This window comes from Rhamphochromis sp. 'chilingali', assembly GCF_963969265.1.
Source record: "Rhamphochromis sp. 'chilingali' genome assembly, chromosome: 13".
NCBI lineage: Eukaryota > Metazoa > Chordata > Actinopteri > Cichliformes > Cichlidae > Rhamphochromis > Rhamphochromis sp. 'chilingali'.
Genome location: NC_137940.1, coordinates 10,483,388 through 10,553,117, shown reverse-complemented (window position 1 = coordinate 10,553,117; position 69,730 = coordinate 10,483,388). Strand labels below are relative to the sequence as shown.

The window sequence follows — 69,730 nt, the reverse complement described above, 5'->3', positions numbered from 1 at the left end:
AGGAAGACAGTTTGATTAGCAAGCTCCATCCATAAACTGTGTGCTGATACATGCTAATTAATGCAAAGTAACATCCAAAAACAGTGCTCAGACTTGGACTTTGTGTTAGTACGATTAAAAGGACATGTTATTGATCAGATAACTGCATTAAAAATGCTCCAACAGCACAAACACAATCCAGAGGTCCAGTTCAGGGACTCCAGTGATGTTAGGATAAGCCTAGCAAACAGCTAGCAGCTACAGCCGCCAGTCAGTCAAAGAGGCCACACCCCTAATAATGCAAACTTTAAGCCTTAATAAAGTGAAACAGTTATAAACACGTTTTCCACCTGTACAGGTGTTATGAAGGAGGAAGTTATCTAGACCAAAATCAGGCTGCAAACGTGTAGTTCTACTGTGACATTTTAACATGGGAATCTCTGGGGGCTGACTCACTGCTGGCGCCTCTTCTGGACATTAGAGGAACTGCAGCTTTTGGACCTGGATGTAAACTTTTCCAACATTAGCACATTTGGAGCACAACTTTAAATTCTTTATTGCAAATAAAGAAGTAAAAGCTCATGTGCTGTCATGTTTTAAATTCTTGTGACTTATTTTTGTTGTACTTTTTTGGAACCTTTTTTATATTGTATTGTTCTCAGATCTTCCTTTATTAAAACAGATATGCATTTCATGCAGGTTTTGTGTAGTCGTTGTAATTTGAGGCTTTTTTGCTTTTTATAGCAGATCTTTTTCTATTTATGCATCTCTTTTGTCCAAATGTAGAAAACTAACCTTGTGGTTATTAAAGTTATACAGAAACTTTGAATATTACTTTATTTTTTTGTTTCACACGAACTCGCCTTCTTTCTAATAAGGTGATGGAGTTAGTATGTGGAAATGGTTCCAATGAGAACTGCTCAGTTCATGATGTGAGGCTGGACATCACACTTGCACATGTATGAAAGCACGCGTGTTCACGTCCACACTCAGTCTCTTAATTCACTCCAACAGCCAGCGTGCACATTTGTGTTTCTGATTCACTGATAATCTTCAGTGTTTTTTTAAAGAGGCTGAATTAACAACACACACACACATCCATCCTCCCCCCCTCGGGCCTTTCTTGGCGCGCTTTCCCATAATTCCTCTTGTCCACACCACAAAGCGCCATCCCTCAGCAGCCTGCAGTCCATCAGAGAGAAGAGCGCCGAGCCGCCGCCGCCACCATTATGGTGAATGGTGGTTTTCTCGCGGGACGCTGAGCCGGCGCTCTGAACCCGAAAACACGGAGCTGCTTGTGTTGTTGTTGTTGCGTTTGCTTTGCTGCGTTCAGATCGACGATGCGCTGCACACACAGCGTGTTGGCTGCTTAGTTTGGCAGAGACGCAGGTTGTTAATTATGTTTTCCATGCCAAGCATACAATCACACGTTAATTGGAGTTGGAGCAGAGGATTGTGGGAGTGAAGTGAATGATAATGACTGCGTGGTCATCTGCATCATCATCATCATCATCATCATTGGTATGATCAGCACCCGAAAGAGCTGCCGCTGAACACTGAGAGAGGAAAGAACAACCAGACTCAGACGCTTTATTCAAGACCCTGAACATACAACATACTCACACTACACTAAATACACAACACGCTGAATCTACAATACACAACATAAAACACACTGAGGGCCAGCTTAGGACCACATCTGTGTGATACCACCATTGTGAAAATGTGCCTATTAGAGCAGAAAGTTCTGCTAACCATGAGCTCATTTATAAACAAAGTATATACGAGTATCACTGAGGACCTGAAATACACGGCGTTCAACTCTAACATGCAAAGTGAGAACTCACTGAACAGCTACAGGACAAAGTTTTGGCATCACGCTCACAGCTTTGAGCCATCCACCCGTGCCAATTACGCAACCAAACTAATAACATCTCCCCCGTCGTTCCAAATAGATCGGCACCCCAGCCACATCGGGTACAAAGCAAGGCAAGCTTTCTGTCTATAATAAATTGAGCACAATTTGCAGTAAATTTAATGCTGCAAAACTCATAAATTCATGTCTCTGTGATTCTTTTAAAGAGGCTTCTCCAAAATATCACACGCTGAAAGGGAAACTTGTACAAATACATACATTGTAAATAAGAGCTAGCCAGATAAATACTCATGTCCACTCTTTTCAGCTGTAAAGTCGACAAAGTAAATCCCAACAGTAGCTTTTAACGCCTAAATAGGCTTTCTGGGTTAGTACACACTATTAGTAAATATGTCACAATACATCTGTAACTGTGTTTCTGCTCTTTAGCGTCTCTTAGCTTAGAAAACTATTTTTTACGATCTTCCCAGTGGGCCCTGAATGCAGCAGCAGGTCTTCCTCCCATCATCACCTCGGTGTGGCGGCTGCATCAAGAGTCACCGGGCTCTGTGGCGGCGGCTGCGGTGAGGTGTGTGGCGGCAGATGGCCGACGGCCCCACAGGGAACCAAACGGCCACTTCGAGTGCCAGCCCCCGCTGAGAGGTGAGGGGTTTCCGGCACTGAGCAACAGGGGCGAGAATGAGGGTGAGCCCGGCCTCGCCTCGACATCCGTCAGGGCTCGCCGTTAATGAGGAGATGAGGGCGAGTGAGGGAGTGAGGTGAGGCTCAAGGGGGCGTCGAGGGGGAGCAAGGTGAGAGATAATAGTGATGGTGATAAATAAGAAAACAACAGGAGGCAGAGAGAAGGGATGATGCAGCAAGACGAGCAAGAGAAGAAAGTAAGAAGACGAGAGAGACTGAACCATGCAGACCTCCACCAGGCTGCACAATCCTCCCAACATGTATTTAATAAAAACCAATAAAACCTTCAAATTTTTATGATCTGTATTTCTCACCAAACCCCCAGGAACATTTTTATTTTCTCCTCCTGGACATCTCTCCTGCTTTGTTTTGTTCAGTTTGTTTGCATGTGCACCCAAACTTCCTCATTAAACACCACCTGTACACGAACAATTATAAGAGAGTGCTAGTGCTTAATTATCATACTCTCACCTTCCTTTTCATTTATTGGTATTTCTCTTCTGTGGATTTTATTGCCCCCAAAGTTCTGCTAATCTGCCCATAAAAAGCCAAAACCTAACGAATTCTCATCCCATAATGCCGTTTTGTCAGACTCTGCCTGCATCTCTGCATTAAACACAAGGTGTCTTTGCTGTATCTGTGGGAGTATCATGCTCTTGTCCAACATAATCAATGCTAGTAGGCAGGTTAAAGGGGTGGTGGAAGTTACCGAATTATTGCGGCTTCCATGGCCTTTGGACCTTCATGTTTTTCCTTTGTTTGGCTTCATTACACCTAATTTAGCCATTTAGGTTTTTTTCTTTTTCGTTTTCACACTAACAAACCCACAAAATCAGGTTTAGGAATTAGAAATTACTTGGTTATTTTTACACAATGAAATCAAATATTGGTTATGTTTGGACTCCACATAGTACACAGTTGGGTTTTATCACGAAAAACTGCTCAGATTTAGGTACTAAAAACTAGCGTTCTTTTGGTTGAGGCTATCAATGCTACTCGATTAGCTGTAGGCACTGAAAGCCAATGTTAGGTTTAGGTGCTAAAAACAAATTGGTTAATTTTAGGCACTAACAAATATTTAATTAGGTTTTAGTGCTAAAAACTTCCAAGTTAGGTCTGTGTTCTAAAAAATGCTCAAAAGGTTTACACGGTAAAACTTGCTTGGTTAGCTTTACAGGCTAAAAACAGTTGTTAACTTGACGTACTGATATCTAGCCTACTTTGTTACTACACAGCTTTAGGTGCTTAAAACTTCTCCATTAAGTTTACATATTAAGGCATGGATGGTTTTAAACTTCCTTAACCTAACCTTTACTCTGGTGTTAGTCTGTCATCAGTTAGCCGCCTGCAGCCGGTCCAAAATACTGCAGCACGGTTACTAACTGGCACACGCAGGCAAGACCACATATCCCCCATACTGGCATCATTACACTGGCTGCCAGTTAGTTTTAGAATTAATTTTAAGATTTTATTATTTGTTTTTAAGGCATTGCACGGGTTAGCACCCTCATACCTTTCTGATCTTTTAAATTGGTAGACTCCTGCAAGATCACTGAGGTCTACAGATCAAATGCTCCTGGCTGTCCCGAGGTCCAGAGGAGATCGGGCCTTTGATGTAACTGCTCCTAAAGTGTGGAATGAACTTCCCCTTCACATCAGGACCTCCCCAACATTGGACACTTTTAAAACCTGTCTGAAAACCCACTTTTATTCCTTGGCTTTAAATCAGAATGAGTTTGAATTACTTTTATTTGTCTTATATCTCACTCAAATCTTCTAATTTTATGATTCTTTTTGTTAACTCTTGTCATATCTCCCTATGTTTTCATTTCTTTCAATTATCTTAATTGTACAGCACCTTGGTCAACGGTTGTTGTTTTAAATGTGCTATATAAATAAATTTGGCTAAAAACTACTTGTGGAAATTTACATGCAACGATCTACGAGTTAGCTTTAGTTGATATAAACTACTTGGAAAGGTTTTGGTGTTTAAAATCTACTCGGTTAGCTTTGGGCGCTAAAAACGTATCAGTTAGGATTATGTTCAGATTAAGATTATGTACTTAAAGCTACACAGAATTAGATGCTATAAACTATTCTGAAAGTTTTAGGCAATAAATACTACTTGATTAGTTTAGGTCCTGAAAAGAGCACCTAAACCACTCATGTTTAGGTGCTAACAACTACTCATTATGGTTTTGGTGCTAAAGATTCATTAGTTGAACTAATACATTTGGAATTGCGAAAAACACAAAACAGGATTTGTTCCTGATTAAAATTCTGACTGGGCACTCAGAATTTCCAAGTATGAAGTGCCAACATTTAATTTCAGCGTGAACATGTTTCCAAACAAATCATTACCAACCTTTCCTCATCTGGTCACAGTTAGGTTTCCTCCCATTGGTGGTTCTGAGAGATGACAGCAGATGAAAAATGTTTTTGGTTTTTTTTGTTTTTTTTCAGAAAGCCCAAGCTGGAGAGGCAGAAAGAAAGAGTGAGACGGCGATTAAAACCAGAGACAGAGAAATGGAGAGAAAAGAATAAAAAGAAGCTCAGAGTTCCTCTGGGTTCAACATCGAGCTCCTCAAACTTCTGCAATTTTAAACTGAGAGAAGAAAAGACAGAAAAAACTGCCTGTGATCAGGAATTAGCCTCCTCCATCCCTCCAGGATCTCTGCTCCATCATCCTTTCTCCCATCATGCCTCACCTGACAGAACATTACAGATGCATTATGGGGTCTGAGGGAGGAGGGCGAGGGGACGCAGAGCTTCATGAATATTTGATAAAACATGAGACGACCAAACAGAGGTCGTCAGGAGAGGAGGAGGGTCATCAATATTACATCAGAGCGCCACATTGACTGCCTCGCTTCACTCTTTTATTTCTGCTCTTTGTTTCATGGAAATTTAGGAAAGTTTGAAGAGAAGAAAGAGTTTATCCTCAGTACACCTCTCCGCTGCTGGAAAAAGAAAAAAAAAAGACAAAACTTTCCTCTGCAGGACTTCAGACTCCAGTACAGTTTTCCTGCATGGCTGTTTTTGCATGCAGGGTTTTGTGTTGTAGCTCCAAAAGTCATCAAATTAGAGTCAATTGTTTACTATAGTGTATAAAATTATCCTTTATTTGATCTATCATTTTTTTTAATTTTCCATGATGGTGGATTTTTTTTCTCTGTAAATGCAGATGGACTCAGCAGACAACACTGAAGTTATGAGCTGCAAAGATAATCAATAAGCAGAAGATGAGGGATGAAGCCTGTAGGGTTCAGATCTGTCACATAATTAAAGCTAACTAAGAATCAAAAGTGGGTTTCTATGGAAGCCCGTTTCCGCCACTAAAAAAAAAAAAAAGGATCCATAACTCGAAATTTCGAGTTATTATCTCGAAATTTCGAGTTATTATCTCAAAATTTTGAGTTATTATCTCGAAATTTCGACATATTAACTCGAAATTTTGAGAAAAGCAACTCAAAATTTCGAGTTAGCGCTGCCAATCAGTAATCTACGTGAATGACATCATTTCCATGTTATCCGGAAGCTGAAGCCCTCAGCTACAAATGCTACAGCTAAGCTACCGGTATTACATCCAGTCGTGAATGCACAGATTGCTGAGTGTTTTCAGCCTGGCTTCATAAATGATGAAATCCCTGTGTTATTAGCTGAATCGCATGGTGTTACTATCAGCAAACATACTTTAATTTGTTGGGATCCGTTTTTGAGTGCGCGGTCCTGCGCCATATGCTTCCGGGTAACAAGAAAGCGACCTCATTCACGTATATTTTTGATTGGCAGAGCTAACTCGAAATTTTGAGAAAAGTAACTCGAAATTTCAAGTTATATTTCTCGAAATTTCGAGATAATAACTCGAAATTTCGAGAAAATAACTCGAAATTTCGAGTTATGGATACTAGCTTTTTTTTTTTTTTAGTGGCGGAAACGGGCTTCCATAGGTTTCACTCATACAACCATGAATGTTTAGAAGACCTGCTATGAAGACTGAGATGGAGGTGGAAGAGTTGAAGATCATCCGTCAGAGAGAGCTCAGAGTCAAAGAAAGTGGAGATGGTTTGGATATGTGCAGAGGAGGAAGAGTGGATATACCGGAGCTGCCAGGCAGGAGGAGAGGAGGAAGACCTTAGAGGAGGTTCATGGATGTAGTGAAGGAGGTGTGACAAAGGAGGATGCCGGGATAAGAGGAGATGGCAGAAGATGACCCTGAAGGGAGCAGCTGAAAGAAGAAGAAAGATTTCCTGTTTGACGTGTAGAAGCTCAGCTCCTTAACTTTTAATACTCCATGTAAAAGTTCTGTTCTGTATGAAGATATATTTATTTTTTAAATCTGTGTGTTTTTATGTGCACTCGTTTCCCCTGATAAAATCCAACTGAAGATAAAGAAACCACTGCACTTCACAGTTGCTACAGTTCATTTTGTACCTGTTTGCAGTGTCGCTACCTTATTAAAAAGGTAAAAACCCACGACAGACTGACTATAAAAGTTGGACAGAGTACTGTGCTGTCAGCTATGTGTTTTTAAACAGGATGTGATGAACAGTTTCTCTGACTGAGAAACTGAGCATGGCAGTGACCTTTTATTGACACTGTAGCTCGTCCCCGGCTTTATCGTCTTTTTTTACTCTAGTGATGTCAAAATTTACAAAATGAAAACTATTTTTTATTTAATAAGAGTTAAAAACAGCAACTGAGACCATAAAGTCATCACTAAAACATTCACTGAAAACATTAATCAAGTGAGCAGTAGGGTCATTTTCTCATAGACTTCTATAGAGTCAGACTTCTTTGATCAGCGGGTGTGTCGCCCCCTGCTGGTCATTAAAAAAGTGCAGGTTCAGGACATTTTATTAATTTTGTGCTCGTTTTGTTGGTTACGTCTCGCTTTGACATGTTCTCCAGGCCTTTAAAATCAGCTGTAGTCTGAAGTATGTTTATACCTGTATTTTCCTTTGTAAATATTATGAGTTAAATGACACTGATATAAGAGCAGGTGGCATTTTTTGATGCCTCTCATTATAAAATTATTAATAACCTTCCTGTCAGGTCAGCGCTGGCTCACCCTTGAGACTCACTGTGATTACAGTCGTCTTTGTGTTCGGAGCGTCTGTGGTCCTGCGGGACGAGCGGTGACGCTGGCGGATCTGCCGCCGTCCCGCAGAGTGTCACACTGCAAAGGGGATGATGCTGAGCTTGTTTCACGCCGGCTCAAAGTGATGAAGACGTGACTTTGATCGCGGCCCTGTTGATGAAGATCAGACTAAATAATCAGGTTGTCGAACATGGAGGAAACATGAAGCCGTGAAGGAGATCGGAGAACGCAACTTTGAACCGTGAAAGCATAGAACTCACATCATTCATGAGGTGCAGCGACCTTCGACCTCCACCCAAGTGCAGCGTCTTTAACTTTTTGAGTATGAGATGTACATTTTTTGAGAGTTTAAAAAATTTGTTATTGGGTTTGTTATAAGAAGCTCATGACAAACACTTTAAATCCAGAAAGTCCACCTTAATCCGTGTTAAGGTGGACTGATTGTTAAAAGTTGAAGCTTTTTTATGATGCAAGTTTTCATAGGGCTCATTCATTCTGTTATCTGGTATTAAAATAAAACTAACTACACTTATCAAACAGAGGGATAAGGAAACAGCTCCATCAGTCCTTTGTGACCTCCTGGAGGGCTGCAGACCTCAGTTTGGACCCCTTTGCTGGGCTCTCTGAGGCCTGATGGGTCCCAGAGGATGGATTCAGTGTAATAGTCCTCCTGAATGTAGCAGGGTTATTTAAATTGCTAATTATGATGGAACAAATAAATAAAACATGACCTTAGCGTGTTTTTATGTCGCACTGTAAAAACTTTGGGCGACAGTAAATCTGTTCGCTGATGACTTGCCTGTTGTCGGGTAGAAGCTGCTGCTGCTGGGTAAATGTCACAGTGTTTAAACAGCAGAGAATCCACTTACATTTGTATTTAATTCTGCTTTTATGTTTTGATGTAATATCATTTTTGCCATGTTACACTTTACATATCAGCACTGTTGTTCAGTATAGCGCCTCAGTGCTTAATAGCTGACATTTCAACTATGATTTTCAGTTCTTTCTTTGCCTTACATCAGGTTTTGGTTCATTATCTATATGAAAAATGCTGTTTTAGCTCCTCCCTCCTCTCAGTCAACTTCCTTCTGATTGGTTGCCCTTCTGAAACTGATTGTTTAAACATCAGGTGGGTGGGGCTTCTGTGCCTGACATCACTGATGGCATCATACAGATCCAACAGTTGAAAGCTCAGCCTTCAGACTTCACTGTTTCACTGTTTGTTTATTTTGGCTCTGTGTGACGTCATAGAGGGATTGTTTACTAAATATTGAGCTAGAAACGAGCCCTGTTCTGACTCCATTAACTGCTTGTGAACAGCTTCTTTAGTGGTTTTGCTGAACACAGTGGGATTGGAGATTCTTCTGTAGCAGCTAATAAGAGACCTCTCTAAGAGGGCCTCCTTCGATGGTGGTTTAAAGCTAGCAGATTAAAGTGAGGTATGACATTTAACAAAGTGTAGAGAGGCAGTTACAATCGTTAAAATCTTCTTAGATTAACAGTTAGAAGTGCTTTTAAAAAAGGATGGAAAGGTGGGGTCAAGGGAGGTGTGGGAGGAGCATGACTTTGCCTTGATAGTCATATTTTTGTTGCAAAATCATCGCACCTGCCAAGTTGAAATAAAATCACCTGGTCCTGCATTTACAAACTTTCAGAGAGCTTGTAGCTTACCCTAAAAATATCAACAAGCACTCCCAGCTCAAAGCTCTGCCCACATGGGAAGCATTCAGCAGACATGTCAGTGACTCTCTGTGGTCTCTGGTCATCACCTCGCTGCTGGTTGCTTCTTGTGTGGACGCCCCTTCACAGTGGTTTAAAAAGACTAGAATCCAGTGTGGCTGAACCTGTCATTGAGTATGATATGACATTAAAATCAGCGGAGACCTGCATGCACAATCCGACTCCTTTCTACAGTAATGGAATCAATGAAAACAGAAAACAATCAAAGTTAGGCTGCAAATGTAGTTACTGCAGTCAAGAAACAGTCGCCATCTCTCCATTGTTTCTTAACCCACCTTGAATATCTCCACCTTGTTCAGTCAGTTTGTTTTTATTGGTTCTCTTGGATGTCATGATTGGATCCCCTGGAGCTTAAAGGTGAAGATTAACAGGATGTTATGTCATGTAATTTCAGGTCTCTGCTCCTTACGAAGCTCATAAACGACCTTTAAGCGATAAGAACTCCTCAGATGACTTCTGATTAACATTTATTTTTACCGTGATTTAACTTTCAGGGTGAGTTCTTAGAGCACAAGGGTTGTTTGTAAGTTTGTCTAAAGTCTATTATGGTTAATTAAATTTCTTAAATCAGCTTTCTGAGGAAACCCGGTTGAACTAGCAGCGTAATCTCGTGTGGTATAACAGCGCAAACTACACTGGACAGATGCTGATGTTTTAACATGTAGTAGAGGTCCAAACATTAACGAGATTATTGCAAAAACGAGATGAATGCATGTGTCTTTGTTTTAACACGGGTCACAGTGCAGCATGATTTTTAAATTAGTTTCAGGCCATTTATTTTTATTTATTGTGAATTCTGACTCATGTGTTGCATGGTGAACCTAAATATGGGCCTGAAAGTTGTAGGTTGAGGGGGGGGGGTTCTTCCAATTAGTTAGAAGCTCGTATAAAACAATTCTTAAACTCTTAACAAGGATGTCCAGGCAAAGTTATTGAAGTAGCACTTTCATTTTGTTTGCTGGCTTGCTTTTGTAATAGCTAAACTAAACTAATTTATTTTTATAAAATATGGATCATTGAACAGTGTTTTATGGTTTTCGGAGCAGTTTAAAAACTCGCCTCGATGTTCAGGAGCCACTTTAGCTCGAGCTGTTGTTACACAAATGCAGATTAACTTCACTGATGAATATTTTACTTTAATTTCACTTAGCAGGATTGTGTTTGAGAGAAGTGATGTGAGCTGCTCCTCCATTTTAATGACAAAACACTTGATTTAAACATTAATGCCGCTGCAGATGTATATCCAGAGGAGGGAAATGGGGCAGAAACCTGAAGGAGAGGATCTCATCAGGTTTGGACAGTAAGTGCTCCGACGAACAAAACAGCCATGCATAATGTAGAAACATCCATTTGTCATCTCTGAGTGTGACAGGGAGCAGAAACAAAGATCACCTCATTACTGTCATTATCACAGAATAAAAATCTAAAGGGAGGTTTGGAGAGGGCACAACATGGTCCCACAGTCAGCTTTAATTTTGGAGGGATTGTTCCTTTAAAAGCACCTGCTGTCAGATATGACTCCCACTAACAGAGAAGCAGGATCTTAATTATCCCCTCAGGACCAAATGTTGGACCCCATCAGCTGATTAAAGACACAAACTTCTTGTAATCAGTCAATGGACGAGTGTCTACTGGATATTTTTATCTCTTTCCATGTATGAGGCTGACTGTGGAGATTTTTCAGCTTCTTTTCTTTTACATTATAAATAAATTAAACTTCAAGTAAGCGTAAGCCTTCACTGTGGGCTCCAACATTTTCCCCTTGAATAACAGCTGAATACATCATTACACACCAAAAATAACATAAAACACTTAGAAAAGCTAAACGCTGTAATAATCACTTTATTTCAGTCGGAAAAAACAGCTTCAAGCTTTAAAACACATTAGGCTGGCAAACACCAAGCAGATGTAGCTTTAGCTCGGTAAGCTGCCTACACTGGCTAACAGCTCATTTAAGCACAACTGTTTACCTCCAGTTAGCGTTCAGTTGAAGAGAAGGACAAATATATACTTAGCTGCTGTATAATTAGAAAAAAAAAAGTTTTATCCCTGTTTACTTTATTTAAAGAATGCAAGAATATTACATAAAAAACTACTAACTATTATATTATATTATATTATATTATATTATATTATATTATATTATATTATATTATATTATATTATATTGTATTATATTATATTATATTATATTATATTATATTATATTATATTATATTATATTCTTTAAAAAAATACTTTCATTTGCTGAAACCGATAATGACTTAAGAAGACGAGGCTCCTGTAGAAAGGTACCTCAGAGTACTTTGCTATCAAAATTGGAATTAAAGTTCATTACAGTGTGTACTTAATTAAAGCTCTTTGTATAAATTTCCAGCAGCTGAAGGATGGGTTTGTCATGCTTCCACCTGGTGACAATAAACAGTTACAACATGTAACTGATGGGCTGACGGCTCTGCATGGAACCAACACACAACTAAACTACACCCGCAGCACTGCTGCACAGTGATATATATATACACAGGAAAGGATTTGTATCAAAGGAAGAATTTTTATAATAATAATAATAATAATCGTTGAAATTGTATGTGCTATCATTAAAATTATTACAGCTATTATGACTAGTATCAATACTGTTTATATCATCACCATTTCCATGAATGAAGAATTTCTTGATGTATCATTTATGTATAAATGCATATGTAGACTGGTATTAATTTAGCAGTAATGCATCCTGAAAACCTGAATATATTAAAGACAGATTTTTCCCTTTGTTTGAATGTTTGAATGCAAAGTTTTGTGACTGAAATGTTTTAAATACTGCATGTTTTATGTTACATTTACAAATTGTTACAAATTTTACAAATTACAAATTGTTCCGATTTTGTCGATTTTATCAGCAGCGCTGATAAATGAACTGATTGTGAAATTTATTGAGGTTGTGTATGAATTTATTGCGTAGTTCAAGAAGAGTATTTTACTGAGTTATTTGAAACAGTACAAATACTTATGGTACTTGCAGTACACATTCTGCTGTACTCACAGCTCTGATAGCGGCCTCAGTGATGTACAACATGTGGTCTGTGGCTCCACCTGCTGTATGACTCCTACTAATAATAACAAGTTTACTTTTATTTCAGCAATTTTTCAGTGAGATGTTTTTGTTTTTATTGTGTTTCACCTTCATTTGTTTCAGCTGAAACATAATTTACTGTCATATTTTTAATGTACGGTATATGTTGCTGAATAAAGTGTCCTTATTCTTATGATATTTGTGTCTTTAACAGTAAATTTTCTATTTTTGATTTTAAGGCAACAAAAATGAGACAGGCTCAGTTTCTTCTTTCTTTCTCTCCTTTTTACGATTCTTCCTTTTTTTTGTAAGTGTTATAATTTTCATGTATTTCTTCTCCTGGTTTGAAATCTTGAAGTGAAAGTGAAGTGAAATCTAGATTTGTCTTGGATCATTACAATACACACACATATATATATTATTATATATTATATAGTTTATTAATTCAATGTATTTAAACCAGTTATGTTATTCTGCTGTTACTATATTTATTGTATTACGTTTTTGTTTATATTTTATTTTCATTTTGATATTTTATCTTCAATGTATTTAAACCAGTTATGTTATTCTGCTGTTACTATATTTATTGTATTACGTTTTTGTTTATATTTTATTTTCATTTTGATATTTTATCTTGTTAACCTTTTATTAAAATATTTTACTGTTTTATCAAAAATGTATAGATCCTTGTTTTGTTCCTTTTTAACTTGTAAAACATGTAACGTGTTTTAATATTTAAATATTTATTTATATTAATTTACCCAGTGATCATTTTATTTTTAATTGCAGTATTTTGCAATTATTTATATTTTGTAACTGTCATATATTTACTGCATTAAAACAAATTTCCTTTATTATTATTATTATTATTTTATTATTTATTTATGGTTTATTTCTTGATTTCTTTTTTAATTTAGCTTTTAAAAATGATTTTAAATTTTTGGTGTGTTTCGTTAGAGACCGCCTGGTTATCAGTATATTAGTATACATTTATTAACATCACTTTGTTTTTTTTTAATCCTTTTTGTGAATAAATGTTTTTGTTATTAGTTAAATTTGTTATATTTAGTGCGAGCGTCATATGTAAAGTATATCGTGTTTTTATTTTTTTTACTGTCTGCTCTGAATCTGAATGTTGTCTTCTTCATCTGCCTCAGCTTTCCAATCCACACAGGGAGGAGGAGGAGAGGTAAACGTTTAACAAGCACACCGAAGTCTTAGATCGCCACCTTGTGGTTACACACAACAACACAACAAAAAAATTACTGCAAATGAACTTCTCTAACATAATTCCACAAATTTATCCCAAAACATTTCATTTATCTATCAGATGAGCACCAGTAGGAGAAAAAACAAGTTAAGATTTTAAGTTTGGAGGACAGAAATTGAAACTAAACAAATTAATTAAATAAACTAAAAAACAAAACAAAAACAAAGTACATTAAAATTACTTAAAAGCAAAATGCTGAATCACTTTGGGTAGATTTGATAATATACATCATATATGATCATATACACTTTTACTGTATATAAACAGTAAACACAAGCCATAAGAATATAAAAGAATAAGTCCCTCTAACAAATAAAGTATCTCAACACATAAAATTACAACAAATTAAGCGTTCACTTTAGTAAAATATAGCAGGTCAGTAAAACACTGAGTGAAAAGGTCAGTAAAATACAATAAATATATTTCTATAGACCAGTGCTTCTCAAACAGAGGCCAAGTGGGGCAATCAAAACATGATTTGCGTCCACTAAAATTAGTTTTCTGATACTATTCAGCTTCCTTGTTTTTCATTATTTTTTAAAATAGTTAATTCAGACATTATGTGTGACGTGTGAAAATGTTGATAAGCTATAAAGTAACTTTAGTTATTTTGATTAATTAGCATTTATTTACATCCATATTCTCTAATATTTTTATTATATACATTTTATTTAATTTCCATTAATTTTATCTCAAATGATTGTTTTGTTATTTTTATTATTACTTTATTATTTTAGTACATACATTTTTGAATGGACTGTATTTTATTACTTACATTTTTTACATCATGTCATTTTACATTTAATCTATAAATATGTCTTAATTTTATTCATTATTTATAAATTTTAGTGTTTGTTACTTTTATCTCTGAAAATATTGTATTGTATTAATTTAGATTGTACTTTAAATTAATATAATATTCAATATATATATAATATATTACTAACCTAATATATTTTTTATGAATTTTAAATTTATGTATATATTATGCATTATTTTCATGTTTATTAATGTTTTCTTTAATAAATAATTTCAAGTGTAATATATTAATATATTAGCTTATTTTATATTTTAATAATAAATGTGTTTTCCTCCAAATTTTTTTTATTTTGGTTTAATTTAATTTGACAAAATTTTTAATTGATCTATTTTGTTTCAACTTGTTTTTCCCCACCAGCAGAGGGCGAGAATGCGTCGATGTACAGACCCCTGTAAACCGAAGAAGAAGAAGAAGAAGACGACGAAACAGCTAGGTTGCTTGCGGCTTTCAATCGTCGACTTTCTGCATCTGTTTTCGTGGAAAACGAAGCCAGCGGCAGGTCCAAGGTCCACGAGTTGTTTTTTTTGCCTGGAGCTGCGTGGATCACCTGAGAGGGTGCAGCGGTGATTTGAGGTGAGCCGCTGATTTTATTTCCTCCTCTACGTTTAGCCGCTAGCTAACTGTTAGCGGAGTTGTTTTCTACACAGGTTAGAAATTAGACGGGTTTTTTGGTTCGGTTTTGTTCGACGATGTTTCTGATTGAAACTCGGCATTTTCTTAGATCACACTTTCAGTTCGACCACAATGAAACCACTGCGCGCTGAATTTCCCAGAAGCCTCTTTCTCTGAACGTTCAACACATCTCTGATCAGAGAGGATTAATTCGGGTTACACCAATCCTGCACAAACCCTGCTCTACATTAATGAAAATTACATGCATTTTTCCCGCTCTATGGCCAACATTTTCTATGTTTCTGTGTCGCGTTATAGTTCCACCTGTAAAACACAGTCTACCTGCGTCAGTGTCTCTATATTTAAACAGCTGGTTAAACTGATACTCCCCCCCCAAAAAAAAATAAAAAAAAAATAAAAATAAATAAATAACAAAACAAAAACAAAACACTGATAATAAAAAATGGTCAAAAGAATATGGTAGGCAGAGGAGAAACTGATGCTGCATGAGGAAGTCAGGAGTGGTTGAGAAGTGAAGGTATAAGGGCAGGATATAAATGAGGACAGCGAGATGGTTTCAAGGTGGGATTGCATCAGGGATCTGCTCTGAGCTCCTTCGTGTTTGGACAGGCTGACAGATGAGTTCAGGGAGGAGTCTCTGTTTACTTTAATGTTTACTGACGACACTGTGATCTCTAGCAAAAGTGTGGAGAGGTGAATATATGCTCTGGTGAGGAGAGCAATGAAAGTCAGTAGAAGCAAGACAGAATATATGTGTGAATGAGAGGTGGGGAGGTGGACATGTGAAGAGCAGAGAGAGTAAACGTTTAGATAGGTTTGAATATCTGGTATCATGGACATTTGCAGAGGACGGAGAGTGGATGTATCGGAGCTGCGAGGCAGGAAGAAAAGAGGAAGACGTCAGAAGATGTTCATGGATTTAATGAAGGAGGACATGGTCTGGTGTGACAGAGGAGGGTGCTGGGATAGGAGAAGATGATGGCAGATAATCTGTTGTACAGACCTCTAAAGCTAGCAGTTTAAAGAAGAACTGTGTTTATTTTTTATTAATTTCTTCTTTATTTTATTGAAGCTTAAACTAACAGCATTTAGGGATCAGCAGGATATTCTTATCACTTTTCTGGTTTTCTATAATGTTACGTAGGGCTGTGCGATATGACCAAAATCTCATAACCTGATATAAGACATCTATCATCCCGATAACGATACAAATCACAAAATTTAAAATTTTCTGTAAATTCTGTGAATCTCGGGCAGCTCGACCTGCGTGAAGCGTTTCTAGTACCTGGAGTCGAGTGTTTTAACTGATGCATGAAACGATGCATTTTTAGACATAAGTTGTAACAGCCGCCGTTTGCTCTGTGAGTATTTATTACACCACGTTCTGCGGGGAAAAGCCTGTTCTAACGTTTGAGTCCAAGGTTTATTTTTTAGCACCTGGCGGCTCTTTTTGGCTTCTCATCCGTAAATACTCTGCATACTCTTTCACGTGATTCGGTTTATTTTGAAAAGTCTCAACAGGATCTTGAGCTTTATTGTGAAAGGTTTATGTGCAAAGTAAACCAGCGGACACGCGATGGTTTTACCGTCGTTAACAACGCATAAAGCAGGCGCTTGTCCGTCTGTAGTGTGGTTATATTAAATATAAGAGAAAGAGAGAACTTTAAGAAATTAATATAGCCACTACGGTGACCATCAAAACGATGAAAAAAATATTGCCGAAACAAACAATAGCATAAAATGAAAGAGACGTTTTTATATCGTCATCCGATATATATCGTTATATGAACAGCCGTAATTTTACGTTAACTGTGTACAACTATGGTTAAAAAGAAAAGTACACCTGCTTCAAATTCAAAGGTTTTCAGTATCAGGATGTAATGAAAATCATCTGATTCTTAGCAGGCCTTAAAATCATTTAAATACAACCTCAGATGAACAGCAACAGATGACATATTACATGTGTCATTATTTATTTCACAAAAACCTAGACAGAAGCAGAGTGTGAAAAACAAAGTTCATCCTTACGGCTTACATGGGAATGAAGAGGGTAAGTAGCAGCCGGGTGCTGGTAATCAAACGCATTGATTAGTTGATCTTCATCGAAGCGGAATTATGGTGGTCTGGATTACTCAGGTGTGTTAACAGAACAATCTTCCCAGGAGGGGACATCCCAGCAAATTCACCCGAGCTCAGCCCGTGCAATGATCAACTACAAGAAAACCCAAGAGCTCCGTGTCAGACTACAGGCCTCAGTTAGCATGTTAAAGTTCATGACAGCACAATTAGAATAACAGGTGTGGCTTGTTTGGAAGGTTTTCCAGGAGAAAGCCTCTTCTCTCTGAGAAGAACATGGCAGCACAACATAGGTTTGCAAAGCACAATCGCCTCAAACGAGCTGTCGGCACGGTGGTGGAAGGTTCATGTTTTGGGTACCTTGCAGTCCCTGAGTGAACAGTGAACTCTTTTCTCTACTAAAGTATTCTTGAGTCAAACGTGAGACCACCTGTCCCACAGCTAAAGCTCAGCTGATGTTCAGTTCTCCAGCAGGACGGTGATCCAAAGCACAGAAGCAAATCTCCACCAGTGGCTGAAAAAGAAAATAATCCCAATGCTGCAATGGTCCACACCTCAGCCTGACTGAGATGCTGTGGGTGGGACATTCACAGAGCTGTGCATGAGTGATTGCTGCAAACCTCAATGAACTGAAGCAAGAAGAGTTTGACCAGAACTCCTCCACTGCGATAACTCAGTTATTGCTGCTGGGTTTGTCGTTTTTCACACGCTGCTTCTGCATGTCCTCATACTTAAAACCTTACATCTGACAGAGGGTGTACTTCATCTTTCACCAAAACTGTATCAGGATGAACACTTTTTATGTTTTTGTTTACATTATCAGCAATTTCCTATCATAAAGTAGCCGAGGCAGACGTGACACAATCTAGAAAATAATGTTTTTTTTCCTTCTTCACTTCCTGAGCACGTGGTGTTCACTCTTAAGTGTTTTCTCTCAGGGCAACTCGTCCTCCACCTTCACATCACCTTTTACGTCTTCTGTCTTCCCTGACACCTTCTGTCTGCAGGAAACGCCCAGAGCGTTTCTCCACAGCTCGCCATCATGTCTCAGAATTACCCGTACAGAAAGCCGCCGCCTGACACCGACCTCAGAACTGATCCCGGGCCTTACAGATCTGTGGACTACCGCCACTCCTCAGCGGACCGTGACTTTTACAGGCAGCCACAAGACTCCTTCTCTGTCTCCTCCTCCTGCCCGTCCTCGTCCAGGGGCTCTGGAGTGCTGCAGTCATCGCAGGACAATGTTCTGAGCATCCTGAGCAGCTGCGGTCTGGAGCCCAGTGATCTGGCGCTGCTAGCTGAGCTGCCCGAAGACGTCCTCACTATTGAGTCTCTGCCACACATCCTCAGACAGATCAAATGCAAGAAAGGGACCGTCAAACCTTTCCCTCCCCGGGCTCCGTCTCCCTCCTCCTCTTCCTCCTACCCTCCCAGCTCCTCCTCCTCTAGAGACTGGGACCAGCTCCATCGCACGTCGGTCCAGTACCCGCTGGACCACCTGCCACCACCACCTCCTCCCTCGGAGCAGCTCATGGATCGCTGGAATAATCCGATTACCGTGAGCTCCGGCCGAGCAGAGCTGCCACCATCGTCATCCTTATCATCGTCGTCGTTGGGGTACACGGTGGACTTCCACCGCAGGCAGGGCCCCTCTGATTATGGTAAGGCTGGTCCAGTTCCTTCTTACAGCCCAGCGAGGCGAGGAGATAGAGCGCCGTCATCTCGATTCTCTGAGGCTGGACCAGCTGATTACAGGTCATCAGCGCTGGTGACGGCTTCTCCTCTTCCTAGCGAGCACCAGTCCAAACCTCTGGCAAGCCGCCGTGACACGTCCTCCACGAGGAGCAGTCAGTCCTCGCCCTCAATGCCTACACGGAAAGAAGCTCTGGATTTCCACGGGAAGGTCCCGCCGTCGTTCCCGTACTCGTGCTCGCTGTGTGATATCACTGTACTGTCGCAGAAGGTAAGTGCACCTGTCCTCGAATCTCTCTCTGCAGTCTGTGTGGGTGGTGTGAGGGTCTACATTCAGCAACAAAGGATGATGGGAGCTGCACGTGTCCTATGAGACCGGAGTGCCACAAAGAGAGATGGTAACGGGTTTACTTCCTGTTGTTTTTAGGTTTGGATTCAGCACGTGACTGGCAGGCACCATGCAGATGGACAGCTCAGCCTCCTGCAGCAGTGAGTTTACTTCACATCAACGCCAAGTTTCTCCATCTACTGCTTGCAGGGTTTAATAACACTCTCCCATCTCCTCCACAGGTTTCCTAACTGGGACTGCCGCATGCAGACGGTCCGAAGGTCAGTGACCGAAACCACATCATCGTTCTCACGCCTCTGAACAGAGATCTGAATTTTATCAAAGTGGAAAACTTTGGCATGTCTCAAAGATGAAATGTTGTTTTTTTGATGTGAATAAATAATCAGCGAGCCAAAAAAACATGGATCAACTGAACAACGTGGATGTTAATGAACCCTGAAAAACGTTGACCAATTTACAAGGATATGACATTTAACCAAAGCGCCACATTTCAACAAACGACTGTAAAAATATTTTTTAGTAAGTTTCCCATTTTAAATTGCTCGATCTTTTAAAACTACTTCAGCCTGAAATATAAATGTCAAGTATCAATGATATAGTTCTTTAAAGAATAGGGACCCCAGCTGAGGTGGAGCAGAGGCTGCAAATGGACAGACTGGTTATTGCGTGTAAGCTTCCCACGTGGCACTGCTGGCTCTTCTTCTGTTCGTGCAAAACTCACACCGCCCTTACGCATGCTGAGGAGAGGGGCTTGCAGCAGCAGCAGCCAGCAGATTTGAATTGATTAACTTTTTGACTTGTGACCACTGAAAATGACCACCGAATTACTGTGTCCATGCTTTGAATAGTAAAAAGTAGTGCCATCTGGCGGACAAATAAAATAAAAATTTCAAATTGAAGGCGAGTGATCCAACATTAAAGAAATGCTTTGGTTGATGTCAAGATAAATGTGGGATCAGTGATTTTCAATTGAGCATTTTTTGGCTCCAGGATGAAATGTGGCCATTTTTGTGTAGTTTAGCTATTTTAAACTAATTTAAGGAACTGAGAGAACAATTCTAAAATTAAAAAAAAGAAAGAATGGCAAATATGAGCGATGTTCATTCAGCACAGCCAACTAAGTCTGGGAAAAAAATTAATAAAAAGCTGTGACCCTGCCAAAAATCAATCAATTTTTTATTTTTCTAATAATTGAAGGACGGGTTTTTGGTCCAGATGTTAGCGGTCCTGATATTGATCCAAAGCTGCTGTGATCAGCTTTTTTTTTTTTTTTTTTTATTGATAAGATGTTTGTTTTTCATTCAGTGGCTCTGTTTTTAATTTGTTTGATCGTCCTCTTTTTGTCATTTTTAGGGACGATAAATCTGAGAAGAAGAAAGATGGAGGAAAAGGCGCCCCGGCAGCTAGTCAAAGTAAGTCTGCCTCACTCGGCTGTGCCTTTGTGTTTACACGTTTAGGTTTTTCTGCTTAAACTTGTTCTTTCTGTTTGGCAGCATCGCAGTCGAATAGCAAGTGGAAGCAGAAGAAGGTAAAGAAGGTAGAGACACGTGTCTAAGATCTCGATGAGGTTCGCTTTAGCCCCTCCTGAATCAGCTGAAAGTCTTTGTGTTTGTTTCCTGTCAGAATTTGGAGAAAGGGAAGGTAGTGTGCATCAAGTTTCCGTCTCAGTCTGTCGATGAGAAATACCTCAGGAAGCTTGCAGAACCGTTCGGGAAGATCATCAAGGTCATCATGTTTCCGTCTCTGGTGAGTCTGCGAGGTTCTTCATCATCACACCGATGATATTTGCATGTTCGTTCATTTAAAGACGAGCAGCAGCTTTCTTTCTCTTTTTTGCACATGAGCATTATTAAAGTGGGTTTAAACCCTGCAGGGCTTCGTGGAGATGGGCTCGGTTGATCAGGCCAAAGACTTGGTGAAGTTTCACAGCAATTATCCTCCAACTGTGAACGGAGAGCAGCTCGTGTTCAGCGTCTCCAGCGCCTTCAACTTTCTCCAGGTAGAAGAGAAACACTTCCAGTGTCCAGTTTTTCCTGCATACGAAAAGTACAGAAAGTCCCAGTGTCAAACGTTTGGTTATTACTGAGAAAAATATCTCAGTCTGGAAAAGCTCCCGTCTCACAAACACAGCGAGAGGTGTCAACATTTATTTTTATTTTTTTTACATGCAGGGAAATCCCTGATTGCAGGCAGGTGGGGCTTCTGTGTTACAGCCGGGCCATATGAGAGTATTCCCTCTTTGTGACGTTGTACAGTTCAGTATTTAGAAAAACGTCTGTTTTCATTGTTGATAAAGTCTCTTCACACTTTGATGTCTCCTCAGAGCTCCCGGGTGGTGAGTTTCACGCCCGCTCCATCGGGAGAAGACGGAAAATCCGACCTGATCAATATCATCAAACGCTTCGGCCCGCCGCTCTACACCCTGTTCCTGCCATCAATGGTAAGGCTCAGCCCATTTAAAAAACTATACCGGAGAGGAAGACAGTTTCTTTGTTTTTCTTAAATAATCACTTTAAAAGACTTTAGAAAACACATACAAGGTGTTGTTTTCAGGTGTTCGTTGAGATGAAGAACGCCCCTGATGCTCAGAAGCTGGTGGATTATTATCTGTCCAACACTCTGAGGATCAACAGTGACTTGATTTGTGTCTCCTTCTCTGGAGAGTACAAGACTCTCATGTGAGTACGACCGACCCGATAGGAAGGTAACTGGCGGATTATCATCCAGGGGTGATCAGTGATAATGGTCCTGCTTTTGTCTGGTCTGTCCTGTAGGCGGGTTTCAAAAGCCAAGAGGTACGAAGAAGAAAACGAAAGTACAAAGAAGAGTACCACCAAGAGGACAAGGAGCTCAAGCCGAGACAGAACGACAGAAAATAAGAAAAGAAGGTCCAGATCCAGAGACAAGGCCAGCAAAGAGGAACGGACCAGAACAAGGTCCAGGTCCAGGGATAAATCTAAAGAAAAATCCAGCAGAGATGCCAAAACTAGATCTAGGTCCCAAGACAAGTTGGATAGAAAAAGGAAGAGCAGAACCCGGTCCAGGTCCAGAGATAAGTCCACTAGTGAGAAGCGGACCAGGACCAGGTCTAAGTCAGGGTCCAGAGAAAAAACAAAAGAAAAATCCAACAAGGAAAGCAAGAAAGGGTCCCAAGCGAAGAAGCCAGACGAATCGAGAGAAAAATCCAACAGAGACCAGAAGACCAGGTCCGCATCCAGAGACAAGTCCAGCAGAGAGACAAAAGCCAAGTCTACAACCCAAGAAAAGTCAAGCAAAGAAAGAAAAAGCAGGAGCAAATCTAGATCCGTGGAAAAATCCAGCAGAGATAAGAAATCCAGGTCTAGAGAGAGATCCAGCAACAAGTCCTCCAGACGGGACGGAGAAAAGACGGCAGAACCAGAGAAACCAGGTAAGAAAACGCAACACGATGCCAGGACCAGTCGCTCCAGACAGGCTGGTGTGAAATCTTCTTTTCTACACAGATGCAGAGTCCACATCCAAAGGACAACCGTCTCCTCTCGAAGACTCCAAACCTGAAGTTTCAAACACAGAAGAAGTGGAGGGGGAGGCAGCGTGAGTTCCTCATGTTGCTGTTTTTTGTTTTAGGTTTTTTTTTGTTTGCAGAAAAGCCTCTGCAAGTGAAACTAGAACAGTCTTAACTAAAGATGCCACTTCAGGTTGCCTGGAGAGGAGAGCGACATCGAGGGGATGGAGGTGATTGCTGAGGATGGAGAGAATCTGGCAGATGACGATGAGGAGGCTCTGCAAGAGGAAGAGAAAAAAGAGAGTCCTAAAGAGAGAGCACCTGAAAAAGGTAGAAAATGAGAGCTGAGCTTTCACAGCAAAGCTGGCTTTAAAGGAAAACAAAGGAAATGCTTGACTTTGTTAAAAAAAAAAACCTCCCTTACAGATGAAGTAAAGGAGGTGATAGGTGGAGAGCCTGGCAATGAGGAGAAACCTGCGTCGGAGAAGGAGATAAAGAAGGAAGAGAAGGAGGAAGTAGAGGAGTCAAAGGAAGCAACAGAGACTCCTCTACAGGAGGATTTGGTAAAGACTTTTAGATGAACATGTTAGTGTGGACATATTTTAAGCTTTAAAGTGGAAAAAAGGGATTCAGTTGGAGCGATGTGCTTTTTCAGGAGGACTTCCCTGTAGACCTGGAAAACTGCATCACTCTGGATGAACTGGAAGAAGATGACTCTGACGACCAAGGTATACCTGGAAGTCTTGTGATGCTGAACACAAAACATATTGTTGTACCAGCACGTTTGGTTGACTTTTAAAGCTCACTGTTCAGTTTCTGATATTCTTCCTGTTTGATTTTGTTGCAGGTGGAGAATCAGCAGATGAGCCCAAGGTAAGTGTTACCTTTAATATAACGGCTGAGTTTTTGTCTGATATGTTGCTGATTTAACAGTTTGTTCTTTCTTTGCTTGTAGTCAACATCGAAATCCAGCAGGGTTTTTTACTTCGGCCACCTGCCACCTAATTACGCCCTCTTTGACTTCTTCCAACTGCTGCGAAATTTTGGGAAGGTGGTGCGCTATTACCTGATTGGCAATCGACGAGAGGTCAGTAAGAAAATGAGATGAGATTAAAAAATTTTTTTTTTTTTTTAGCTTTTTAAAATTTAAATACCGATTATAAATACATGATACAAAGGGAATATCTTTGTAAATGAAAATCAAATTTGATACAGTTATTAGCCTGAATACAAACTGCATAAAGGATACATTGATCATATACATCATTCATCACAGTCATTTTCATGACCTCTGTCAGCTGATAGAGGAATCCAAACTGTGTTGATTCAGCCCAGCAATAGGAATGATGATTATAATCCCTGTGCATCATCAGGCTCCTCCATCCTATTGGATAAAAAAAATAATAATATGGAAATTGATTAGCCAGCCAAGTTGGCTTGAGGCTATCTTACATTGCTGTGTTTGTGTATGTTGGCTTTGGTATTTGCTACTAGCAGTAAGAGTTATAGTAATTGCGTTGATCCTGTTTATGTTGTGACCCTTAGAGTTCAGAGTTGAGTGGATTCTTTACCTTTGGGACCATTTTCAGACTCTTTTTGTGTTTCAGGGTTTCATTGAGATGTCGAGTTCTTCAGCGGCCCTGAAAGCTGTTGAAGAGCTCGTCAGCAAACCAGCCATCCACAACTGCCCCAAACTCAAAGCCCGCATCTCCACCAAATACTACAGACTTGACAACGGGTCCGAAACCGCCTCTTCACTCTTCCTAATTTCTTTTCTGTGAACTTTTAATCATGAAATTCATACTTTACCCCTTTCTTGCAGATGGGTTGTTCACTCGGACGGCAGCAACGACAAGGACAGTCGAGGCAGGAAGCGCGAGAAACGAAGCAAATCCAAGACCTCAGACCAGGACGAGACCGACAGGAGGTCTAAAGGGAGGAAGGAGTCCCCGAAGAAGACATCAGAGAAATCAGGCAAAAAGACTCCAGAAAAAGATTCTGGGTCAAAAAAGCCTCCAGAGAAAGACTCATCAGGGAAAAAGACCCCAAAGAAAGAGTCCACATCCAAAACGTCTCCAGAAAAGGATGCCAAAAACATCTTGGAAACGAAATCCACTGGGAAAAAGACTCCAGCGAAAGATTTGCCATCTAAAAAAACTTCAGGTAAGGATTCTACAACAAAAAAGACTCCAGCGAAAAAGTCCGCATCCAGAAAGACTCTGGAAACCAAGTCTACATTCAGAGAAACTTCAGCAGAAGAGTCCAAAAAGTCTCCAAAGAGGGAATCGTTGGACAAAGAGCCTCCAGAAAAGGTCCTTAAAAACGGCCCGGAGAAGGAATCCGCAGGGAGAAAGACTCCTGAGAAAGGGTCATCGTGTGCAGAGATTCCAGACAGCGAGACGCTGGAACCAAAAGGAGCTCCTGACAATAATTCAGTGCCTCAGACAACTGTGAAGAAAGAACTAAAGAAAGAAAATACTCAACAAAATGAGGAACCAGCAGCTGATAAAGCGCCATCTGAAAAAGATTATATCAAAAAGGAAACACCACGCACATTCAAGCAGGAGGAGGAGGAAACACCAATAGACGTTTGTATGGAAGCAGGACCAAATGTGAAAGATGCAGAGAGTCCAGATCCACCAGTCTCCTCTACAGAGCCCTCAAAACCACCACCTGAACAGGTATAACTGAAAGCGAAGGTGCTGTGATCCCAGCTCAACAGAAATATTAGTTTCCCTAGGATAACATCAAAGTCTTAAATGCCATTTCACATAGTTTCAAAACGCCAAAACAAAACGGCCTTTTTAGAAACAAAATTTCTAAAAAGGCATTCCCATTGTGTTTGACAGATCTCAAATGTTGAATCAGCTGTTAAAATAGCTCCATTCATTTTATCTGCAGTTCAGTCTTAAATATGTAGTTTTGTTCAAATTGCCTCAGCCATGAAATATTTATTAAAATTACCTGTGCGATGAATAGACTTTAAATGTAAATATATTGCACAGCAGTTAAAAACACAGTTAATGATGGAAAAATATTTTTGGCCATAAATAAATGAAAATCTGCCCTGAAGTGCAGGATTAAAGCTCATGACTGATTTGTTACTTTCAGGACGCGAAGCCCCAGTTTGAACCTGCAGAGGGCGCTGCTGAACCTCAGAAACCCACCAAACCTGTTGGTAAGAAAGCCTCTGAGCTTATTTGAAATCCCATTTAGTTACAGTTTAGTTTGTTGCTTCCTGTTGCATAATAAGGAAGTTTAAACACGTGCAGCGGTGCATTCACTGTCGCTTGTTTGTTTTGTAGGGACGGAGTTCGTGCGACCGGTCGTCGGTTATTTCTGTAACCTGTGTCAGCAGATCTTCGCTGAAGAGGATGAAGCCAAACAGCAGCACTGCAGCAGCCTGTCGCATTACAGCAAATACCAGGTGGAGGGAAAAAAGGTTTTAATGTTAAGTTTTTATTTTTCAGCTGAATTTAAATTAAGTCCTTGTTTTGTTTGGTTTTTCAGGAGAAGACTGGGAGGGATCCGTGGACGAGCTGAACATCTGCAGAGAAATTGGTTACCTTCAGATTTTATTAATTGACTTTATCAGAGCTGAAACGGGACTGAGATCCTAAACATGATTTGATTTCTGTCTGTTCTCCACTGGACTTTGAGTTTCTGTACAAAGATTTTGTTTTTTAAAAAGCTTCTGCTGAAAAATCCAAAAATGTATAAATATTTAAGTTTTATGTCATGCAGAACAGCAACTGTATGTTTGAGAAAGGGTGAGATGTGACTGTAAAAAGCCACTTGCCTACATTTCTGTTAAGCTCCAGGCTCTCTCCTACTCGAGTGCTCTAGTCCTAAAAGGTGTTGATTGGTCAACCCAGAAAATTTAGAAACAAATACCAGGTTCTAGTGCTGTCAGAATATTAACTGCTCCCTGGGCTCTAATCAGTTTTTGTCTAATTGTACTCATGCCGCACCTTCACAGAAGCTATGTAATTTAAGAATCTGTGGTGTTGTCAAATAAATAATCTCACATGAACAACAGTGGTTTTATTATTTTATTTTTCTAAAACATCAACAGAAAACTCCAAAAAAAGTGAGACTTACAGTTCAACATGTCAACCCAGGAAGTCGTGACGCCGTCATAGATCAAAGACTAGTTCACGATCACAGCCATTGATCTGTCGCTTCATTGTTTACAAACGTAACACTGATGTAGCGGTGAGACTGCGGTAAAGAGATGAAAATCGAGCCGTGACTAAATGGCACGAGACCAATGGTGACAGCACAAAACACTGGGTCTTTTATTTTGAAAATAACCAGATTATTTTAAGATCACGGAGGTAATCTGGAGTAAAATCACATTTTTATGTGACCTGCGTGAACTCAGGTGACGTGTAAGGAGAGTCCATCTTCAGGACGCTGTAGCTTAATCATGGGAAAGATCTGAGCAGAGGGGGAGTTGGGGTCGCCTGATGATTCTGTTGATCCGATGTTTTTAGATGAATAAAGAAAGTGATTGACAGCTGTGTAAACACCTGTACGGTATCAATTTTTTGTTTAGTTTTAAAATTCGGATCTTAAACACAGTATTCCTTTTCCTGACCGTTTAGACAGAAGAAGAACCAATAAAAGAGCTAATCAATACCTGCAGAAATGAAGCAAAAAAAAAAAAAAGGAGGCGTGGCTACAAACAGCGAGTCCTTCAGGGTTCAATGCCACAGAGCGGCAGCAGAAAGTCGCTCCGATGTCCGATGTGTGCTTCAAATGTTGCTATAGAAACAAAGATTTTTAAAAAAGTCCATCCACACTTCTTCCTCAGTTTCAGATGTTCTCACGGCGTTGTCGTCTTCACCTTCTTCTCCGCTTTGCTTTGCTCCTTCTCCAGGTATTTCTGAAAAACAAAACAAACTTCAGTTTGTTTGGTGGAGCCGTGTGTCAGATGTGTGGAGCTGATTCAGGCTCAAAGGTCATGTGTGGGTGGAGCTATGAGTGGGGCGGGTTCTCACCTGGAGCTTGTCGTAGTGCGCCTGGCTGCTGCAGTGCGTCTTCTTCGCTGTGTCTTCGTTGGAGTAAAACAGGAAACAGATGCGGCAGTAAAAACCTGCTTTCACATGTTCGACACCTGCAGGAAAACAACAATCGTATTGATGATGACGCCTTTTTTTTTTTTTTTTTTTTTAAACATAAACCAGCCAACTGCCTGGTGATCAGAAAGTGTCCTCACCAATGGGCGTGTTGGGGTCGTACGGTGGAAGCGGCATAGACGCCACGCTGGGTTTGTTCTCAGCAGGAGGAGGAGCCTCGGTCTCCCCGCTCTGATTGGTCGATGTCTCCATCTGCTCCACCAGCTCCTCCTGTTTCTCCTGAAAGGAGAGAATTTGTTTAATCCAACTGTATTTTAAGTAATCAATAATCACGCCGTTATCGGTCATTAAAGATCTTCAGAAACGACTCACGTCCTCGCTGCTCCTCTCAGCAGAAACGTCAGGAACTTTCTCCGCGGCCGACTTTTCTTCCACTGCTGTCTCTTCGCTCACATCAGGGGTCTCCATTTCCTCCTCCTGCTGCTTCTCCTCCTTCTGATTCTCCACATCCTCCTTTTTCTCCTCCTCCACCTCTGGTTGGGCCTCCTCTTTAGGTTTCTTGGCCGGTGGTTCCTCGGCATCTTTCGAGAACTTTTGTGGCGAGTCGTCACTCGCTCTCTTCACGGTGTTCGGCGTTCGATGGCTGAGTGAACACAGTGAGATGAGACAGAGCGTTTAATGTGACACAAACACAAACTCCCAGCATGCACCTCAGTATGCTCTTCACCACAGCCTCAAAAACAGGACTGCAGATAAAACTGAACAGAACCTTTGGACTAACAAGGTGTGACCCTTGGTCAAAGCTTTAAAATGTGATGTTTCATCAACACTACAGAATAGTCGTCTGACCCGACAGTCAGCTGGTCCCAAGGCTTTCATAGAACCTCAACAAAGCTTATAAAACATCAGAAAGAGTTGTTTGACTTTTCACCATCGAATGTTTTTCTCAAAATTAGCAAACCAAAGAGTGAAAATCCCTGGCCGACATTAGAGGGCAGGCTCTCGGGACACTTCAACATAAAAACAGTATTTAAAGTTTAAACAAGTCGAAGTTTTCATGACTGAATTGTTTTTTAAGTTTTGTGATAATTTTTTTTGTTTCCTGCACAGTGATGACATCATGCACTCAGATGTCAGCCTGGAGATCATTCTGGAAATACAGGATTTTCCAGCAGTTAATGGCAGAAACATGTTCCAGCGACAGTTCCTGCTGCTTGTGGTAAAAGAGTGTTTCTAGATTGGTTGTAGTTTTTATTTGGTCGCCAGTCGAACAGCCGTTAGTGGTGACTCATGCACCCAGGGGCCACAGAAGACGACGATGACGCTCACCCGTGTTTCAGTTGCTTGTACTTCCTGCTCACGTAGATGGTCAGGCGCTTCCCGTTTAACTTTGGCGACTTCGCTTTATAATCGGCAGCCATCTTCTCGGCATCCTCGGCATTGTACATCTCGAGGAAACACTGAGGAAAAATGTTGGACAGTTTTAAAGCAGCAGTAATTAAACGGATTCAGTTCAGGCGTGCGGTTGCCCTGGTTCTGTACCTCTCTCCGGATCCTGTTCAGGAAGTACTTTTTGACCTTGCCAAATGGCTCGGCGAACTTCAGGATTTCCTCGTCTGTGTATTTGCTGTTGGGGAGCTGACCGATGTACACCACCTTGCTGGAACCGGACTGAACAGCAAGCAGAAAAGAAAACGTGATCAAATCAAAGAAAGGAGTGGGGGAAATTCAAAAGGTCTCAAAATTAATTCATTATAATCCTAAAGGCTGCCGTAAAACAGACGTTACTGATGCAAACTGAGCTTTATAGAACCTTAAATACACTCTGAATCAGTTAATCTAGCTCATAATCTGGATTAAGAGTATTTATATAAATCTCTTAATCCAGAGTGACCGTAGATTTATTGAGGAAGCATTGAAGCTATTTTTTTGATATGTGGAGAATTTAACTTTTACTTTCTCACTCCATACTAAAAGTCTAACATGTTACAGTCAGATCATCAGCCTGCTTTTGTAGTTTAAAACTGGTTAAAAGAGACTCTGAGCAAATGAGTCTTCCGCTGCTTCTTTAAACAATCAACAAAATCAAGACAGTGCAAAGATGGAGGTAAGGCATTCCACAATCTGGGGTTAAAAGGAGATTGTGGGACCATTAACAGCCTTTGTCTTCTGTGGGGATATGAGATTTTGGCCATATCGCACAGCCCTACGAGAAGCTCAGAAATATACGCTGGAGATTAAAACTGGGGGCTGCCTTTATCTTCACCAGTTTTTTGGATTTTAGATGGCCGATGTTTCACGTGGTGCATTTCATTTGTTCGTGGCTCAGTTCTGTGACAGAGCAGACTCAGACACATGAATAGAGGTTTCAAACATGTCTGACAAAGTCAAACAAAGTCGCGTGGTGTAATGAAATAAAACCAGCCGAATGCTCACCTGGATGGTGGGGTAGCTCATGGAGTGACTGATCCTCACCGGCCGCCCGCACACCGACGCCGTGATGTTCCCGTTGTAGAAGTTGGCCATCGCCCGTGCTTCTTCTTCTGTGGCGAACTGAAGGAACGCCTTACAAGAGAGAGGAGACAAACAAAGAGGGGTTTAAACGGCACAGAACAAATGTCTGTAACGCGTACGCCTTAACCTTAAAAGATGCTTCACAAGTGACTGAAAGGAGCTCTCAGTTTTACTGATTTTCAAAATTAATCTCTAATTTTAAATATTTTAAATACTGTGAGTGAGTTCTGGAGTACCTCGGGTCTCAGGTCCAGCACCAGGTGTTTGACCACCTTCCCGAAAGGCTGGGCGAGTTTCAGCAGCTCGTTGAGGTACTGGTACCCTCGCCTGAAGCCGACGATGTTCACCACCCTCATACCCTGATGGGAGGAGCAAGAATTGAGGAATTCCAGTGAAACAGAGTGAATGAAAACAGGTTTCTGAACAAAAGTTATGTTGGAAATCTCAAAATGTCTGAAGCTAGCGCAATTACATACAAAAGCAAGGATATTATGGATCAAAAACCATTATTAATGCAAAATTTTCCTCTGTGTGGAGGTTTGAGCAAACACCATTATAAACATATTGATTATTATAAACTCAGAGTATTTATCAAAGTAAACGCGTCTGACGAAGCACTAAATAGAGTTAGAGTGACAGTGTGACCTCAGAGGATCAGATTTAGAGGGAGTGTCATGCAGCTGAGATGCAGTGATCCACAGAAACATGAAGTCAAATATTAAAGGTATCAGAGCGACGGCGCTCGGGTACGTACCCCTCGCCTCGTGTTGTCTGCAGAGAAGAGGAGACACAAACAGAGAGGAAGATGTGCGTTAATTTCAAACACCTTTTTGTTGATTGAAGACATCGTCCTCACATCCATGAAGGAAAATGACTTTTTTAAGGAAAAGCTGGTGCTGCAGCACATTACAGGTACAAGTGTTAACTTTGATCTCTAAATATTGATCTGATCAGGTACCGATATTGTCCGACTCTCCATGGGCTTCGTCGTTGTCTTCCTCCAGCTCGTCCAGCGTCACAAAGTCCTCCATGTTCTCTGGGAAGTCCTGCTGGAAGAGACATCATTAACACACCTGTGCCACTCCTGGATTACAGACTGAAGGACAGAGCAGGTGCATCACCTCTTCTTCGGGTAGATCTCCCTCCGCTGCCTCCGGCGCCTCTGAGCTCTCTGCCGCCTCCATGTTCGCCTCCTCTTTGCTCTCGTGCTCCTCGGCCGAAGTTTCTGTTTCTGCCGCTTCCGTTTGTGGCTCTGACTCCGCCTCCTGCTTGACCTCACTCGTGTCTCCAGGTGTGTCATCAGTGACATCATCAGTAACCTGTGTGCAGTTCGGTTTAATTCCAGGAATCACTTTTGGCTTTAATATATTTTTCTTCATCTTTTTTGTTTTCTCACCTTCTCCTCCTCTTTCTTCTCCTCCTCCTCCTCCTGTCGAGCATCCTCAGACTCCTCTACCGTCAAATTCACAGACTCTGCTCCCTCTGACTCCTCCCCCTCTCCATCAGTTGCTGCCTGCTCCTCCCCCTCCCCATCCTCCCCTCCTTCCATCACACCTGAGACTTCCTTCTCCTCCTCCTCTTCCTCCTCCTCCTCTGGCTCTGCCTTCACTTTCTTCTCCTCTTTCTCTTCCTCCTCCTTCTTCTCCTCCTCCTTCTCCTCCCTCTTCTTGTCTTCTTTGGACCTGGAGGTGGATGATTTGGATAAGGTGGTTTTGGAGGAGGTCCTGGTTCCAGTGCCGGAGGAGGTGGAGTTGGCTTTGCCACTCTTCCTGTTCGAAGCGTCTCCTCCGCCCTTCCTTGCGTTCACACTGCGTGAAGCACAGAAGCATTAATGCATTACTGACTTAACTTTTCTTACTCAAGTTAGCTTTATTACTTATTTACTTTCTATAATTACTTTTTTTTGGTCAAATTTACTTTATTTTCTTTACTTGCTTTTTGTTAACTTAATCCAAGTTACAAAATTCTGTTAGTGTTTCCTACTGCACAGAAGAGGAAAGAGTCCTGCACCAGGTCACAGACAATGTCACAGCCATCACGCGTCTGAGGTACTCACTTGAGGGTTTTGTACTTGGTGCAGACATTGAGGCGGATCCGTCTTCCTCGGATGGTGAGGGGGTTCACAGTGTAATACTTCACCAGCATCTCTGCATCCTCTGCAGTTCCCAGCTGGATAAATGCCTGCACACATGGAAAGTCAGACTCATTTTAGCTCATGGAGGGCGTACAGGCCAATTTTGTGACCAATAAAAAAAAACAAAAAACAAAAAAAAACACACTTTCCACAATCACGAAAAGCAGCATTAAAAAAACATTAATGAATAACTGAATGTTAGTTAGAACTACCAGACCACATGGCTGACATGCCAGGTTTAAGCAACACTGGTGTCTGAAAAATTTTGGGGTGGTGGTCGAGGGATGAGAAGTTTGGATCCAGACAGATCCCTGCTCGACTTTTAAGGCTTCAAACTTTCCTTTTTGCTAAAGCTTAAAGTCAGCGATGGCACCAGTACCTGGTCTGTTAAGAAGAGGTGTTTCTCCACAACACCAAAGCGCTCAGCAATGGTCAGCAGCTCCTTCTTCTTCTCATCCTCGCGGGGCAGGTTGGAGAAAAAAACTACCTTGCTGGCTTGACCTTTGACCTCCCTCACAGGTCTGTCCATCAGTCGATCCATCGGTCGGTCCATCGATCGCTCGTCTTTCTGAGGGTCAAAAACGGAAACCTGTGAGGGTCTGAGTGTGTCAGAAAGCAGTGAGTTTTATTTAACCGGCGAGGGCAACATTACCTCGATGAACATGAGGGTCTGGGACAGGTAGAAGGAGATGGATTTGCCGTACAGAGATGCCGGGTGCTGTTTGTAGTAGTTCACCACATCCAGAGCTTCTTCATGAGTGCTCATCTCCAGAAAAGCCTGATGGACACAGATATTAGACTTCAGGTCTTACTGTGAAACAGGAAACAGGTCAGATCCTGTGGTTTGTGATCTTTAGGACGACGATACTGAAGCTTGGCTCGTTTCTGTAAAGTGTGAGGGCTTGGACTGAGCGATGGTCAAAGTTTTTCCTCTATACAGACTTTCTGGGGAAGTTTTTCCTTAAGTTCAAGTCACCCTTCTCTTTTTTGGTTTATTTGGTGCGCTTGTTTAAAAATCCTTCTGAAAAATCAACCCTTATTTGACCCGTTTAACTTTATGAGTTATGTGACATATTCAGCTTAATTTAAATAAAATTTGTAGTTAACATTTTGTTCTTTTTTAAACTTTGATTATATTTGATCCAGACATCATTTTTTGCCATTTATGTAGATTTTAACTTGCTGCAGTCAGTACGTTATTAACTTATACTGAATTTTAGTTTGATTTTTATTAAGCTCACTTTGTTTTATTGAAGCATATATTATTATTATTATTATTATTATTATATTACACCATTTTATTTAAGATGCGCTAACGTGATATTTCTTTTTCTCTCCTTTTTAAAAAACATTTTGAAAATTGTTCTTCTGAGTCAGAGCAAAACACAAATACTTCAAACAACACATCAAAAAAATTATTTGTATTTTCTTAAAAAGAAGAAGAAAAAAGAAAAAGTCCAGACATCTGACACATCTTCGACTGACTGACCTTCCTATGACTCATTAGTCTTCCCTTTCTGATTTATATTAAATTACATGAGTCGTCACATTTAAAATCAATCGCTACCTCCGACCCAATCCCGACAGAATCAGCTAACCTCGCAAAGCCCAGCAAAATCTTACCTTCACACAATGAATATTTCCAGTTACAGCCCTCAGAGTTCATAGGGGTGCTCAGAATTTTGCACTTTTAATTTGTGTTATTATTTTTACTTTAATTTCATGAGTACAGCTGGTTTCCACATCAAATTCATGTGAGTGTCCCAATCTAAAGCCAAAATCTGTTTGTTTTTTTGTTCCCTATGATTTTTAAAAATTATTAAAAGGTATTTTTTCCCTTCCTCAGATTTGAAATGAATGAAGTGGAAACAGCGAGGTGAGCTGTCCTACCTTGTTCTTGAGGATGAGGTGCTCCCTCAGGCAGCCGAAGCGCTCAGCGAAGGCGAACAGGGTCTTGTTGCTGAGAGGCTTCCTGTCGTATTTCACCACCACCACCCTGCTCCTCAGCTGAGGACACGACATTTAACACTGCTGCACCGTCACTGAAGCACCACAAAGCTTTTCAAAGATATTCTGGATGACGTGAACTTTTAAACAATGTGTTTGGCACAGAGGGAGGAAATATGTTTACTGAAACCCTCTGAAATCCACAGGGTCAGAGACACAGCAGGTGACACAAGCGTTCAGACTGACCTTATTCAGACCCAGCTGTCCAGGACCTCCACCTCCACCTGACACAGAAAAACACAATGTTTAGGCCACCAATTTAGGATCTTTTAAGTGACCAAAATGACCATGCAGGGTTTTTATTTTATACAGAAATAAACTTTTTAAAGGCTCTGATTACATTAAATTAGGGTTGTGCGATATGACCAAAATATCGCAAAAACATTTCCCATCCTGATAACACTTTATATCACAAAATAGCGCATTTTCTGTAAATGCTGTGAATCTCGGGCAACTCGATTTGCGTGAAGTGTACCTGGAGCACACGACGCCTGAATCTATACATTTTTAGATAGAAGCTGTAATGCCTGCCATTTTCATTGTGAGTATTTATTACATGGCGTGCTGCTGGGAAAAGCCTGTTCTAATGTTTGAGTCTAAAGATTATTTTGAGCACCTGACTTCTCTTTTTTTATCTGTGATGGTTTTTGTGCCCGAACATTTTCAGAGCAATTATTTAATAAGTAATGTAAGTCAGCAAGTAAATAAAGTAAGATAAGTAAGTACAGTAACAAAAGTATAGTAAGTACACTAACCAAATTAATAAGGTAAGTATAACAAGTAAAGTAAGAAAGCTGAGTAAAGTAAGCCAAGTAGAGCAACTATAGTTTATTTATTTTACTCACTAAAGTGATCACAGTAAGTAAAGTACACTAAATACAGTGAGTACAATAAACAGTAAATGAAGTGAGAAGAGTAAAGAAAATATGGTAAAGTAAGTACAGCTAATAAAGTGAGTAAAGTCTGACAAGGAAGAAAACAAATTACAGGAAGAAAAGCAAAAGTAAAACATGTTTAGTTTTGCTACTTATCTTACTTAAATAGAGTAAGTATGTACAGTCAGTAAATAAACAGAAATAGTAAAAGTAAAGTTAAATAATGAAGTCATTAAGTAAGACAAGTAAACTAAATAAACAAAGGAGTACACTGAGTACATTGAAAAAAGTAAGCAAAGAAAGTAAAGTTAACAAAGTACAGAGAGTTAAATAAGTCAGTAAGTAAAGGACGGTAAGAGTAAAACTACATTAAAGAAAATACTGGCAGCAGCCTCTGCCACCTCTCAGCCTCCTAGTAGATGCACCTATGGTATGAATTTCAAAATCCTGCATCACCTTGTTCTCAAATTGTTCAAACCTAAGTCAAGTCCATGAGAAAAATAAGAAAGCTCTGGCTGATTCATTCAGATAAGTAAAGTAGGTAACAAAACTAGGTGTAGTAAGAAAAGAATGTGCGTAAGTAAAGAAGGTAAAGTAAGATATGTAAAACAAGTACCGCTAGTAAATGAGGGAAAATAAGAACTAGGTAAGTAAGTAAAGTAAGTACAGTATGTACAGTAAGATAAGTAAAGTAAATAAGACAGACAACTAAGTATTGAAACAAAATTAAAGATAATTTACTTAATTCCTTTAATTACATAAGTATAGTAATTAAATGAGTATATTATAATAAGCTAAAGTAACTAAATTAAATTGAGTAAAAAGACTAAGCTAAGGATGCAAGTGAAGTCAGTACATTAAATGAACAAATAAATGTTCATTATATTAAAAAAAATGATGGATTTAAAATATCACGATCGGCCCTTTAGAATTTTAAAAAATACATAAGGACAAGTTAAGATGATTTATGTCCTGGAGTGGACTAAAACCTCCAGCAATAATGATAACAGTAATAATTAGAAGAAGAAAAATGCATCTGCATGTATCTTACCCCAGCTCGAGGACATCCCTCCCATTGGTCCTGAAGACATGGGGGCGGGACCCAGCAGCCCTGCAGACAGGTTGGGGGTCTCTGACAGACCTCCACTGGAAATAAATGAACTAGGGTGTGAGTCAGTTATCAAACATCTGGATTATTAGAACAAAATATAATATGATGTAATACAATATAAAAATTACTCAATTAGCACAAACAAGCTATAGAAGCTGCAAAGAGTCTGTGAACCCCAGAATTTGATTTTTTATGATATGATGTCTGATTCTCAACTGCAGTCTATCACAGATTTTACTTTAATTTGAAGTATTAAAGTATTTTTACTTCCAGTGTGTGAACAGACTGAAGTGTAATGTCCCCCTCAGTTGCCTGTAGCAGCATGTGGGCCGACTCTGCTAGTCCATGTCATGATTTCACTTCTGAGTGCTTCAATGACAGCACAAGCTAACTTAGAAATGCTAGTGCTATCATTGCTATCACTTAGCTTAGAAATGGAGTCCACAATTCAGTCATGATTACAGAGAGCAGCAGATGAATTATTTTCTACACTATAATTACTGTTTTGCTAACAGTATCAGTGTCTCTTACCCTCTGCCTGAGCCCATACCGGGATCCCACTCAGGATACCTAAAAGAAAAAACAAACAAACAAAAAAACATTCACACAATATTAAACATCTATTAAAGAGGGAAAGACCTCCGAGTTCAATCCAGCATAAACCAAGTAGGTGACACATCTTGACTGACTGCAGATGGTTTCAATGTTTTGGCTCACTGTTGTGTATTAAGAGCGACTCACATGTCAAGAAGCTGCCGTCTGTTTTCAGCATGGCGGAGTCCATTAATGTGTTGATTCCACTCCTACAAACACATCTAGAGAATGAGTGACGCTCAAACACTTTCATTTCCTAACATGGAACCTCTATACTAAAGGTCCAGTTCAAACAGTTATTAACCTTAAGTGGTTCATTCAGAAAAGCACCCAGGGAATTGTTTTTGTTTTGTTTTTTAAACTAAGTAAAAATATATATATATATTATCACCTGTTACTTAAAGGGTATGATAAAATGGTTCCTGTACCGTTTTAAAAATTAAAGGAGTGCTTTTTAAGATCTTTTAGAAATGACTTAAAAAAAGAAATGAAAAACAGCATTTGATGCCTTTTTTCCAAGAAAAGAAAAGGGTAATGTGGATCTTTTTGGATTCTAAACTGGCTAGACAAAACAGTAACAGTCACTGATTTTAAGAAGGTTATAAAATACCATGTGTATATTTCTCAAATCTTTAGCAAAGGCTTGGGAAATAGAACATTTTAAGACCATTTTAATTCCTTTTTTAAAAGTTCATACTTAATGCCCCAGAAGAAACCCTGACACCACAAACTAAAGAAAAACAAACACAAGACCCCAGCTGCCAAAAGTCTCACAGGTTTAAAAGCTGCCAATTCGATAAGTCCATGAATGTGTGAGGAGCTTTAAATGTTTCATGTTGGAGACACAAGGAGCAAATCAAGATCCTCCCAGGACTTTGTTAAAGCTAATGAAGTGAAAAGATCAAGTATATCAGACTGAATGTGTAACATGAACAGCTTTACCAGCTCATGTGAACAGATACTAATTATAAAAAGAGATTTTTGGTTTAATTGGATGACCGCTGGAAAGATCCAAATCTAACTGGTCAATGCTGGAGAGCTTCAGCTGAGAAAATGGAGACAGGGAACATGCTGTGAGGAGATACAACAAGGAAATTATATGAAGTAAACCGGACCTGAATCAGCGCCTGTCACTGACTGAAGGAAGACTGGAGCTCAAACAATTACAGTTAGTCCGAGAAGAAAAGAGGAAGCAGGTTGGACGTACTCACCATGGTGGAATGAACGTCAAAGTCACAAAGAGAGCACACGTGGGGGAACATGGGGGGCATGACTCCCAAGAAGTCTTGGACTTTTCCGTTTGACGGGGAGCCCATCCTCCTCTGCATAAAGACGGGCTCAGACGGGCCCATGCCGAGCCCACTGCGGTGGGAAAGCTCAGAGTATGGCCTCTCTCTGCTCCCACCTCCACCGCTGTAATTTAAGCCGTAGCCCCGGCCGGAGGAGACGTCCTGCAGGGAGCTGTACCCAAAGTCTGTGGAGGACTTGGCTGAACCTTGTCCCAGAGAAGAACCGCCCATCCTCCCCACGTGTCCCTCTTCCCAGCTTCCTCCTCGATACGCAGCATCAGAGGACATGGCCGCCCGCCGCTCTCCTGCTTCCCCCTTGCGACTCTTCAGCTGTCTGAGGATGTGTGGCAGCGTCTCCACACTGATCTCCTCCTCAGGGATTTCAGCCAGAGCGTCCAGGTCAGAGGGCGACAGCCCCAAACTGGCAAACAGCTTCATGGTGCTGCCAAGATTGCTGGTGCTGCCGCCACCGCCGCTGCCACGTCGGGACATCTGCCCGCTGCCGTCCTGGCCCTCCATGCCCATGCCCACGCCCACACCCATTGGTCTGTTGGGACGCTGCTCGTTCATGTTGAAGTTCAAGGTTTCTGCAGCGGCCAGGAGCCCCCGACCCACAGCGAAGTGTTTCTGAGCACCGTCAGCCTGCGTCTTCTGAGACATGATATCAAAAAGTCTGTCCCGCTCTCTGGATTCAGCACAGAGAGCCAAGATAAAGAAGGAAACAGGCGCTGGAAAGGTCTTCAAAGATGACAGGAACTTAATGTGGTCAAAGAGAGCAGGAGCTCCTTTTCTTCTGTGGTGGCAAGTCTTATTTCTGCTGAGACACAATGAGGTAGAAAAAGCTTCAAACAAAGCCTCTCCTAAGAAAACAGGAGCCAGTGGAGGCCCTGAGCAACAGACGGAGGAGCACGACTCTGATCTTTACTGCAAAGGGAACATAGGAGGCGGTTAAAGGAGGAGAGAGAGAAAGATTCACCTCAGCCCAGCAGGAGGAACATGACCTGATGCAAACAGAGTGATGGAGACCGCCTCACTGAGGAAGAGAAACTCTGAGTCCACGAAAACATCGACAAGAGGCGAGATTACAACGAGCCTCTGAGTGAATCACAGCCTGACACAGACCAGGAGTAACATCTGTGCAGGTACAGTGAGAGGAGAAGGAAAGGTGTACCAAACACGCCTACGGGGGAGGGGCTAACAGCTAAACTAAGCTAAATGCGCTAATATCATCCATAAACACTACTCTGTTTAGCCTGACATGTTTTAACTAAAAGCATAGATAATTAAAACTAGGCGTCCAAAAGTGAGTAAAAGCAGACCGACAATGACTCAGACAAGCTGTGTAGCTAAGGTAGCTAACATTGCTAACACACGTCGCCTGCTACATGCTAACACTAGAATAGGTAAAACCCTTCAATTATCTGATATTTAACGTGCAAACTGTACATGAAGCTGTTGATATATAACGTGTATAATGAGGATTAATCTGTAGACACAGACGCTCTTACCCTTTCTCCAAAACCTTTTAGATCAGTTATTTATGAGCCTGCGTGAGAGACAACCGCACACTACGAAGTATCGCGATATTTCGTCTCAACTCACAGCGGGTTTTACTGAGGTTTCTCCGCTCTTCGCGGTTCTTTTTCTTCTTTCTAGTGCAAATAGAGGGCTCGGCAAGTTCTTCTGTCTTTATTACTAGTTAATTAAACTACTCTTATCATCAGCAAGACCGAAGAGCTGGAAGGACAGTTAGGGCTTGTGAATAAAGTTTAAACAATGGACTCTCCCCCCGTGCTCCGTTTAATGGTACGTCTCAGTACGATCACGTGTCTGAATGTAACGATCAAACAAAAGGTGTCTGTTCAGTTTGTATGAAAGCTCAAAAATCTGCAGCCAGTTTTAAATACATCATTTAAATACATCATCTTGAATGTCATCTTTTTGTAATTTTAGGATAATAAAAAATAAGAGGAGAAAGGAAATAAATCTCCTTCGTTCACATTTATTTTAGCTTCACAGGTTTACTTATTTCTGCTTAAACATCTTGTTTTTCTGAACAGCAGCATCAGTCAAACTAGAGGAAGGTAGTGAGGAAAACTGTTGAGAGAATGAGGTTGATTACCTGGCAGAAAATAATCCAGGTAGATGGATCACCTGATCAACCGGGTAAATTACAGTGGAAGCCCAGCCAACCACATGCTGCCTCATGCAGAAGTAAAATTTTTTGCCCTTTATGTGGTACTGAAACTGAAAATTATCAAAGAAAAACTGATGTCTTTGAAAAAAAAAAAAAAAATCTTTTTATTATTTTTGGAACAAAAAACTACAAAAAAGCTAACCCTAAATAAATAAAAATACAAGATAAAAATGTCTATTTTAACAAAATTCTAACACATTTTATTGAGAAACCAAGAACAAAATCAAGTCCGTTTCAGACGTTAAACAAATATTCACATCTATGAGTCTTAAAAAAATAATTTATTGTTCAGATGTTAGTTTGAAAAACCAGATGTTTCAAAAATCAAAGGAAAAACCTGCACAGGCAAAATGTTTTTATACTGTTTGGTCAACATTTTGTTTTGTCTAATCAATAACATAACTAATCAATAACAGAGTCTTTGAGGCTTTAAGCCCACAGAGCAGCAGCAGGAAGTCACTCAGATGTGTGTTTCACACATGGCTAAAGAAACAAAATTAAAACCTTAAAAAAAAAAATCTGACATTCACGTCTCTTCCTCAGCTTCAGGTGTTCTCAGGTCGGCAGCACCTTCTTCTCTGCTTTGCTCTGCTCCTTCTCCAGGTGTTTCTGAAAACAAACATATGCTGTAATGTGGGCGGGGCAGTGTCGCATATGTACTTCAGGTATGTTATAATGTGGCTAGGTCTAAGGTGTATCATTATGTGGGCACCTGCAGCTTGTTGTAGTGAGCTTGGCTGCTGCAGTGCATCTTCTTCGCCGTGTCTTCGTTGGAGTAAAACAGGAAACAGATGCGGCAGTAAAACCCCGCCTTCACGTGTTCGATACCTGAAATAGTAACAATGACGATGATGACGGCGAGTTTTTTTTTACGTGAACCTGACGATGACCTGGCGAAGCTTTCTCACCGATGGGTGTGGAGGGATCGTACAGCGGCAGGGGCAGAGACGCTGTGCTGGATTTGTTCGCAGCGACAGGAACAGCCTCTGTCTGCTCATTCTGATTAGTCGATGTCTCCATCTGCGAAAATAAAAGAGAAAAACAAAAGATTCGTCTTGTTTACCTGTTTTATTTCAAATCAAAATTTAAAAACAAAGTTTCCCCATTGTTAGCATGTTAGCAATTAGCTCAAATCTCTGGTCAGTTGATGGAAAGATGTTTAAATGAATTCGATGTCACCGAAGTAGTCTTTGATTGAACGTTTCAATAACGAGCTGTACAAACGACTCACGTCCTCGCTGTCCTTCAGCTTCTCAGCACCCAAATTTTCATCCATCACCGTCTCTTCACCACTGACTTCACAGCTCTGCACTTCCTCCTCCTTTTTCTCCTCTTCCTCTTGTTTGACCTCCTCTTTGGGCTTCTTCCCTGGAGGCTCCTCGCTGTCATGGGAGGATTTTAGTGGCGGGCTCTCGCTCGCTCTCTTCTTGGTGTTCGGCACTCTATGGCTTAATGGACAGACGTGATTGAGGGGTTCAGAGGCTTCAGCTTAAAGCAAAGTACATCCACAAGCTGTAAAAGACAGGTGTCATCTCCAGGTTTACATTTAGATAAAAGGCCTGAAGACGACTGCTGCTGTGAAGAGAAACTAATAAATCAGACTCGTGCAGCGAGCACACAAGAAGTAAAAGAAGAAACTCACCCGTGTTTGAGCTGCTTGTACTTCCTGCTCACGTAGAGGGTCAGGCGCTTCCCGCTGAATCTCAGTGGCTTCGCTTTATAATCGGCAGCCATCTTCTCTGCGTCCTCGGCATTACACATCTCGAGGAAACACTGAGGACAAGCATCAGACGGCTTTAAAGCAGCAGGAGTTATGTGGATTCAGGTCGGACGTGCATTTGTCCCAGTTCCGTACCTCTCTCCGGATCCTGTTCAGGAAGTACTTCTTGACCATCCCATATGGTTCGGCGAGCTTCAGGACCTCCTCGTCCGTGTATTTGCTGTTGGGGATCTGCCCGATGTACACCACCTTGCTGGAACCGGACTGAACAGCAAACACAGAGAAAATGAGCCCACAAAGAAGAAAACAAACACCGACTGTCCTCATACGGTCGTGTTTCTTTTATCTGACAAATGTCACAAATATCACATTTTTACTGGCCCACAATAATCTGGAACACTAATAACATCCACATCTTCTCTGATCCTGCTTCCTGTCACCGATTTCCAGTGTAAGTCACAATTCATTTTAGTTTTACTATAAACATAAAGCCCAACACAGCCAGGCATCTGCTTATGTAGCAGACCTGCTGAAACCTTAAAACAGCAGTTTGATCATCTGATCAGAATCTTTTAATTGATCCATGATCTTATTGTAAATCCAGAGCCGATCACACTTCGAGGTTGTAGCTCGTAAACATTGGAACAGCTGAATCTGGGGTTTGTTTTAAATGACTGCTCAAAGATAATTTTACTTATTTATTTTTTATATTTTAGCTTTAACCAATGACCACTGCAGTCTGGCTAAGGTGTATGTATTTAGAACATTTTAGACACAAACCTTATTCTCAGGTTTCAAATTTTGTAGAAATTAATAAATCAGATGAAAACATAACATGGAGGTTAAAAAAATTTAAATAAATCACCTGGATGGTGGGGTAGCTCATGGAGTGACTGATCCTCACCGTCCGCCCGCACACTGACGCCGTGATGTTCCCGTTGTAGAAGTTGGCCATCGCCCGTGCTTCTTCTTCTGTGGCAAACTGAAGGAACGCCTGACGAGGGAGAGGAGACAATGCGATATTCAAAAATACTTTTCAGGAAATATCCAACTACTTCAATTGGATGCAGGTTCGTTTACCACTTCTATATTTACCACTTCTCCAAATTTGCATTTGGAACATTTTTCAACTGATGTTTGAAAAAGTTGCTTTACTGGTGTGATACAAATGTCCAGGATTAAACTTTCACTTAACACTGAACAGAGTACCTCGGGTCTCAGGTCCAGCACCAGGTGTTTGACCACCTTCCCGAAAGGCTGGGCGAGTTTCAGCAGCTCGTTGAGGTACTGGTACCCTCGCCTGAAGCCGACGATGTTCACCACCCTCATACCCTGATGGGAGGAGCAAGAATTGAGGAATTCCAGTGAAACAGAGTGAATGAAAACAGGTTTCTGAACACAGATTATGTTGGAAATCTCATAAAATGTCGAAAGTAGTGCAATTTCATATAAAACTAAAGTTATTGTGAATCAAAAGTTCAATTGCAGTTGAACTTTATCAATCTCCCCTCACTCACAAACTATTTGAACTATTCAACTTGAGGGAGTCATTAATTCACCAATGAGCTCTCCACCCTTCAGTTGTAAAACAATAGACCACAGAAAAGGTCAAAATATTTCAAATGTATTAATAAAGTGAAAAACTGAGATTCTTGAGATGCAGTGATCCACAGAAACATGAAGTCAAATATTAAAGGTATCAGAGCGACGGCGCTCGGGTACGTACCCCTCGCCTCGTGTTGTCTGCAGAGAAGAGGAGACACAAACAGAGAGGAAGATGTGCGTTAATTTCAAACACCTTTTTGTTGATTGAAGACATCGTCCTCACATCCATGAAGGAAAATGACTTTTTTAAGGAAAAGCTGGTGCTGCAGCACATTACAGGTACAAGTGTTAACTTTGATCTCTAAATATTGATCTGATCAGGTACCGATATTGTCCGACTCTCCATGGGCTTCGTCGTTGTCTTCCTCCAGCTCGTCCAGCGTCACAAAGTCCTCCATGTTCTCTGGGAAGTCCTGCTGGAAGAGACATCATTAACACACCTGTGCCACTCCTGGATTACAGACTGAAGGACAGAGCAGGTGCATCACCTCTTCTTCGGGTAGATCTCCCTCTGCTGCCTCTGGAGCCTCCGAGCTCTCTGCCGCCTCCATGTTCATCTCCCCTTTGCCCTTGTGCTCCTCGGCCAAGGTTTCTGCTTGTGGCTCTGACTCGGCCTCCTGCTTTACCTCACCCGTGTCTCCAGGTGTGTCATTAGTGACATCATCGGTAACCTGTGTGCAGTTCGGTTTAATTCCAGGAATCACTTTTGGCTTTAATATTTGTTTCAACTTTTTTGTTTTCTCACCTTCTCCTCCTCCTGTCGAGCATCCTCAGACTCCTCTACCGTCTCCTTCACAGACTCTTCTCCCTTAGGCTCGTCCTCCTTCTCCTTGCCATCAGGTACCTGCTCCTCCTTCTCCTTGCCATCAGGTACCTGCTCCTGCTTCTCCTTGCCATCAGGTACCTGCTCCTCCTTCTCCTCGCCATCAGGTACCTGATCCTCCTTCTCCTCGCCATCAGGTGCCTGCTCCTGCTCCTCCTCGCCATCAGGTGCCTGCTCCTGCTCCTCCTCGCCATCAGGTGCCTGCTCCTGCTCCTCCTCGCCATCAGGTGCCTGCTCCTGCTCCTCCTCGCCATCAGGTGCCTGCTCCTGCTCCTCCTCGCCATCAGGTGCCTGCTCCTGCTCCTCCTCGCCATCAGGTACCTGCTCCTCCTCCTCCTCGCCATCAGGTGCCTGCTCCTCCTCCTCCTCGCCATCAGGTGCCTGCTGCTCTTCTCCGTCCTCCCTTCCTTCCATCACTCCTGACACTTCCTCGTCCTCCTCCTCTGTTACCATCTTCACTTTGTCCTTCTCTTCCTTATTTTCCTGTCTGCTCCTGGAGCTGGATGAGGAGGTTTTGGAGTTGGAGGACTCGGCTCTGCCATTCTTCTGGCTCGAACTGTCTCCTCCGCCCTGTTTGTGCTTCACACTGTATGAACGAGTGTGTATGAGTTTAAGCTTCCATGTGTATCCTGACATATATACACTGTGTTAGCAGTTAGCCAGCTAACACCACCTCTCATAACGAGGTCAGAGATGATGTTCAATTTCTAACTTTTAATAAAGAGTCGGGTTTGCTCACTGGCTAATCTGGAGCTACTTCTGCTGACACTCTGCTGTTTTCAACATGACGTCTGCTATGATCTACGAAAGCTGAAATATCATGGATCAGCTGTGCTGCACCAGTTTAAAGTCTGTGACACAGAGGAACAGGAACAACCATTGGTACCCTGCATGTTTTCTTATAATTGACTTGACAGAACTTGAAAAAATGCATTCTGGGTACATTTTCACAGCTCGTATCACCACAATTTAGAGCAGGGGTGTCAAACATATGGCCTGGGGGCCAGAATCAGCCTGGCAAACACTCCAATCTGGCCCACTGGATGGCTTTGGAACATCTGGAGGAAGATCTTTAAGTGTCTTTTCATAAGTTTTGCAGCTTTAACTACTGATACAGATGCTCCCCATACCCGTCCATTTTTCTTATATTAAAATATCTCATGGATTAGATACATAGTTATGGTTCTGCACATCGGCAGAAAGGAGAGTTCTGGTCAGGTAACTGTCTTTTATGTCATTTATTTCCCACAACCTCCAGTCAAAGGGTGTATCTGTCCCTTTCACTGCATTTCATTCATGTATGTGTTTACAGTTCCTACACCATGTCATGGTAGCAGTGTCTGAAGCCGGGCACTCACTTGAGGGTTTTGTATTTGGTGCAGATGTTGAGACGAACTATTCTCCCATTGAAGACGAGGGGGTTCTCGGTGTAATGATTCACCAGCATCTCTGCGTCCTCCACAGTTGCCAGCTGAATAAACGCCTGGACACACAGACGAACACAAAAGCAGCCATCATTCAAACTTATTCACCTTATCACAGACTATACTCAGCCAAATCTGATCTCCACACTTTCTGTAGTAATGCTGGCATCACATGAGCACTCAAAGAGTAGCAGTGTTTCTTGCTCTGTCTTGATGATGGTCAATCATCCAGGTAAGTAAATCTCCAAAAGTTGATTCTGTTCATCTGGACGTAGCGTTTTGTGGGAGAAACGTTTCGTCACTCATCCAAGTGACTTCTTCAGTCTCAGCTGACTGCAGGTTTCCCCAGTCTTATAAACAGTACATTTGCATAATGACTGAAACCAGGCCACTTAAGGAACAATGGGCTGGGAGGTCAGTTCCTTAATCTTAATTATGCAAATTCTCATGACCATTGATCTACAACCACTGACCAAAACCCACTGATCAAAGACCACTGATCAATGGCCATGAGTACCATTCACAGAGAGTTGGGGAATGGCTGCAATCACAGCATTGTAAGATGGTGAAAGATGTACCCTTAGGCCCCCTCCTCGATTCAGAGATGGTTTTTCCCTTTTCACGTAAATGGCCTCCTTGACTCCGCACTCAAACCAGCGTTCCTCCCTGTCCAGGATGTGCACATCCTCATCATTGAAAGAGTGTCCAATGGCCTGTAGGTGTAAATAGACTGCAGAGTCCTGACCTGACGAGGTAGCTCTTCTGTGATGTGCCATCCACTTCGCCAGAGGTTGTTTGGTTCCCCTGATGTATAAGGCTGTTTATAAGGCTGGGGAAACCTGCAGTCAGCTGAGACTGAAGAAGTCACTTGGATGAGTGACGAAATGTTTCTCCCTCAAAACGCTACGTCCAGATGAACAAAATCAACTTTTGGAGTTTCCTGCTCTGGTTTATTTACCCGGTCGGTTAAGAAGAGGTGTTTCTCAACCACACCGAAGCGTTCGGCGAGGGTCAGCAGCTCCTGTTTCTTCTCGTCCTCTCGGGGCAGATGGTAGAAGAAGACCACCTTGCTGCCTTGACTTTTGACCTCTTTCTCAGGTTTGTCTATCGGCCGCTCCACCTGCCGGGTCATCGGTTGGTCCCCTGGTCGGTCTACCGGCCGCTTTGTCAGTCGGTCCATCAGTCGATCCATTGGTCGCTCGTCCTTCTGCAGGTTAGAAACAGAAACTTCTGAGGATCTGAGTCTGTGGGGAAGCGGTGAGTTTTATTTAGCAAGCGAGGGGATGTTACCTCAATGAACATGAGGGTCTGGGACAGGTACAGGGTGACGGGTTTGCCGTACGACAACGGTGGATGCTGCTGGTAGTAGTTTACCACGTCCAGAGCTTCTTCATGTGTGCTCATCTCCAGAAAAGCCTGATGGTCACAAAGATTAGACTTCAATGCTGAAATTCAGTTTTCCTCAGAGAGGTTTGCTTTAAGTTTCACAACCACGTATTTAATGTTGTTATTACTGGATTATATTTAGACTTCTTTAATCCCCAGCTATCTATAGTCTCTTATCACAAGCTCAGTCTGACTCCATTTCTACCATCTTGGACTGCAGCTGGTGCCAGCAGTCCTCCTCCTGGTGTGGAGATCCTCTGTGAGTGGGTTCAGCTCAGCGAGGCTGCGAAGGAGAATGAGTACTACCAGCTGCAGTTTCAGATTGAGGAGATGAAGTTCATGTGCAGGATGAAAGAGTGTGAGGCAGCTGATTGTATTGTTCAGTTACATTTATGAAGAAGAAAGTTTAACTAATGTCTACATCTAAGTTAGAAGTAACTGAGGTGGAAACAGCGAGGTGAGTTTTCCTACCTTGTTCTTGAGGATGAGGTGCTCCCTCAGGCAGCCGAAGCGCTCAACGAGGGCGAACAGGGTCTTGTCGCTGAGAGGCTTCTTTTCATATTTCACCACCACCACCCTGCTCCTCAGCTGAGGACACGACACATAGTCTTTACTGAAACGAGCTGAGCTCTGCAGAAATGAGCTGATCCACAGGAAGACACAGCAGAGAGACAGAGGAGGTCAGACTCACCTTATTCTGTCCCAATGAACCGGAACCACGTCCTCCACCTACTCCTGACACACAAACACACCGATGTTCGCACATGACCAAAGACAGATTTCAAAAGGTGTCTGCAGCTTTCTGAGGGCACTAAACAGCTGGGTCTCTTAACCCTCACCCACTCTTTCTAATGGCTCTCTGTATTTACTGTACCTGAGCTTTTTAACCATTTTTATCCCAAAGTCAGCAAGCGTGGCACATAAATGTAACACTGAGCTCACAGGAGAACCAGACTTGATCAGTTGGAAGTTAAAGACTTGACGTCAGCTGTCTGAAACCATCTTTATGAATAAAATAGTGACTCCCCGCACAGAGAGAAAGTGACAAATGACTTAAAATAATACTAATAGTATTAATAGTGATAAAATAAGACATCTGTGGGTCCCTCACCTCCACCCCAGCTCGAGGACATCCCTGCCATTGGTCCTGAAGACATGGGGGCTGGTCCCAGCAGTCCTGCAGACAGGTTGGGGGTCTCCCAAGGACGACCACTGGAATTAAAAACATGAGATCGTCAGTTATCAGACACCTGGATTATTAACACACAACACAAAGCTTTGTTAACACCAGGCCACAGAGACAGTGTGTGAACCCTCTGGAGGCAGGAGAGTTTCTGAATCTTTATCTAATCTAATGAAGCCCATCTGACCAAACAGGAAGTTGCCTGTCAGGTGTACAGTATGCTTGCTGCTCTCTCTGCTGCTGTGGCCCATACATGACATACAATGCAAACAACAGAAAGACAAATCAGTGCAGGACAATCTGTTTGGGCACAGCTGTCAGTAATAACACTTTTCCGAGGTTAGGTCGAGGTCCTTTAGGACTCTAAATCTAACATCTCAAACACTAAATGAGGAGCTTAATGTTAGCATCTCTTACCCTCTGCCTGGGCCCATACCAGGGTCCCACTCTGGATACCTGAAAAACAACATTCAGTGTTACACATCTGATAAAGAGGAACAGACCTCAAAGGAACATTTAGTCAACAACGATGAGCTGAATGATTACAACCTCCTGCTGAGGTCAAAGAGAGATCGGTACTACGGAACAGGATTTCATCTCATTCGTGTAACTTCAGGGTTAACCTTAAATTTTCTGTACTACAAAGGTCGGTTTACTTCTTACCAGGTACGTCATAAACTAATCTGACTAACGCCAGAGTCATCCCCGTCCAGCGCTGGGATTTTGGAGGGCTGCACAGGAGCACGTTTGCGTTGGTTTGGGTACTGAAACTCTAAAAACCAACCTAATTTCTTCTGATGTGAACATGCTGTTAACAGATTTATAACTTAATCTGTTTTGGCTCACTGTTGTGTATTAAGAGCAACTCACATGTCCAGAAGGTGCCGTCTGTTTTCAGCATGGCGGAGTCCATTAACGTGTTGGTTCCACTCCTACAAACACAAACAGAGCATTACTGACACTCAACAGGCCGTTTCTCCTAAAATACAACCTGTATATTAAAGGAACAGTTCACACAGTTATTAACCTTCATAGCGTCACCCAGACAATCACTTAGGACCAGATTTACTAAGAATTTAAATGCACTTCATCAGGTTTCCATTTTAAAACCAAAAATTCATGATTAAGATCTTTTTAAGACCTACAAAAACGAATAATTCATTATATTTTGTGTGCAATAATCACTATAACAGACAGTATTTGATGCTTTCTTAAGCCATCAGTGACAGTCATACAGGCAAGAAGAGCTCACCCGCATATCTTCAAACCTGCTCACTGTGTGACTTTGGTCAGTAGATTACGAACTTCCTGTTGATTTTTGGTAAATTATGTTTTTGTCAGCATTGAAAAGAACCATGTTAAAAATTTTTGCTTTAAAGCCAAAAAGTGTACATTTCTTCTCAGAGAGAATTTAAATTTCCAAATTCGAGTGATAATCGATTAAATCCTTCTTTCTCACTCCTGACACCACAAACTAAAGAAAAACAAACACAAGACCCCTGCTGCCAAAAGTCTCACATGTTTAAAAGCTGCCAATTCGATAAGTCCATGAATGTGTGAGTGTGAAAAGTGAAAAGATCAAGTATATCAGACTGAATGTGTAACATGAACAGCTTTACCAGCTCATGTGAACAGATACTAATTATAAAAAGAGATTTTTGGTTTAATTGGATGACCGCTGGAAAGATCCAAATCTAACTGGTCAATGCTGGAGAGCTTCAGCTGAGAAAATGGAGACAGGGAACATGCTGTGAGGAGATACAACAAGGAAATTATATGAAGTAAACCGGACCTGAATCAGCGCCTGTCACTGACTGAAGGAAGACTGGAGCTCAAACAATTACAGTTAGTCCGAGAAGAAAAGAGGAAGCAGGTTGGACGTACTCACCATGGTGGAATGAACGTCAAAGTCACAAAGAGAGCACACGTGGGGGAACATGGGGGGCATGACTCCCAAGAAGTCTTGGACTTTTCCGTTTGACGGGGAGCCCATCCTCCTCTGCATAAAGACGGGCTCAGACGGGCCCATGCCGAGCCCACTGCGGTGGGAAAGCTCAGAGTATGGCCTCTCTCTGCTCCCACCTCCACCTCCACCGCTGTAATTTAAGCCGTAGCCCCGGCCGGAGGAGACGTCCTGCAGGGAGCTGTACCCAAAGTCTGTGGAGGACTTGGCTGAACCTTGTCCCAGAGAAGAACCACCCATCCTCCCCACGTGTCCCTCTTCCCAGCTTCCTCCTCGATACGCAGCATCAGAGGACATGGCCGCCCGCCGCTCTCCTGCTTCCCCCTTGCGACTCTTCAGCTGTCTGAGGATGTGTGGCAGCGTCTCCACACTGATCTCCTCCTCAGGGATTTCAGCCAGAGCGTCCAGGTCAGAGGGCGACAGCCCCAAACTGGCAAACAGCTTCATGGTGCTGCCAAGATTGCTGGTGCTGCCGCCACCGCCGCTGCCACGTCGGGGCATCTGCCCGCTGCCGTCCTGGCCCTCCATGCCCATGCCCACGCCCACACCCATTGGTCTGTTGGGACGCTGCTCGTTCATGTTGAAGTTCAAGGTTTCTGCAGCGGCCAGGAGCCCCCGACCCACAGCGAAGTGTTTCTGAGCGCCGTCAGCCTGCGTCTTCTGAGACATGATATCAAAAATTCTGTCCCGCTCTCTGGATTCAGCACAGAGAGCCAAGATAAAGAAGGAAACAGGCGCTGGAAAGGTCTTCAAAGATGACAGGAACTTAATGTGGTCAAAGAGAGCAGGAGCTCCTTTTCTTCTGTGGTGGCAAGTCTTATTTCTGCTGAGACACAATGAGGTAGAAAAAGCTTCAAACAAAGCCTCTCCTAAGAAAACAGGAGCCAGTGGAGGCCCTGAGCAACAGACGGAGGAGCACGACTCTGATCTTTACTGCAAAGGGAACATAGGAGGCGGTTAAAGGAGGAGAGAGAGAAAGATTCACCTCAGCCCAGCAGGAGGAACATGACCTGATGCAAACAGAGTGATGGAGACCGCCTCACTGAGGAAGAGAAACTCTGAGTCCACGAAAACATCGACAAGAGGCGAGATTACAACGAGCCTCTGAGTGAATCACAGCCTGACACAGACCAGGAGTAACATCTTTGCAGGTACAGTGAGAGGAGAAGGAAAGGTGTACCAAACACGCTTTACGGGTCGAGCTAACAGCGCTATGATGTCTACGTTGTTTAACCTGACATGTTAACTAAAAGATTAAGTACGCTGCCATTAATGAGAAAAATGAAACCAAAAACGACTCAGATAAGCTGCGCAGCTAACTTTGCTAACATACATGTCCTCCTACCTGCCAACACTGGCATAGCTAACAGCCTTAAGTTATCTGATATTTAACGTGCAAACTGTGGATGAAGCTGTTAACTGTGCATTTACGTGTATAATATGATTTATCTGTAATTACGGACACTCTTACCCTTTCTCCAACACCCGATCGCAGCTGATTAGTAAATAGCACGAGACGGGTGACCAAACTAGAGCATGTGAAGTATCGCGATGTTTCCTCTCCTCCTGCATCAGGCGGTGTTTTTGTTTCTGTTCGCTGCTTAAACGTTTTCTATGAAAATAGCTATTAACACAACACACACTTAGCTCCTCTATATTAATAATTTCTCTCAGGTTCTCTTATCACTATAGAGGATATGTATTTGGTTTAAAAAATGGGTTTAGGCTTGTTAAATCAGTGGATTTTATAAACTTTCGGAGGAAGGCGGGCTTTCAGAGTTTGGACTACAGTTTGGACTACAGTGCTGCATTCACGGTCAGAAAAGGTGCCAGCACCTAACGTGATGAAAGCCCTTCTCAAATTGAAAGAATTAGATCAATTTACAAAACAAACAAATATGCTGGGTGTGAGTGGATTTCCAGATAAAAAAACAACTACACAAGGACTGCTCAAACATGGACTTTCTTATCCTAGGCAGATTATAGTTGTGTAAAAGATCTACAAACATTTTACTCTACTTGTAAACCCACACAAAATAGTTATCTCACTGTTTGCTTTTTAATCCAGACAACACTGAAACCGTTCTACATAAAAGAATCACAACACCTACACCTACTGAACCTTTATACTTTGGCTGCTCCCCTTATGGGTCACCGCAACACTCGTCTCCAACCACTCCACTTCACCCAGTGTGCATGCTCTTCTTCCCCTTGTGCAATGTTTATTGCTTTAGATTGTTGACTCCAATTAATTAAACTCATCAACCTTCAACCTGAGCTCTTTTCATGTACACCTTTTCACCTGTTTCCTTCTCATTTACATGCATGTATTCTGTCTTGCTTCTACTGACTTTTACTTCTCTTCTCTCCAGAGACTACCTCTCCTCCACCTGCTCTCTGCTCTCACTGCAGTTCACAATGTCATCTGTAAACATAATAATCAACAGAGACCCATGACTGTTCTCTCGAATGGAAACTGTAGCTACATCAATTTAGAGAAATACCTAAGCTGATATTTATTCATGATGTCCAGTGATCTACTTACATTGATGACTAAATATAAAAAAAAATAACAAGCTAAAGTGTAGCGTCAATTATAATGTGTATCCAGACATAAGGTTCTGTACCCAACTGTGATATTTAGTGAATGAATAAAAAAATGAAACAGAGACCCAGAGGAGATTCTTAACCTCTGGTATAAATAACGTTTACCTTATGTGGTCCTCTTGTCAGATTCCTATTTTCCGATGTTAAACCACGAGGCCCGTGAAGGCAACACGTCAACGACCAATGAGGAGCGAGCGCACGGTGACGGTTACGGTGGAGATGTAAACAAACAGAAGCAGCGCGGCCATTACAGCAACAACCGAGTTCCTGCGAGTTGACTGTTTGTCTTCTCTGTCGTCGAATAAATCACCCCCGAAGGTATTGTGCTTCATAAGAACACAGATGCCCGTCCCCCCGTGCTCCTCTAACGCGGCTGGGTGCTCGCGGTGGTGTTTTCGCGGTGATATTTTTCTGTTTCTGTTGTGTTCTCGCCAAAAATTATTCGCTAGCTGCTTGCTATTGTTGTCCGTCAGACAGCGGCCATGACAGCGAGCATTATAACGGCCGAAGCTACGTGTTTGTTCCCGCTGACCCCTGTCCCTCTCCCTCACTGTGTCCTCTGGTTCTCCTTGTAGACATGAAAGACCCGAGCATCAGCAGCGGGGGCCCGAACATGACCACCGGCACCGAGTTGATCCTCACCAGCCAGTTCAACGCCGAGGACGACCCGTTCGCCGAGTATATGTGGATGGAGAACGAGGAGGAGTTCAACAGGCAGGTGAGGAGCTGGGACGAGGATGACCTGGACTGCAAGTGAAAAAATCTGCGTTTAGGGCGGAAAAATGGTTAAAGAGTCTGAAATTAAGTTTATTATGGAGGAGGAAAAGTCATCCAAAACAAAGCAGGTTGATCTTTTCAGGTAGAACACATTTAAAGAGAAGTTATACCTCAAATCAGTAGCTACAGAAAGACTCAGTTGACTATTAAGGTGGAAATCTAATGTTTGAATAATATGTTGAAAGAGTAATTATTGCCTGAGATTACAGACTAATTATCTTTTTATTAACTATTGTTTTATAGATACATTATGTCCAATGTAAGGTGGACTCAGATAACTTTTAAGGTGGAAATCTGTTTTTCACCTTACACCCAGAAATTGTTCTCTAAAACTTGTGTATGCAGACAAATATAGCTTTCTCCTTTAAGATTGAAATCTGTCATTTTCCAGACAGATTACACCAGATTACAAGTCTGTATTCGTCTACTTAAAATGAAAGATCAGCATCTGCACATCTCCTCTGACTGCTTTAAGGTTTGACTTGAGGGTGATTTATTTTGGGAGTCAGACAAGGCATCTGAAAAACACTCCAAGATTAATTTTTAAGGTGGGAATAAACACATGAAGTTGCAGATTTGTTCATTTTTATATGAGCTCAGTGAGCTCTGTTTCTAAGGTGGAAATCTGCAGATTAAGATAAGTTGTACCTAAACGGTTGTTTTTAGTTGTAAGCAAAGATCAGTATTTTCAAACAGACTCAGTCAACTTCTAAGGAGGAAATCTGTTCTTTTTTTTATAGATTACACTCACGTTGCTCTAATGTGAAGCTCCCATATGCGGATAAAGCAGTATGTTATGGTGTAGATTTCTGCAGACAGACTTTCCTGGTTGGAATTGGAGGTTTAAGGGAAACTACATGTCAGAATTTTGTTGTTTTAGTCATAGTGTTGCAGTATAATTCCAATCTGCTTTGCTTGGAAGATCAGTTTCCATAGATAGACTTTTAAAGTGCAAATCTGGGGTTTATGTTACAAGAAAAAATAGCCTTAACTTGGACTTGTTTATTTGAGAAGTATCTAGAAACATATTTTTAAGGTGGTAATGTGAATTTTAAATTGTAGTTTATTGAGATTAAGAGAGATAAAGTGAAATTAGGTTGATTTGATTTGAAGGCAGGGAAAGTATCCAAAAGCATGATGGGTGACTTTTTAAAGTGGATATCTGTAATTATCTTTACAGGCTAAATCCAGAAATTGTGCTGTTGTACATCTTGTATATACAGATGACAAATCTTAAGGTAAAAATCTGGACTTATAAGTTGAAGATAAAAAGAAACTTTGTATGTTTACGTACAAACTCAGCTGATTTTGGTTTTTAAGGTGGAAATCTGTTTGTCAAAAATTGTGATTTTTACAGCAAAAAATGTGCACTTTAAGGTGAAAGTATGATTAAATAGAATATTTCCAACACCTGTGTTGTTCAACTGAAAACAAAGGTCATTGCCTACAGATTCACGTTTTTAAGGTGGAAATCTAGGGGTTTGTTTACAGGTTAAAGGAAGGTTAACATTTGGAAATTGTGCATTCTTAAAAGTAGCTGTGATTTTAAGGTGGAAATTTACAGTTTGAAGGAAAATTACACTGAGCAGCTGAAGCCTGTGTGCACCACAAAGCAGTGGCTCCTTGAGCTGGAATTCAGGTCAGGCAGTGGCCTGATTATGCAATCAGCTGACAGCGTGTGGAGTCGGTTAACAGAGGAGTAGGTGGGAGGCGTCCGGTTGGAAATTTCCATAAGGATGTTTTGTTTGGAAAAAGGAAACAGTCTGTGGAGCTGTGTTTTAGAGAGCGTTACGTTTCACAAAGGAAGGAGGACTGCAGCTGCTGTGTTACTTTAACTCTGTTCTGTGTTAAACTCTTTTCAATGTTTCCGATTTATATTTGTAAAATCAGCCGCTCTGTTTCGAGTAGTCATCTCGTTGTGATTGGTCAGGTGCTGCAAACCCCGCCTCTGACATGTGAACACGCTCATTGCTAGATTAGGAAAGCCTGGGCTTACTTATTGAGCTGCTAACCAGCATCATCTTAGGCAGAGAAGGAAACAAGGATAACTGGATTAGTAGAAGGGGGTGCAGAGCAGATTCACCCGAAGAACATTGTAGCATCTCTCCTTAAAGTGTTATCTGTGTGATGTTCGCTCTCAGGTTGGACGACATGTTAAAAGTTTTGGTTCTTCGTTGGTCCAACAAAAGTGTGACTGCTGCTTCTCTGCCTGTGTTTTCGGCAGGTGGAGGAGGAGCTGTGGGAGGAGGAGTTCATCGAGCGCTGTTTCCAGGAGATGCTGGATGAGGAGGAGGAGTGGGAGTGGTTCATCCCGTCCAGAGATCTCCCTTCTCAAAGCGTCAGCCAGCTGCAAGAGCAGATCAGCCTCCTGGTCCTCGATGGCGACAAAGACCTGGATGTGGTGGTGAGTTTATCACCTTTACCATTGGTTACAGAGAAAACTCGTGTTTTGGCCATAAGAATAAAAGGACACCAGAAGTATGGAACGCCAGGACTGCCATAATGAATTAATTAAATACACCATTAAATAATTAATTAAATGTGTCAATAATTAATTAAAATTGGAATTAATTAATTAAATAAATAGTTATGACACATGTAATTAATTAATTATTGACACATTTAATTAATTATTTATGTATTTCACATTTTAATTAATTATTGACACATTTAATTAATTAATTATTGACACATTTAATTAATTATTTATGTATTTCACATTTTAATTAATTATTGACACATTTAATTAATTTTTGACACATTTAATTAATTATTTAATGATATATTTATTTATTTCATTTTGGCAGTCCTGGCGCCTGGCTCTCATCATGAAATAATTTTATCTGTCAGCCTCACCCATCAAACTCAGGGGGCGGGGTTAACGCTGATCGAGTCAAAACCATTGCTTTGGCCTGGTGGCCATTGTTTCTAGCACACAACAACCGGCATGTGGAAGCTAACAGAACTGAACTTTGAAAAACCCTGTTTGTGTGTCACCAAATACCGTTTTAATATTTTTTTAGCCGAGAATGTAGTGGTTTAATCTTCATGTGTCTGGTCGTTTTGTCAAGATACAGCCTCTTTGCAAAAGTGTTTCGATGATTTCGGAGATGTCGTCCCAGTCTCACGGCAAAGCGTGGGATAGACCCGCTCGCCTCGCAAGCAATCCCACCGACAAAGCGCAGACCCCGGTACACAGCTGTAGTAACCCCCGCTGAGTTCTTTTACTGAGGTTATATTTATCGGTGTTTTATTTCCTGATGTTCTTATGTGTCCTACGTGTTTCAGTCGCCAATTCTGAATTCTAACTAACATTAAAAACATGTTTAAGGAGGAGAGAGAGAGCAAATAAATCTGTTTAACATCTGATCTTTGGGTTTTTGTTCAGTAATCAGCGTGACCTGTGTATAAACGCATAAAAGAGATAACGTTGGTGTTTCCGTCATGTAGTAACTGCTGGCTTTAACTGTACAAAGGTTGTTCGACACTATGAAACACATACAGACTTCATGATGTTCGGCTAATATTTTTATTGTGAATATTAATCATGAGGGTAAACGGCCCTGTACACCACGGAGCGAGGTCAGCATAGCCACGATATCCACGATATTCTCAGCTCCATGAGTTAACACAAAGTTTCCCAGCTGACTATCTAACTTCCAACTATTCCAGAGACGTGAAAATATATCAAATCAAATCACTTTTATTGTCACATCACATGTGCAGGCACACTGGCACAGCACATGCGAGTGAAATTCTTGTGTGCGAGCCCCACAAGCAACAGAGATGTGCAAACACAACAACACAAACGAGCAAAATACAAGAATGGCCAACCTGAAACTAATAAATATATGTACAATATATAATAGTGTATGCATTTCTGGATGTGTATACTAAATATTTTCCTACGTGTGTGTGTGTGTGTGTGTGTGTGTGTGTGTGTGTGTGTGTGTGTGTGTGTGTGTGTGTGTGTGTGTACACATTTTTACAAATTAAATAGTAAAAAAAAAAATAATAATAATAATAATAATAATAAAATATATAAAATATATATACAGAGTTGAATATGTGCAAAACAAGTGGCATTTATATACAGTGTGGAGTGCATAATGTTGAAGTTCCAGTAGTGAAGCTGAGGTGTCTATGACGTGTTCAGCAGTCTGATGGCCTGATGGAAAAAGCTGTCTCTCAGTCTGCTGGTACGGGACCGGATGCTGCAGAACCTCCTTCCTGATGGAAGTAGTCTGAACAGTTTATGGCTGGGGTGACTGGAGTCCTTGATGATCCTCCCCGCTTTCCTCAGGCAGCGCTTCCTGTAGATGTCTTGGAGGGAGGGAAGCTCACCTCCAATTATCCGTTCAGAGCACCGCACTACTCGCTGAAGAGCTTTGCAGTTGTAGGCGGTGCTGTTGCCATACCAGGTGGTGATGCATCCAGTGAGGATGCTCTCAATGGCACAGTGATAGAAGGTCCTGAGGATGCGGGGGCTCATGCCGAATCTTTTCAGTCTCCTGAGAAAGAAGAGGCGCTGCTGCGCCTTCTTCACTGTTTTGTTTGTGTGTACTGACCACGTAAGATCCTCAGCCAGATGTACTCCAAGGAACCGGAAGCTGCTCACTCTCTCCACAGCAGCGCCGTTGATGGTGATGGGGGTGTGTACTTCTCTGCACCTCCGGAAGTCCACTATCAACTCCTTTGTCTTTGCGACGTTGAGGGTGAGATGGTTGTCTTGACACCAGTGGGTCAGGGCGCTGACCTCCTCCCTGTAAGCTGTCTCATCACTGTTGGTGATAAGACCCACCACTGTAGTGTCGTCCGCAAACTTCACAATGATGTTGGAGTTGTTAGTGGCTGTGCAGTCGTAGGTGTAGAGTGAGTACAGGAGAGGGCTCAGTACACACCCCTGTGGAGCACCAGTGTTCAGTGTGATGGGGGATGAGGTGATGCTGCCCAGTCTGACCACCTGGCGTCTGTCAGACAGGAAGCTAAGGATCCAGCTGCAGAGGGAGCTGCTCAGTCCTAGATCCTGCAGTTTCCTGTCCAGCTTCGAGGGAACGATGGTATTGAATGCTGAGCTGTAATCTACAAACAGCATCCTCACATACGTGTCTCTCTTCTCCAGGTGTGACAGGGCAGTGTGTAGTGTCAGGGATATGGCATCATCAGTGGACCTGTTGTGGCGGTATGCGAACTGTAGAGGGTCCAGTGAGTCAGGTAGTGCAGAGCAGATGAAGTCCCTGACCAGCTTCTCGAAGCATTTGCTTACGATGGGGGTCAGGGCTACAGGTCGCCAGTCGTTCAATGAGGAGATGGTGGAGGATTTGGGTACAGGGACGACGGTGGCCATTTTGAAGCAGGCTGGGACTACAGACAGAGAGAGGGAAAGGTTGAAGATGTGTGTGAACACTCCAGCCAGCTGAGCCGCGCATGACCTGAGGACGCGGCCGGGAATCCCGTCCGGACCAGTAGCTTTGCGCGCGTTCACCTTCCTGAAGCACTTCCGCACATCCTCCTCAGACACAGTGTGCGCACTGACGTCATCCGCGGTGCGCACACTGTCCGGTCTCATGGTGTTCGCTGCGTCGAATCTAGCGTAGAATACGTTTAGATCCTCACACAGAGAGGCCGTGGTCTGCGGTGTGCTGGTTTTCCCTCTAAAGTCTGTGATCGTGTTTAGTCCCTGCCACATACTCCGAGGGTTGTCAAACTGTTGTTCCACCCTGTCCCTGTACTCACGTTTGGCTGCTTTGATCGTCTTCCGGAGTTGGTAATGTGCGTGTTTGTAGTCCGATGTGTTCGCGGAGGCAAAGGCGGTGTTCCGTGCCGCCAGTGCCGCGCGAACATCTCCGTTAATCCAGGGTTTTTGATTTGGGAAGGATTTAACTGTTCTGGGTGGGACGACATCTTCCACGCATTTCCTGATAAATCCACAGACTGAGTCTGTGTACTCATCAATGTCTCTGGCGGCCACGTGAAACATTTCCCAGTCCGCGTGATCAAAACAGTCCCGCAGCGCAGACTCCGATTGGTCCGTCCAACAGTGCACCGCCCTCCGGGTTGGAGCTTCCTGTTTCAGCTTCTGCCTGTAGGCGGGCAGGAGCAGGATGGAGCAGTGATCTGATTGGCCGAATGGGGCGCGGGGGAGGGCTTTGTACGCATCCCGGAAAGAGGTGTAACAGTGGTCGAGTAGCCGGTTTCCACGTGTGTTAAAAAGGATGTGTTGATGGAGTTTTGGTGAGACTTTCTTCAGGTTTCCCTTATTAAAGTCTCCGGCTGTGATAAACGCTGCCTCTGGGTGTGCGGTTTCCTCACTGCTGATCGCGCTGTACAGTTCCCTGAGTGCACGGTCAGTGTCGGCTTGTGGGGGTATGTAAACAGCCGTAATAATCACTGCAACAGCCGTAATAATCACTGCATAAAGAAAAGTGTAAGAGACTCAGCAGCAGATTAGAATAACAGTTATACATTTAATAAATCACCAAATGAATCCAAGAAACGAGCAAACCTGTTCCGACAATTTGAGTTTGTATTCCCTCAGCTGCAGACTCGCTGCTGTTTAAATGTTTGAAAAGGAAGATTAGATATAAACAAACGTCAAACATAGACTCAGTCTGCCTTCACATTTGATATGAGGCCAGCACGTATAGTGGCCTCAGCAGGCTATTACTGAAATACACGTGCTATATCATAAACTATGATATAAATAGGGAGGTCCTATTAACATGTTTAGTTTTAAAGGACACCTTCCTGCCTTTAGTCTCATTCATGAGCAGTATTAGTTTTCTTCTAACATCCAGAAGTCTGCACGATGTGTTTCATAGTTTGTAACAAGCCTTTGACAGGTAAACATAACATGACCGAAAAAGCAAAAAAAAAAAAAAAAAAAAAAAAGAGAGAGAGAGAGAGAGAGAGAGTGTTGACATAAGAAGAGAAAATTCTCTCAATTATGGAGACAGGCAAATGGTTCATTTATGTTTGATGTGTGTTTATTCCTCCCTAAATATCGTCGGTGAAGTTTGCCATGCACGTCAGATTTTCCTGCGCATTTTTATACCTCTGCCAACAGAGAGAGAAAAAAATCACATTCTAACAGACAGCTGGTGCTTAGAATACAGTTGAATAACTATTAAAAAACAGATGATATTTAGATGATAGTTCAGTCTAACACATGTGCCAGTGAACCATTAAACGTCTGTGAAACTATGCAGTTATGAAACGTAACTTTAACCTCAGCCAAACCGATTTGCTCAGTTGTAAATAAAACAGCGAAGTAAACGTGACCCGACAGACAGAACCTGATAGAATGAAGTCCAGCGTTTAACCACTGAGAGCTAAAACTCAGCTGAGGTTTGAAAGCTGTGTGTTAGGTTTGTAGCTTGAACCCATCCGCTGGAACGTTGAAGACAATATAATTACACTGCTAAGCAAGACACAAGTAGGCAAACTTCTTCATGGTACTCGTGCACGGGAGAGAACCGGACAACCGCTTGACTCCAGTTGGTCTCGTCCGTTCTCCCATACACTGTCCTTTTATTGAGGTTACATGAATATGCATAGGTTCATTAACATACGACGTCTACATACAAACAAAGAGTACCTTGCCTGTGTGTGTGTGTGTGTGTGTGTGTGTGTGTGTGTGTGTGTGTGTGTGTGTGTGTGTGTGTGTGTGTGTGTGGGGACTGCTGATCAAAGGGTCAAACATCCTTGGTCAGGAAGAGGGTAGCCTCCCCCTCACCCTAGATGGTTCATCCTAGATAACACGGTGAGGAAGTCCTGCAGTTCATCTAAACAAAGAGCACTTAGACTAGAACAGACGCAACTACGTTAATCCTACCATAAAATAATAAGACACGGTATGACCTCTCATGCTCCCAAAGTGCTGTCTAATACACACAAAGTTTGCAGACTATCAAGGATCAAAACCTCTACCAATCTACAACTAATTACAAAACTCTAAGCATATATAAGTAAATATTTCTAAGCATAAATGACAATCAACAATACAAATCTAACACTGTGTGCCGGTGATTGGACATCAGCCGCTGATAAAGCTGTTCGCCTATAAAGTGCTCTGTAAGGAAACAAGCTCCAGCAGCTCTGCGCTCGGGGAAAACACTATATTTACTTATCTTGTGCAGAAAAATGCGCTGACATTGCGTTATATCGAGCACCGGCTGCCCAGTTAAACTGTGACTATCACCAGGTAACGTAGGCGTGTTTCTTGAATTAGCAGCAGGTGTTAAACAGCTGACAGATGAGGAGGAGGATGCATGCAGGTAAACTGAGGGTCTGCTGAGCTGATCGCTGGTTTCGTGAGAAAAATGTCAGCTCGTTCTTTATGTTACAGAAGCACAGAGACACAAGACCAGGCGGAAAGAGACGATCGTTCGGTGAAAATGAGAATCTGCGAATGCAACATGTGGAACACGGAGAGTGGAATATGTAAACAAACCGGTTAACGTAACCCCCTCGGTGCACTCTGCATGCTAACTGTTAGCAGAGCTAGTGAAATCTCTGAAAACATCTGAGCACTTTTGCAAACATGTTCTGTGTTGACAACCTGACCAGACATACGTCGCGACATTCGCGGCTAAAACACTGTTAAAAGTGTAGCTGGTGACAGAAAAACGGGGTATTTTAAAACTACACCACCACCATTGCTGCCTGTGATTTGATCTGCATTCTGGGATAACTGGCTGCCCCAAGTCTACACAAGCAATCGATTATCTAGGATCGACCTGTTTTGACTTACTTTGCACGGCAACCAATCAAATGTTAGAGAAGCTGCATGGGCAGCGTTAACCCCGCCCCCTGAGTTTGATGGGTGAGGCTGACAGATAAAATTATTTCATGATGAGAGCCAGGTGCCAGGACTGCCAAAATGAAATAAATAAATATATCATTAAATAATTAATTAAACGTGTCAATAGTTAATTAAATGTGAAATACATAAATAATTAATTAAATGTGTCAATAATTAATTAATTAAATGTGTCAATAATTAATTAAAATGTGAAATACATAAATAATTAATTAAATGTGTCAATAATTAATTAATTACATGTGTCATAACTATTTATTTAATTAATTAATTCCAATTTTAATTAATTATTGCCACATTTAATTAATTATTTAATGGTGTATTTAATTAATTCATTATGGCAGTCCTGGCGTTCCATACAGAAGATGGCGTCCTGTCAGCTGACATTATTCCAACACATTATAAAAAAAATGTAGGATTACAGCAAATATACTCCAAAGCCAAAACATTAAAAACAACCACTAATAAAATAAAATAAAGTTTGAAAAATAGAATAAAAACTACACAAATAATTAGTATAGCCAAATGGAAAAAGACAAAGGACCTTTAATTCAGTAAAAATCTGAAACACTGAAACACGTTTAATCTGAATGTAAAGCTGAATATGATACAACAATGTGTAAAATAGTGCAATAAAAAAGGATGAAATCAATAATACAGAAAGAGCTGCTGAGTGAGACACAGCACAGTGCCTGAACGTGTCTGATAACATCTCCACACTGATTGGTTTCTCAGGGTTTTTTTCTTCCCAATTAGTTGATTATTAAATTAGTCTCTGACTGTTGACCCTCATCTGTCCAGCAGAGGTGGCTGTTTCTTTATTTTCTTCACAGAAATAACAATGACGGATTTTCTTCTTCTCTCCTTCAGGTGACCAGCAGCTTGAACCCCAATGCCAAGGAGTTCACCCCAGGCATCCAGAAACATGCCATGTGACCCGGCTAGGCTCCTCCCTCCCCCCCAACCCTAGTCCGCACTGTGACATCATCACCAAGATGTCTGCTGTATTTTCCAGCTGCCACTCGACCTTCAGCCTGACGTGTTGCCAAAGTTCTGCGCTCGCATGTCTTCACAGTTACGTGTGTGTGTGTGTGTGTGTGTGTGTGTGTGTGTGTGTGTGTGTGTGTGTGTGTGTGTGTGTGTGTGTGTGTGTGTGTGTGTGTGTGTGTGTGTGTGTGTGTGTGAACTCTCTGAATGTACATCAGCTGAGAGGAGTGTTTGTATGACTCTAAATCAGAACAAACTGCTTCCTGTCTCCACTTTAATTATTATTTGGGGCACTTTTATAAAACCTGAAATCAAACTGTGTGCTTGTTTTTGTTTTTTTTTTGGTTTTTTTTTTTTTTTGGTTTTGGTTTTTTTTGGGTTTTTTTTTAATTCGACTTCCTGTTCAGAGGGTCGCCTTCGCCGCCTCGTGGCGTCTAAAAGCACTTTTCCGGTCGTGGTTTGTTTAGCTGGCTGTTCTGCTGTTTCTTGCTCTTTTTCCCAGCATCCTTGGCGTTTCTGTCAGCTCTGACTTGTCTTCGCTCTGCTGCCTACATCAAATAACTCGTGTTGACTTTTTTTCTAAATGCACAGAAAGTACTGTATAAAAAGTCATATAAACAAAAACAATGTAAAAAAAATCTATTTTTTCTTATACTACTTGAAATAAATGTTTATGAAAGGAAAAAAAAGTGTTTGTCTGTTAATAAAAAGCATCCACACAGCTAGGAGAGCAAAAAGGACTGGGTAAAAGTCTTGAACCACCCCAAAAGTGCAGCGATCAAGCGAAACATAAACATACATGGAGATGCAGTATATGATTTATGTAAGTATGGTCATTTATAAAGTAAGAAATATATAATTTTTTACGTTTTTTAGAATGTTCTTTAAAATTGTTAAATACTAATTTTTAAAAATAAATATACATATTTTATTTATATGCTAGACACTTGACCTCAAATAGTTCACTGAAAGTTAAAAACTTGTGTTTTAAGGGAGTTTTGCAGCTCTACCTGCAGGGGGCGACACAGTCTGCCCAGCCTGTAGGCCCTCAGCAGGGTTTCTAACCTCCTGAGCTGCTTTCTGAGCAGGAATTTAGAGCGAGGACTAATTTATCTGACAGGAAGTTCCTCCTGCTTGCTCTGCTCTCTCTTCTTCTGTGACAGAGGCACAAAGCAGCGGCGGCCATAGATCAGCCGCAGCCCCCCATTGTTGCCCGACAGGTCAGATACAGACCAGGACTGCAGCCATGCATGCTGATGAGGGTGTGTGTATCAAAGGAGGCGTGGCCTCAGGGGTGGCAGGTCACACATTCTCGCCGAGTGCTGATTGGTCAGAGGGAGATGTTGGGGAATGTGCAACAGGCACAGATGTCTGCAAAGTGCTGCGAGGTCATGACCCCTGTGTTGGTGTCAGGACGCCCAATCCCCACCCATCCATCTGCATGTGATCACCTTCAGCATCATCTCCATCGGAGCGTCCGACTGGGAGTCCTCAACAGAGGCTCATTGTTCCTCTGGTAGAAGAGGAGGAGGAGTCTGAACATCATGCTGCTTGTTCTTCACCTCCGAGACGAAGGTTCAGGTTCAGGAACCGTGGCGGTTGGGTTTGGTCAAAGAAACACCCGATGAGACCTTTTCTTACATTCGTTGGACGTGATCCTTTTCGCCGCATGGAAGGAGTGGTTCTCATTCCAGATCTGGGCCACAAAAAAGCCAAAACACGAAACAGATCAAACTTTAGTGGACCAGACTGAAACATGGTTTAAGTTACTTTTTTCATGTTACATGCTTTCCAATTACTCTTATAGCCTTCACACACCGGACGCCTAAAATTCCTGAGAATATTTAATGCGTTAAAAATATTTTTCACCTTTTTCGGACCAATCAGGTCACTGCATTTGACAACAAGTGCACTTGAAGTTTAAAATGAGCACGAGTACTGAATACACAGAGGTGACTTTTGAGAAGTTTCTTGAAAGACTCTAGTGACGGCACATTGCGATGCTCAGTGCTCATGTTAACTCCATTTATTATCGGTCATCCTCATTCACCTAAATCATCCAATGAGCAAAAGGAAGGAAAAACAAATCTCTTTTAGGGTAAATGGGCCTAAGAAAATCTGACAACTCCAGTATGGGAAGCTACCTGCTGTGGTTTTAAAAGACGTTATTTGAAAAAAAAATTGCACCTAAACCCAAAACGAAATCAAAGCTATGCCGGAAATAAAACTTTTGCAGAGAACAGCTGTGATTGGCTCATGCAGGCACACCATCAAGCATTGATTTGGGGAGCGGTTGATTTGCTTTTCTTTGCGTGTTAATTGGTAAAACACACACTTTAAACATTGCACAGTCATGCTAATTTAACTGTGTCAAGTGAAAATCATAATCAAGATTTAAATTTAATTAATTGTGCAGCAGAAATAATACGAAAAAGTTGTTCTATCCAGTGAAACCATCTGACCGTATATCGGGGTTCAACATCAGCAGGACACTGAAGTCGTGGAGGAATTATTCTGTTTTCAGGATCAAAGAAAGAATATTTCTTCTTGCTAAACTAAGCTAATGCTAGCCTGCCTGCTAACATGGTCAAACTGTAAGATTTTATTAGGTTTTATTAGTAAAATGTTATCTTGAGTGTATGAGGGTTGGCGTAAACATTCAGAACTCCGGAACTGTTTTAGTCACTTAGCTGTCCATTGTAAGATTACTTTATCAGCTATAGTTACAACTGGATTCATCCATTTTAACTTCACATGATAAATTCAAATTCAAATTTTATTTGTCACGTACACAGTCATACACAGTACGATATGTAGTGAAATGCTTGGACAACTGCTCGTGACCTAAAGAAAACAAAAAAGGAAAAGGCTATGAATAAGATAGGAAATAAATATGAAAAATGAAAAAGGGTAAAGATAAGATTAGATAAGATAAGATAAAAAGAACTTTATTTATCCCGAGGCAAATTCTTTTGTCATACACATGCTCAATGCAGCAAGAGAGACAGAGGAGCAGAGGAATAAGATATACAATATGTACAATAGAATACAAGTATACAGTAATATACAGTAGGATAGTGCAAAATATAATATCAAATAACTGTAACAAGTAACAATATAACTATCCTGAGAAATAAATAGCTTAGCTTAGCTATCAGTGCAGATGATTCTAAAAGTGACATAGTATTGTGCAAATGGATAAAAAAATCAAAACTGTGGATTTTTTTGCCATCCATAATTAGAAATTTCAGGTTATTATCTCAAAATTTCAACATACTGACTCAAACTTTGGAGAAAACAATTTGACATTGAGAATTTATTAACACGTTTGTAAAACACTGCAATTCCTCAAATGTCCACTAGAGGCTCCAGGAGTGAGTCAGTCCACCTAGACTCCCATGCTAAAATAATATATCACAGGTAATTGTGGGGCTAACTTAGCAGTCTGCACTCTTTTCTACTTATGGTCCCTTCTGGCTTCAGAAAAAAACCAACATGGGTGCAGCTTAAATATTCCCACTGAAGCTTCGCAAACCAAAGGGTGACGTCTGAGTGTTGGCGTGCATCTTTGAATAATGTGTGTGGTGCAGACTGGGTTTTATAAATAACCGTCAGAGCTTCGGTTTGACCCATTAGACATCTCTTTCACGTGTTTCTGTTTGATTGATGCTGGGATGCTAAATGAAGGCTTCTCTTTATGGAAACCTGCAGTCTTCACACTCTGTATTGGAGGCTCCATGATGAGTTGGTGTCCAACCCGGTGACTCTTTTCAGGTGCTGTGTTTTCTGGTCGTGACGTTGTCATGACGCCGGGCAGCCGCAGATAAATCCAAACTGCTTCCCTCTAGGGTTGGGTATTGATAAGATTTTCACGATTCCGATTCCATTTTTGATTCTGTTTAACGATTCGATTCTCTTATCGATTCTTTTTAAAAAAGGAGAACACTAAGGTCGATTAGCTTAGAACTTTGTTTTATATCTTCTCTTTGAACAAGATAGAAATTTAGGAGTAACATGGCCTTACAAACCCAACAGTGAGATCTTAAGAGATCTACAGCCTACGGCTCTTCAATGGGGTGTCACAGGGTCCCCAGCAAAAAAAAATTGTAAAATAATAAAATAAATATTCTTCTGTAGCAATAACAAAGTATAACATAAATTATTCAGTAGCAATTACACAAGAATATCCAGTAATGTCCCTGCCTACAATTAAACACATTCACTTACCGAAAATTGGGGGCATCTGCTGTGGCAAATGGGTGCAAGCCTTTGACCACAAACTTAGACACTGCTCGGTGACATTCGTCTATCCTGGCCTGAAAGGAGACGCTAACGGTAGACTGCAGCGAGAACTGCCAGCATCTGAGCCAGACTCTGTCTGTCTCTCTCATCATGGCCACCCAAATGCAGCGCACAGTAATGGCAGATTTTGTAATAAGGCCGATCGCGCTAACATAATATGCACTGTTATTTGATTATTTACCTGCCGCATTAACGGGAGAGGACGTGCAAACGTTACCGCTGCTGCTGGGTTGTGATTCACGAGTCCGGAGCGGAATTAAAAACATGACATTCATTTAAGGTCATCGCGTGTTTTGTGAGCAAATGCTTTTGCATATTCGTAGTGTTTCCTCCCTTAAATGAAATATCTACTTTGCAAGTATTGCAAGTTGCCCTGTTGTCATCCGTTCTCGTAAAGTATAATCACACTTTTGAGCGTGTGAGCTGCTTAGGCGCCGTGCCAGATAAATGATGCTCCGCAACGTGGTGACGTCATTCGGGGTGACTGGAATCGCTAAGGGAATCGTTTGCAAAAATGGCAAACAATTCCAAGGAATTGAAACAGTGGGAACCGGTTCTCAACAAGAACCGGTTTTCGACACCCATCCCTATCAGGCTCCATTTCCAAAAATAAGCTTAATTTTTTATGTGGATAGGAATGGTTTAAGCACTGAAAGAAGCAGAAACATGGAGGAGGAGGAAACACCTTTCAGTTTTTTAACAGACATTTATCAAAAGTAATTCTGCTGCTGATAATCATATGTTCCTCACACATTTTCTTACTTTTCCCCTCTGGTTATTTTTTTTTTATCTCTACAAACATTTTTGTTCAGGTAGTGCAGAAAGAATATTTTAATAATTATTTTTAAGAAATAAGTGCAGAAATCCTGGAACAATACGAGCTTGTACATGTCACTGCTTATAAATATTTAAGTTAATTGTCGCAGATAACAGTTTGAAATATTAATCATTTCAGGAAATAAAAGTTAAAGTGAAGATACAAACTCAATATTAAGGATTTTAACCGAGAAGTTAAACGTAAACAAGCGAGGTTTGAGAGGGGGAGAAGGAGCAGGCCATATGGTTTGGAGTGCAATAACTTGAATTTGCTCCAACAAAGGAGTAATTGAGAAGGGGAGAAGGAGCTGTGAGTCTTGACTCGACAAAGCTGCGAAAACTCTCTTCTTTCAGGCTAATGAAGCTGTTGTCTGGGGGTGTGCTGCAGAGTGCAGGGGGTGGAGGAGTATGGAGGAGGTAGAGCGGCCCTGGACGTGATTTGTCATACAATCTGAATCTTTAGGAGGGCCACAGCGGAGGGAGACCTCCTCTCCATATGTCTGCTTCGTTTGCATCTGAAAGCTGCAGGGCTGAAGGCTGGGGGACGAGGAGGAGGAGGAGGGTCACACTGCTCTGTGCATCATCAGGTTTGAGGGTATGTGTGGCTCCTGTTGTTGTGTTTTTTTGTTTTGTTTCACTCAGCTGTCGAGATTCTTCTTTTTCTTTAGGAGAAAAGAAACTGCAACAGTATCAGGAAAAATCTTAAAAATGAGAGGCTCAAAATTAATCTCCCCTCACTT

The 69,730-nt window shown here is 41.6% G+C and overlaps 4 protein-coding genes across 12 annotated transcripts; 2 read left to right on the top strand and 2 right to left on the bottom strand.

Annotated features, from left to right (window-relative positions):
* The first annotated feature begins 14,944 nt into the window (after window positions 1–14,944).
* LOC308408196 (uncharacterized protein) lies at window positions 14,945–27,518 on the top strand. 2 transcript variants are annotated; one of them, XM_080900348.1, is made up of 22 exons: window positions 14,945–15,113; window positions 18,257–19,212; window positions 19,369–19,430; window positions 19,512–19,550; window positions 20,644–20,702; window positions 20,784–20,818; window positions 20,914–21,036; window positions 21,164–21,289; window positions 21,614–21,730; window positions 21,844–21,968; window positions 22,065–22,699; window positions 22,773–22,863; window positions 22,968–23,104; window positions 23,201–23,337; window positions 23,430–23,502; window positions 23,622–23,647; window positions 23,730–23,861; window positions 24,382–24,512; window positions 24,597–25,455; window positions 25,886–25,952; window positions 26,080–26,201; window positions 26,285–27,518. In XM_080900348.1, exons 2-22 carry the CDS (start codon window positions 18,292–18,294, stop codon window positions 26,315–26,317), a joined length of 4,050 nt encoding a protein of 1,349 aa, XP_080756474.1. In that variant the 5' UTR covers window positions 14,945–15,113; window positions 18,257–18,291; the 3' UTR covers window positions 26,318–27,518. The 2 variants fall into 2 exon arrangements, with proteins under 2 accessions (XP_080756474.1, XP_080756473.1); XM_080900347.1 differs by having other exon boundaries at window positions 20,784–20,827.
* A 6-nt stretch (window positions 27,519–27,524) lies between these two features.
* matr3l1.2 (matrin 3-like 1.2) lies at window positions 27,525–40,161 on the bottom strand. Its single transcript, XM_080900357.1, has 22 exons — window positions 39,888–40,161; window positions 38,302–39,193; window positions 37,238–37,299; window positions 37,028–37,066; window positions 36,437–36,531; window positions 34,697–34,734; window positions 34,394–34,510; window positions 33,156–33,281; window positions 32,883–33,071; window positions 32,426–32,550; window positions 31,766–32,177; window positions 31,491–31,688; window positions 31,328–31,418; window positions 31,124–31,140; window positions 30,606–30,728; window positions 30,292–30,420; window positions 29,398–29,526; window positions 29,185–29,315; window positions 28,228–28,498; window positions 27,996–28,134; window positions 27,778–27,893; window positions 27,525–27,662 (listed from the first exon to the last, which is right to left on the bottom strand). Exons 2-22 carry the CDS (start codon window positions 39,037–39,039, stop codon window positions 27,603–27,605), a joined length of 3,345 nt encoding a protein of 1,114 aa, XP_080756483.1. The 5' UTR covers window positions 39,040–39,193; window positions 39,888–40,161; the 3' UTR covers window positions 27,525–27,602.
* Window positions 40,162–40,552: 391 nt separating this feature from the next.
* LOC308408197 (uncharacterized protein) lies at window positions 40,553–53,530 on the bottom strand. Of its 8 annotated transcripts, none has more exons than XM_080900352.1 (22): window positions 52,152–52,489; window positions 50,606–51,506; window positions 49,588–49,649; window positions 49,135–49,173; window positions 48,646–48,746; window positions 48,226–48,263; window positions 48,006–48,122; window positions 47,439–47,564; window positions 47,107–47,355; window positions 46,083–46,207; window positions 44,647–45,310; window positions 44,390–44,572; window positions 44,227–44,317; window positions 44,023–44,039; window positions 43,506–43,628; window positions 43,162–43,290; window positions 42,432–42,560; window positions 42,219–42,349; window positions 41,808–42,024; window positions 41,485–41,596; window positions 41,289–41,404; window positions 40,553–41,185 (listed from the first exon to the last, which is right to left on the bottom strand). In XM_080900352.1, the coding sequence occupies exons 1-22, from the start codon at window positions 52,250–52,252 to the stop codon at window positions 41,132–41,134; spliced, it is 3,825 nt and encodes a 1,274-aa protein (XP_080756478.1). In that variant the 5' UTR covers window positions 52,253–52,489; the 3' UTR covers window positions 40,553–41,131. The 8 variants fall into 8 exon arrangements, with proteins under 8 accessions (XP_080756478.1, XP_080756475.1, XP_080756477.1 ...); XM_080900349.1 differs by having other exon boundaries at window positions 40,556–41,185; window positions 48,226–48,269; window positions 52,152–52,486; XM_080900351.1 differs by having other exon boundaries at window positions 40,562–41,185; window positions 48,226–48,269; window positions 50,606–51,503; window positions 52,152–52,485.
* On the top strand, window positions 53,479–64,561 carry LOC308408199 (polyadenylate-binding protein-interacting protein 2-like). The gene is made up of 4 exons (XM_080900358.1): window positions 53,479–53,605; window positions 53,863–54,005; window positions 56,289–56,468; window positions 63,756–64,561. The coding sequence occupies exons 2-4, from the start codon at window positions 53,865–53,867 to the stop codon at window positions 63,819–63,821; spliced, it is 387 nt and encodes a 128-aa protein (XP_080756484.1). The 5' UTR covers window positions 53,479–53,605; window positions 53,863–53,864; the 3' UTR covers window positions 63,822–64,561.
* The last annotated feature ends 5,169 nt before the right edge of the window (window positions 64,562–69,730 follow it).

Excerpts from the sequence above, each read along its gene's own strand:
- matr3l1.2 (XM_080900357.1), bottom strand. The coding sequence starts at position 39,039 with ATGTCTCAGAAGACGCAGGCTGACGGTGCTCAGAAACACTTCGCTGTG. Across the intron at positions 33,072-33,155 it reads AGACCCTCATGTTCATCGAG|AAAGACGAGCGATCGATGGA; the intron begins GTAATGTTGCCC and ends TTTGACCCTCAG. Across the intron at positions 32,551-32,882 it reads ACCTCTTCTTAACAGACCAG|GCATTTATCCAGCTGGGAAC; the intron begins GTACTGGTGCCA and ends CCATGTGTGCAG.
- LOC308408196 (XM_080900347.1), top strand. The coding sequence starts at position 18,292 with ATGTCTCAGAATTACCCGTACAGAAAGCCGCCGCCTGACACCGACCTC. Across the intron at positions 21,731-21,843 it reads CCCTGTTCCTGCCATCAATG|GTGTTCGTTGAGATGAAGAA; the intron begins GTAAGGCTCAGC and ends TGTTGTTTTCAG. Across the intron at positions 23,648-23,729 it reads AATCAGCAGATGAGCCCAAG|TCAACATCGAAATCCAGCAG; the intron begins GTAAGTGTTACC and ends CTTTGCTTGTAG.
- LOC308408199 (XM_080900358.1), top strand. The coding sequence starts at position 53,865 with ATGAAAGACCCGAGCATCAGCAGCGGGGGCCCGAACATGACCACCGGC. Across the intron at positions 54,006-56,288 it reads AGGAGGAGTTCAACAGGCAG|GTGGAGGAGGAGCTGTGGGA; the intron begins GTGAGGAGCTGG and ends TGTTTTCGGCAG. Across the intron at positions 56,469-63,755 it reads ACAAAGACCTGGATGTGGTG|GTGACCAGCAGCTTGAACCC; the intron begins GTGAGTTTATCA and ends TCTCTCCTTCAG.
- LOC308408197 (XM_080900349.1), bottom strand. The coding sequence starts at position 52,252 with ATGCAGGAGGAGAGGAAACATCGCGATACTTCACATGCTCTAGTTTGG. Across the intron at positions 48,270-48,645 it reads GTCCTCGAGCTGGGGTGGAG|GAGTAGGTGGAGGACGTGGT; the intron begins GTGAGGGACCCA and ends TTTGTGTGTCAG. Across the intron at positions 47,356-47,438 it reads AGACCCTCATGTTCATTGAG|AAGGACGAGCGACCAATGGA; the intron begins GTAACATCCCCT and ends TCTAACCTGCAG.